At 45.6% G+C, this 72,089-nt stretch overlaps 1 protein-coding gene across 2 annotated transcripts; it reads left to right on the top strand.

Annotated features, from left to right (window-relative positions):
• The first annotated feature begins 5,882 nt into the window (after window positions 1-5,882).
• OTOS (otospiralin) lies at window positions 5,883-41,797 on the top strand. Of its 2 annotated transcripts, none has more exons than XM_086944833.1 (4): window positions 5,883-5,984; window positions 6,991-7,053; window positions 7,709-7,735; window positions 41,366-41,797. In XM_086944833.1, exons 2-4 carry the CDS (start codon window positions 6,996-6,998, stop codon window positions 41,548-41,550), a joined length of 270 nt encoding a protein of 89 aa, XP_086800959.1. In that variant the 5' UTR covers window positions 5,883-5,984; window positions 6,991-6,995; the 3' UTR covers window positions 41,551-41,797. The 2 variants fall into 2 exon arrangements, with proteins under 2 accessions (XP_086800959.1, XP_086800960.1); XM_086944834.1 differs by having other exon boundaries at window positions 5,905-5,993.
• The last annotated feature ends 30,292 nt before the right edge of the window (window positions 41,798-72,089 follow it).

The raw sequence follows: 72,089 nt of genomic DNA on the forward strand, positions 1-72,089 counted from the left end.
CGGTACCAATTGAGATTGTAGACATGGCTCCTACCTTCTGCTTTGTACAATTCTTTCGACCACAGGACCACTGCCCCTCCTTTGTCCGCTGGCCTGATAACTGCCTCCTGCTGGTTTTTTAGTGCACCGATGGCTTGTCTTTGATCTTTTGAGAGATTTGCTGGTATAAATCGTCTCTTCTTCTCCAACACATTGAGTGAGGACAGCACTTTCTGTTCGAAGGTGATGATGTTCTTCGCCATGTTATTACTCGGTGGACAAAAGGAAGATTTGTTTCTTAGACCTGAGACCTCTATTTGTGGCTGGTTCTCAGCGTCTTTGAAGAACCATCTGAGTCGGATTTTTCTAAAGAATTCGATCACTTCCAATTTCACTTTGGTGAAGTCTATGCTTGTGTCAGGTACGAAAGAGAGACCCAATTGCAGCAGTTTTTCCTCTGCTTTGGTCAAGATCTTGTTAGAAATGTTGATGATAGAGGAATTTTTTACGACTTGTAATTCCGCTTGCGCGTGCTCATTTCCCATTGTGGGGGTTTGAATTTGCTCCTCTGTTGTTGTTGGCCTTGTCCTAAAAAAGGCCTCTTCTGTTGATTCCTGTTAGATGACCCTTCCCCTGGATCTGATTCAGCTGATGATTCTGAAGAGGACGTTTCCGAAAATGTGACGAATCTTTTCTTGGATCTACCTTGGTAGGTGTTAAGATATCTGGTAGATTCGGACCGAGTATAAAAGTCTTCTTTTAGATAAGGATACACCGTCTCCAAATTGAACGATTTTTTGTCTTTTTCAAATTTCGTTGTTTTGAAATTTATGGTCTTGTCCTTAAATGTTGTTAATTCCTTCTCAATTTTTTCCAAGAGAATTTTCGCTTCCGATTCCGTATGATTGTCCTTGATATTTTGTAGTTGTTCCTCAATTTCTTCAATTTCTTTTTGGCAGATTCTGTGGGCTGTTTCTACTGTGTGCACCATAAGATCTCTGCTGCACTTTGTACTGATGCAGCTGAACCCTTTCTTGTAGACCGGGTCGTCTGTGAAGATTACGGGTACGTTCTTTATTTGTAGACTTCAAGGGATCGTTCCGGCTCTTAAGTTGGCAAGTAAAAATTGGCCGTGTAATTCTGTTCTGATGTGCTTCTTTTGCAACCTTAGAAGTTTGTCTGCTACGTTTTGCTGCTTAGCTGTGCCGCTCAATGTGACCGTTGAAAAGAGTGTTGAGTCTGCGAGGAGTTTCTCAATGTGCTCCTCACTGAATGACAGTGTGTCTTTTTCTGCCATTCTTTTGCTCCAGACACCTGGATCCACTTAATGCAAAGTGTATTATGATTTGGTTTGACTTGAAGCCGTACGGGTACAGACCCGTTCTGTAACAAGGGAAAAACTGGGAAAGGCTTGGATCCTGTCACTGACCGGCCTGGACCACTATTATGCAATAAACAAAACAATAGCCGGGCAGTTTGAGTATACGTAGTAGTGCGCAGCCTAGTATAATAAATTGCTAGGTTGGACAACCATTTGTATTGAATAATTTTTTTTGTTTTATAAAATATTTTTAAGAGTTTTTTTGCATCAAAAAATACAACACAACATTTATAAAGATACACAAATACACATTCAGTGAACTGAAAAGAACATATCAAACACAGTACTTAAACAAGGAAATTGTCACAAATAATTATTATGGACAACTGTGGTAGGCCTCAGGTCAATCAATCGTTGAGGCTCCAGTCCTGGATATAGACTAAACAAGTGCTCTGACAGGTTGCAATAAGCCTACTTGTTATCACCCACACAAGATACACAATAGATTTGACATCAAGTGCTATGGCTAGGAATGACAAGGGAACTGATCAAAAATGTGTAAGTGTATTGAGTTGATTCCTAGCGAGCCCTAATTATTTGGTATCTTAGAGGTAAGAACGTCGACGTCTTGGAAAAAATCGAGAAGGAATTAACAACATTTAAGGACAACACCATAAATTTCAAAACAACGAAATTTGAAAAAGACAAAAAATCGTTCAATTTGCAGACGGTGTATCCTTATCTAAAAGAAGACTTTTATACTCGGTCCGAATCTACCAGATATCTTAACACCTACCAAGGTAGATCCAAGAAAAGATTCGTCACATTTTCGGAAACGTCCTCTTCAGAATCATCAGCTGAATCAGATCCAGGGTAAGGGTCATCTAACAGGAATCAACAGAAGGGGCCTTTTTAGGACAAGGACAACAACAACAGAGGAGCAAATTAAAACCCCCACAATGGGAAATGAGCACGCGCAAGCGGAATTACAAGTCGTAAAAAATTCCTCTATCATCAACATTTCTAACAAGATCTTGACCAAAGCAGAGGAAGAACTGCTGCAATTGGGTCTCTCTTTCGTACCTGACACACGCATAGACTTCACCAAAGTGAAATTGGAAGTGATCGAATTCTTTAGAAAAATCCGACTCAGATGGTTCTTCAAAGACGCTGTGAACCAGCCACAAATAGAGGTCTCAGGTCTAAGAAACAAATCTTCCTTTTGTCCACGAGTAATAACATGGCGAAGAACATCATCACCTTCAAACAGGAAGTGCTGTCCTCACTTAATGTGTTGGAGAAGAAGAGACGATTTATACCAGCAAATCTCTCAAAAGATCAAAGACAAGCCATCGGTGCACTAAAAACCAGCAGGAGGCAGTTATCAGGCCAGCGGACAAAGGAGGGGCAGTGGTCCTGTGGTCGAAAGAATTGTACAAAGCAGAAGGTAGGAGCCATGTCTACAATCTCAATTGGTACCGCCGCATCACACAAGATCCCACGGCGGAGATCACCCATGAAATATCTCGGATGGTGAAGGAAGCGAGAGAGAATGGAATCCTTGGTCCAAAGGAAGCGGAATTCCTAGTGAAACGATACCCACGAACTCCACACCTGTACTTTCTTCCAAAAGTACACAAAGACCCCAACACACCACCAGGTCGACCGATAGTATCGGGATGTGATTCGGTGCTGGAGCCAATTTCCAAATTTGTTGATGTTTTTCTGAAGGAATTTGTCACAAAAGTATCATTGTATCTCCGTGACACGATGGATTTCATAAACAAGGTGGAAGGACTGGAATTCGACCCAAGTACCCAACTTCTGGTCACAATGGACATTTCGTCCTTATATACTCAAATTCCACAGCAAGATGGAGTGGATGTCATCGAAATGTATTTGGACACCAGACCATGTCCTCACAGGGTACCCACCGAGTTGATTGTTAACTTTGCGGCCTTGGCTCTTAAAAAGAACTTCTTTGTGTTTGAAGAAGAAATGTTCCTACAAATTAAGGGATCAGCGATGGGCTGTCCCTTCGCACCAGAGATGGCAATACTATACATGGCCCAGTATGAGGAGAAGTTCGTGTACAATAACAACCCGTACAGAGCCCACATTGGGCAGTGGTTGAGGTATATAGATGATGTCTGGTGTATCTGGAATGGTACACCACAATCTCTGGAAGAATTCCATGACTGGCTGAATAACAGAAGTCCGGACATTAAATTCAGTTTGGCTTATGATTGCAGAACCATGCCCTTCTTGGATGTAGAGATCAAATCAACACCTGAAGGTCTCAAGTCGACTCTGTACCAGAAAAAAACTGATAAGAACAATTCCTTGCACTACAAAAGTTATCACCCGAAGAGTCTTAAGAACAATCTCCCCTACGGACAATTCCTTAGGGTGAGAAGGAATTGCTCAAGAACAAAAGACTTTGTCACTCATGGTGAAGCACTCACTAACAAATTGAAAGAGAGAGGGTATCCAGCCAAGCTCTTGAAACATTCCATGAAGAGGGCAAGATGGACACCTCGGGAACATCTTCTACAGAAGAGAGTGAAACCACAAATGGAACAGATGGTATGTGTATCCACATTTGGACCCCACACGACCCCGGTACAAAAAATCATCCGGAACAACTGGCATTTGGTTGAGGAAATCATTCCCGAGATCGGCAAACCATTGCTTGCGCTGAAGAAAAATCGCAGCATAGGACAGCAGATTTCCTCTACCCGGGCAGCAACCAAAAGAGAAACACAGAGCACCCTCTTCAACATGGGCCCAGTCAAGGGACACCACAAGTGCGGCACATGTTCGGTGTGCAGCTTGACGATGAAAGGAACTCACTTTACTGATGGCACAAAACACTGGCGTCACGAGGACTTCACAAACTGCAAAACAAAATACGAGGGTAACGCCATAACCTGCCCCTGCGGGAAAGTATACATAGGCAAAACAACACAAGAAGTATGCCAACGCATAATCCAACATAGATCTCGGATAAATAACAAAGTACTGACAGCACCTCTTGTGTCCCACTTTTTGAAAAAAGAACATTCGGTCAATGATCTCAAGTGGACTATTTTTGCAAGCATCAAAAACATTGCGGGTGCCGGTGGGGACCCAGATGTACGACTGGCACAAAAAGAGGCAACCTCATTTTAAAATTCAACACTGCTATGTCGGGATTGAATGATCTGAATGAATTCAGCAATCTATAATGATCTGTAAGTCTGCAACGCTAGTCTGCTTTTGCTTGCTGCAGCTCATGTGATCGTAGTGTACCAACTTTGAGATAATCATAGCGAAAAGATTAACTATCAGCCCTTGCTTTATCAACTCTACAGATGCCTCCACACTCGTGTCTCATGCTGCACATCACATCTGCACCTTAATTTTCAAAGATGTGGTAGTTAAAAAACTACGTTTCCCATAATACACCAGGACCGCAGTCTGTTCAAATACAGGGAGACACGCCCCCCGGGGCCAACAAGCTGTCTTCCAGAACTCGTCGGGTGCCGGACCGCAGCGTCTCTTAAACTCTGTAGAGAAGTAAGTCACCCCACAGGGACATATTCTATATCGGATGAGTTTAAAATCACGTCTCCCTAAACGCTCGCTCTTTATACCAACAGCTCTCAAGCCCGTGCGGCGGCTGCCGCCTCCACACGCGTGCAGTTAGGGCAAATCTGCCTCAAAACGAAGGTAGGACATTTACAAGTTTCCCGACCGTCCTAGCATTTCAGTTGCATCACGAGCCATACTAAGAGGTCCCTTTGCTTTCTCCAGATTAAATAGATCTGCACAGTGAACAACTGACACGGGCCGGCACCTCTCCTTTTTAGCGGCAATCTTTGTACACTGTTAAGGTATGTTTCGGTCTTACAAAATGTTCCAGTGCAGCACAATAGAGACAGTGGAGTACCGCTTCTAACCGAGATCTTTTACGCTATTTGTCCACAGGGAGTGATCCGAACCTCTCACCATTAAGGTACTTTTATTTTTAGAGTGGTTGAGTCCATGCGATGAGTTTATATAAGTTAGCCCCTTCACTGACAACGTTTTTTAATTATTTCACAGTGACAACGACCCCCCAGTCCATGTCCTGAGGAGAACCCGTCTAATGTTGTTGGGTTCGAAACGCGTCGACGTTCTTACCTCCAAGATACCAAATAATTAGGGCTCGCTAGGAATCAACTCAATACACTTGCAAATTTTTGATCTGTTCCCAAGGATGGTTGTTTTATCTTTTCTTCTGCTAATTATTTATGTACACGAGAGCGGGCCATCGAGAATCAATTAAAAAAGAAAAAAGTGCCAAGTACTAATTAGTTAACAAAATTACAAATATAAATCTCCCAAAGGTTTACTTATTTATGTTTGTTTATATTTATTGGTGTGCTCTTGTTTGTTATCTATTTTTTTGTACTGCACTCAGTAATAAGTATCTACATTTATTTATAATTTGTTTGCTAGGGAAGGGACAGAAAGAAAAAAACTGTGTCTGTATCGGAATTACGTCTGATTGGTTAGTTGCCCAAGATGTGCCCTCTGCCTGAGCCCACACCCCTTTTAAACATTCCAGATGTCAAAAGTGAACAGAAGCCCATTGAATCCCAGCTGCTGGAAGAGAGCTAGACACTGAACCTTGCTGCTGCGGGCGCTCACCGAAGAAAAGGTAAACCACGTATGTACTGTGTACTTAAAACTCGGTATTTTGAATTTACAGACTGTAACGGATGTTTGATACTGCAATGTGAATGAATAAAAATAATTCTGACTAAAAAAAACTGTTGTAAAGTATTTCAGGCCAGGGTGTTCACACCAGTGCTTCCCATTTTAGAGGAACGTTCTGGGACTGCCGGGCACTATAGCCCTGATAAAAACGTATATTAGAACTGTCTATCACTATAGTTAGACCATAGGGGACACCTAAGTTTAGAAACCACCGTTTTGGCAGTTAACGGAATTAGGCGGTGCTCCGAGAGTTGAAATGTTTTGCCGAGGATCACACAACTCGTTCGTGACAAAAAAGCCAAGATAGCAAGTCACGTTTTTTCTAGGTCTAAGGGACAGACCCAACAATTAGCGACACATCACACATTTTATTTTCAGCAAGAGTCAATCGATATGAATGTCTGAATTGCATATTTCGGGTCATGGCTCATTTATTTTCACTTTTGTGGATTGAAACTAATAAAGATGCAACGTGTTTTTCTCTATAACCAAAAATTAATTGCTCAGGCCATCTGTGTACCTTATCATGAAAGCCGAGTTTGAGAACTGCATGGTTCTTTCGGATATTTGTCTAAATAGCTTCCTTGTACGAGTTTATGAAATGGTTTATTTCATACTGTTGCTTCGTTCTTGTACAGGTAGCGTTTGAAAGTTCAGATACCTCGTAATATTGATATTTCCGTTACTCTGTGGTAGGCATTCATCAAACATGACGAGGCGTATTTACAAGCCGCTTGCGCCGCCGGTACGTCCCTATTTCCCTATATTAAAAGTGACAATTAAAAGTCACTATTTTCCCATATTAAAAGGGTGTGTAGAGAGATTCCTTGCCCTTCTGATACCGCAGAGTTGTGTTGCTTTCACGTGTTGGAAACAACACAAGCTGCTTTCTTGTTTCTGCAAGCCGCATCACAGCTGACCCGACTTCTTTCTGTCCCCCTCCGCAGGAAGTATGAAGTTCATCTTTGCTGGCCTGTTTTGCTGCTGCGTGCTACTGAATGCTTTAATTGGTAAGTGTGTTTCAATGTGGCCTTCTGGTATTTTTTCCACATAGCGCTAACCAGCCCTAGGCACGGACCCATTTTGGGCAGATAAAGGAACTGAATTTCACGGAGGGATGGAGGGCGGGGGAGGGGGGGGGGGGTGATTTGGTGATTTCACTCAAACACCGACCTCTTCAGGAGGTGCTGGGTTTTTTTGGGTTTGTTTTTTGGGGAGTTTTATAAAGCGCCATGTCGCTTTACAGGAGCACCAGTTGCTTTACAGACTTACACATTGATTTTCTTTCCACCGAACAACCAATTAAGGCATCTTGCCCAGGATCACACAGCTTGGTCTAGTAGGCCTTCAGATTCAACTAAATCATTAGCCCACAACTCCAATTAGGCTTCCGATATTATTCTAAGGTGTCAGGTTTCTGTGCGCACATTGCCTGCTGCCTGTGCAGTCAGCAGCACAGCGCCTATCAGTCATCGTGGCAGCAGGGCACAGAAGCGTGCTGTGGGCCTGCACAGAGCTTCCTTTATGCTGCTCTGCCGCATAATCCCTTCTCTCATCCGTAGAGCGGACCTGCTGTCCTCTGGCACCTTGAGAAAACAACATTTCCACCACGCAGCGTTTTGGCTCCAAGACAGACTTTCACAGTGACTTTTCTTCTCTTTGCAGAGTCCAGGCCTGTCCACGAAGATGACGGTAAGGAGTTCGTTTACAAATATTTGTAGATGTGAAATCCACCCCTTTCCATCAAATGCTGGCGCTCTACCCTAAATTCATCATATTTAGATGTTCAAAATATCATAATTCAAAATAAATTATCGTACTAAATTTATTGGGCTGCGCTTCACATTGGAGCTGTGGCCCAAAGATTCCTCACCCTCCTCCATGTTACTTTGATGAGCAAAATGGGGTCTGAGCAAAAATTACCTATGAAGCCATGTCGCCAGTGCAATATGGCGGAACCTTTGCACTATGGCAGCTGCTAAGTGACACCAGTAGTAGGTTGGCCCAGACGCCACTGTAAACATGCACTGCTATAAATGCAATCTGTGTATTTCTGAAATGTCAGTGCAAAGTGTATTGGCACCAGAGAAATCTTTATAATCCTGTAATGTCAGTACAAAAATCTCCAAGACTATTGCAATCCATGAAATATTAAAATGTCATGGCAGTACAGCATAACCATGTATGAAATGTAGATTTTTTGCTAAATTTACTGGCACTGTGCAATCTATGTACTCTCAATCTACAGACCCTACAATATGCAAGCATTGGCAAAGCCAATAGGTCTCGCCTATTCAAGAGCTATTGACTATGACAATGTGTTTTAGCCTGTGCTGCATGGCTAAAAGTTATTGGCATAGAGTGGGTGGGGTGGAGTGGAGTGGAGTACCTTGCGCTTGAGGTAAGTAGTTTTATTTATTTTTTATTTAATTTTACTTATCCCGTCATCTGTCAACTCAGCACCCGCACCTCCCCACCGCCCCACTGCTTTTACCTGTGCCGGCCACACCTTCATAATGGTAGGGTAGATTGGAGTGAATTGGGGTAGATTGGGGAAGAGTAGAGTGCAATGGCGTTGGGTAGATTAGAGTGAAATAGATAGGAATGGGGTAGATTGAAGTTGAGTGGGGTAGATTGGAGTGGAGTAGGTTGGAGTGGAGTAGGTTGGAGTGGAGTAGGTTGGAGTGGAGTTGGATAGAGTGGCGTGGGGTAGGTTAGGATGGGATGGCATTGGCTAGAGTGGAGTGGTGTAGATTGGGTTAGGGTGGGACAGATTGGAGTGGAGTACATTGGAATAGAGTAGATTGGGGCAGAGTAGGGTAGGGTAGATTGAAGTGGATTAGGGTAGAGTGGGTAGACTGTCCTGGAGTGGGGTAGATTTGAGTGGCATGTGGTAGCATGGATTGAAGTGGAGTGAGGCAGATTGGGTAGAATGGAGAGTGTGGTAGGCTGGGGTAGAGCGGATAGAGAGGGTAGATTGGGTGGATTGGGGTGGGTGGGGTGGAGTGGGGGAGAGTGGAGTGGGATCGATTGGAGTTGGGTCAAGTGAGGTTAGATAGATTGGAGTAGAGTCAAGACTGGAGTTTAGGGAGGTAGATTGGAGTGGGGTGGGGTTGATTGCTGTGGGGTGGGGAGGAGTGGGTAGACTGGGGTAGAGTAGGGTAGATTGGAGTGGAGTAGATTGGATTAGAGCATATGGTGGTAGATTGGACTTGGGTAGATTGGGTTGGGATAGATTGGGGAGGGGTAGATTATTGTTGGGTAGATTGGAGTGGGTGGAGTGGGTTCGATTAGAGTAGAGTGGGATAGGTTAGAATGGTGATGAGGTAGGTAGATTGCACTGGAGTTTGGAGAGAAGTGGGGTAAATTGGAATGGAGTGAGGTCAATTGGACTTGGGTAGATTGGAGTGGAGCCGGTTAGAGTGGAGTGGGTTGGATTGGGGTACATTGGTGTGGGTGGATTGGGGTAGAGTGGAGTGGATTGGTGTGGGATAGACTGGGGTACATTGGGGCAGAGTGGGGTAGATTTGAATGGAGTGCAGTAGATTGGGTTGGAGTGAGGTAGATGGAGTGGGGTGGGGTTGATTGGGTTAGAGTGGAGTTAGGTAGATTGGAGGGGATTGGAGTGGATTGAAGTAGGGTAGATTGGGTTAGAGTGGGGTAGATTGGGTTAGAGTGGTGTAGATTAAAGTGGGATAGATTGGAAAGGGGTAGATTGGAATGGTGTGGAGTGGGTGAATTGGGGTGAGGTAGATTGGAGTAGAGTGGGATAGATTGGGTTAGAATGGGGTAGATTGAAGTAGGGTGGGGTAGATTGGGATGGGGTGCCGTGGGGTGGGTAAATTGGGGTGTGGTAGTTTGGAGTGGGGTAGATTGGAGTGGAGTGGGGTAGACTGGAGTGGGGTAGAGTGGAGTGGAGGGGCGTAAAGTGGAGTGGCGTGTTGTATCGAGGAGTGAGTGTCATAGATTGGAATGGCACGGAGTAGAGTGGCATGTTGAAGAGGGTCTTAGAGTGGATGCGTGGATATTGGAGTGGCATGTTGTAGAATGGAGTGGTATGGCATAGAGTGGAAGGGCATAGAGTGGAGTGGAGTGCTATAGTGTGCAGTATACATGGTGTGGTAGTGCACTGCCCTTACAGACAACACATTCGCAATTGAAATGATCATTGCATTTGCACCAAAATACGGTTTTACTGCACCCAAATGATAATGTGTGCAAATGTCATCACCTAGTGTATTGATGTGCTTTGATCGTATTCAAATTGGTTTTCACCACACATGAGAATTGCAAAAAAAAGTGCTTCATTAGTACTAAACCTGAAATATTCTGAAACATCACCACAGGTAATCATTTTTGTTGTGTGCTAGAAAAACAAAAACATACTACACATTCTCCTCTTACATTGGTACTCAGCATGAATGTCACATTAATTCTCTCATTTTGATGTCAGAAAAAGAAAGCTCACTGGAAGAGAGAGCCTGGCATTTGACCTCTGCCTTTAATGCACAGAAAATGTGACAAGGAGGAACAAGATTTAAAGGCCTGTTTATAGAAAGCGAGTTTGTGAAAGAATACAGTGAACTAGGCTTGGACAACAAGAGAGGCGAACAGAAGCTATACAGCCTAAAGCAAATAAAGCCAGCAAATAGAAAGCCAGCAAATCTGAGTTACAAAGCCAATGGTAAGCAACAAGGAGAGTGCATTCCTAGATCAACTTTCTGAAAGTCCCCAAGATATCTTTAGCAAACCAGACAGATGCAATGTCTGATAGGCTTCGACCTAATAATGGCTCACTACTGTGCCAAATTACATAAAAATGTGCTTTCCTCAGTGTAGGTGCAACATTGTATCTGCAATATAGGGGCAGTGCAGCACTAAAAAGTGAACCAGCAATTTGAAATGACCGGCCAATCTTTCAATGCAGAGGAACCAGCAACATTTTGAGAAGGGGGTAGAGAAACCCCCACAAGCGGGTGCAACATGTGACTGCACTTCCCTATGGGGGAATGTTGCGGGAATTCCTAGCACCCCTTTAATTTACATTTTTAAGGGCAACACACTGATTGTGCACCACCCCATTTGTGGACTCAGCCAGTGCACCTCCTAATGGCCTGTTTGCTCCTCCACACACATCTGTAATACAGCAACAGCATTCCCTCCATGCAAGTGAAGGAACGCTTTCTTGGCATCACATGGGCACATAATGTAATCCATATTACAGAAGGGGGACATACAAGTGTCTGCGTCTTCTTCTAAAACATCAGAGTGCACCAGGGGTACAGAAAATAGAGGGCAAACACCAGTTGCACCACAGAGGCACATTCTATAATGTGGCATCTGATTCCCAAGTTAAAAGTACAGCATGGGAACCCCCTACCTGAAGGTGAAACAGTGTATAGTGCCTCAACCATGCCTATTAATTACATAACAGGATACCAGTGTAAGCGTCCCTAAGTAGCACACAAACACAGCCTACTATAAGCATGTGAATAAACCAGCAATTTTTTAAAAATAGGATCAGATTAAATAACAGACACTCGCCTACTGGACTACACCCTACAAGTTTCCAGTATGGCAGGCTGTCTAAACAAGTAATTCCCTGGATACGCCAATTGGCGTGTAGACACGTGTAACAATACATCCTTTAAACAAGCATTAGCAAAGCCACTCTGGTTTGGGCAAGTTGCAGTGAAGTTTAAATGTGTTTTCATTTTTATTGCAAGTGTATGCTACAAAAAGTAAACAGGAGAAAAAAGAACGCATGCCTCGCCTAAACATAGCAGCCACAAGCTTGCTACAATAATGCTACATTTGCCAACAAAATAGCCATCACATAAAATTTAATTGGAACAGTGCAAGTGTATAATAGGTGGCACTTATATTAGACATTTTAATTTTACTGTACATCACAGGAAAATCTGATTTATATTATTATTATTGTGTCTTGTAAAGCGCTCCGCAACCCCATAGGGTTTCCCGGTGCTAAAACACGTAGGATAAGTCAGCCCCCATGTTAAAACAGCCAGGTCTTCAGGAGTTTGCAGAACACAGTGAGGGAGGGACAACTTTGTACAGCTACTGGGAGGTTATTCCATAGCTTCGGGCATAGGTACACAAAGGAACGGCCTTCCATGCACACCCAATGGATTCTAGACATGAGCAAAGTGCATGCCCAGGCTGATAGGGAACCACCAGATCTTGAAAATATTGAGGGCCTGTCCCGGATCTGGCCTCGTGCATATAGCGCGAGGCTTTGAACCATATTTGCTTTTCCACGGTCAACCAATGAAGCTCGTGGAGGGGGTTTGACACCGAAACATTCTTCTGTAGGTAATAGAGTAGGCTTGCCACAGCATTCTGGACTGTCTGTAGGCACAAAATGGCTGGCTTGTCTGGGCCCAGATATAAGATGTTCCCATAGGCAATTCTTGAGAGAATCAAGGATTGAACCACTGTTTTCTGGTCTGTTGATGGTATTGCATTAATGATCTTTTTGACTCACCTCATCATCACAAAACTCGTGAAAACCACCTTGGCTACTTGAGGTTTCATTGATAGCCTCTCATCCAGCCAGAAGTCTAGGTTCTTTATCTTAGATCATCAAAAAAATTGGAGCAACAGAGGGAATATAGCCAGGTCACCCTCCATTCACAAAGTCCATACACAAATGACCTGGTTGCATAGAACACTGCACCTTTTTAGTATTACATCAAAAACTGGGTATTTGTATACTCCTAGATAAGGCCGCGCTCATTAATTAGTCATGCCCACCTTCAAGTGTTATTTTCTATAAAGATTTAAGTTTGTCAACCAACGACACATAATCTCACATTTATCAAAGAAAAAAAGGTGATAGGAGTCAGAAAGTACCTCATATAAGCACCATTCGAAGAGCTACTGGTTGGTACTCACCGGTTTGCTTGCGTTGTTATCATCGGTAACTTTCATGACAAGAAAAGAAAGGAGAAAGTAAAAGTTTTGCCCAAGTCTTAAATTTGTGTGAGAAAAGTTGAAGAAAAGTAATGTGTAGATGATCATATCATCCATCAACCATCTGGACCCCGTAAAATGCAAAAGAAGAAAAAAGAATTTCTAAGCTAAAATGAGTTGTGGCCCACTTATTTAATAAATTCTTTATTTTCAACAGTGTCCACACTCAGATTAAAAAGAATGGCATGTTTAGACCATTTTAATTGGAATGGCCGACATGTTTCATTGCCTCGCACATTTTATGGCAATTTCATCAGGGTACGGGGACGCATTTCCACCTCACTGATGCTTCTAAAAAGATCAAGTGGTTGCCAGGTGGACTCCTACTAACAACTCACTGGGGGAGTTAACAACTTTTCCCCATATTGCAAAAAGCAGCCACCAGCAGTGTACCGCTATACCGGAGGTCTAAGCTCGAAAACTCCAATCAGTTTGTGTGTCCATGGTCCGTCATTAGCCTAGCTAGGAGGATGCACTGGGAATACAGTGTCGAAAGCCGCACTGAGATCTTAGAGAATCAGCACAGCTGTATTTCTCTCCGTCATCCAGGAGCTGTCTCAGATGTTCAGTGACTCCTATGAGGGCAGATTTGGTACTGTGTCCTGCCCTAAAACCCAACTGTGAAGGACAGAGGAAGATTGATCTTCAAGGTGGCAAGCTGCAAGTTCACGCTTTCTCCAATATTTTGGAGAAAATGGGCAGAATTGACATTGGCCTAAAATTAAATAGTTGGTGCGGTCAAAGGTGGGCTTTTTTAAAAGTGATAAGACCATGGTATGCTTCCAAGCCGGCGGGATGAGTCCCTCACATAGGGAGGAGTTGAGCAGTTTGAATACTATGTGAAGAAAGTATAAGCCCACAAGATTGAGTTTGGATGGAGGAAGCAGATTGAGCGGTGAGCCCAATTTGATAGACTGCAGTAGAGTCAGAAACTGAGAGATACCAAAGCTTAGATAGTGATGCCATTTTAGGGGCAGCAGAAAGAGTCAGTGATGAATTACCTTACCCTCTTGGGATGTAATGTCAGGTGCTACTTATAGAGAGGGTATTGTCACCCTGCTCATCCTCAGTATGCACCATAGCGAGGTAGGGCTGAATATCAGCCACCTTTTTGATGAGGAAGTGTGCCAATTCTTTGTATTGGTTTAGACACAGCAAAGGTGCCAGAGAGCTTTTGCTAGGGTCCAAGAGATCCTTGACCGCATTGAAAAGTGTCTTAGGACAGTTTTGAAATAAACAAAGTAATAATGGTTCTGTCGGACAGAAATACACACTGTTTTAGTATTTCAATGTTTCCTTCCTTTAAGTCTCGTACCTAACCAGGATATCAAGACAAGTGTGCCAATACATTCACAAACAAAACACACTGACCATAAGGAAAAAATGAAAGCAAATTTTACTCAAATACTTTCACATGTGAAAACAGAATACTTCAATCACTGTCCCTAACAAACATGTTACCGGTCCGTCTTAACCCCTTCGATGCTCATGACGAGCTCAGCTCGTCATGAGGCACAGTTGAGCTGTGCTGATGACGAGCTGAGCTCGTCATGAAACCATAGTATTCAAGCAGGTTCAGCACAGGAGGGGAAAACACCTAGCAGCCAAGGTGTTAATCAGGCCGGCTAGATGTTCACCTAAAATTAAGGGGTTTTTAGGTGAACATCTAGCCGGCCTGATTAAGACGGACCGACAATACGATTCAGGAAGAGACCAGGACTCCATGCGGAGCTAGGTCTGCAAGAGGTGAGCAATGTTTTCATGCTCATAATTGCGGAAATGAAACCACTGACCAATATCTAAAACATGTCCTATTATAATTAACAGGCTGTCCCATATATATATACAGTCCTGATGAAGACCTGCACCTGATGCGTGAAAACACCGCATCGCCCCCCCCAGGGTCGAAACGTCGACGCAATCCTCTCTTTTGGCGTGAACAAACTATTCAAAATCCTGTAGGATCCAAGATTTAATTGATGTGTCTACAGGATGATTGTACATGTATAGTTGTTTAACCCAAATGTATATGAAGTAACACATTTTACTTGCTGTTTTTAGTATTATTTTAGCACAAAGTTTTCGTGCCTTATATATTTTAAAATGTTTGTTAGGGACAGTGATTGAAGTATTCTGTTTTCACATGTGAAAGTATTTGAGTAAAATTTGCTTTCATTTTTTCCTTATGGTCAGTGTGTTTTGTTTGTGAATGTATTGGCACACTTGTCTTGATATCCTGGTTAGGTACGAGACTTAAAGGAAGGAAACATTGAAATACTAAAACTGTGTGTATTTCTGTCCGACTGAACCATTATTACTTTGTTTATTACCCACCCAGGTTCTGAGGGTTACAGGGTCACCCCATTATATGTATTGATTAGGACAGTTTTGGGCAGTCAATTTTATCCGAATAAAATTCCACCCTGGCTGCCTTGCAACCTACATGATCATATTTCAGTGCTGATTCGCACTCCACTTTATGGTCTTCATCATTGGGTTTTCTAAGCACTCTTTCTAAGCCCTTAAATCATTTTGTCTCTTCACTGAACCATGTGGCAGGGGATGGATTCAATATGAAGACCTCAATGTCATTGGCAAAATTGCCTCCAGAGTTTCAATGTTCAACTTGGGGTTGATCTTCTTCCACTGTCTGTGTCAAGTCTGGTACAGTACAACGCAATTGTGTGTTCAGCACAGGGGTGTCTAGCCTCGACCAATTTCTGGATTTTCCCAAAATGGGAGTTGGTCTTGTAGAGGGGTTAGCCTGGTTCATGAAACAAAATGGCCCTGCCAAATGATCCGACCAGGATAGGCGCAAAGGTGGGTCTGACGTGAAGTTCCTAACATTGGAGAAATGGGAACAAGGAGATGGTCTACCTCATGTGGGTGCTGAGTTGATAGGCCCGAAATGAAACACACTCAAATCCTCAATGAGCGTTGTTACCAAGTTACATGTGGGAGCTTCAAGATGGATATTGAAATCCCCTAAGAGTGAAATTAGCACGCTACAACATATAAGGGGCAAGGAGGTCGGGAACTGCTGAGCACCAATCTGCCGCATATCCCAGGGGGTGGTAAATCAAGGACCCAGATACTGTGAGTTGGTGTGTGAGATTTAATTTAAAAAAAGCTTCACAGTCAGGGATGAATAGTTCTTGGACTTTGCATTGGTATTTCTCCTTTAAGATAATTGCAATCCCGCCTCCTGTCCTCCCCTGCCGATCCTTTCTAATGAGGGCATAGCTGGAAGGTGATGTGGCGATCACGTCTGCTGAAGATGCTTCATGCAGCCAAGCTTCAGTTAGAAACAGGGCGCCTGGATCATTATCCCACAGAAAGCTGTGTGCTGTTGGTGCTTAGGGAGGGATCGGAGTTAATGTTAATTAAAGAGAACCCCCCCACTGACAGCCTGTGAGAGGGTCTTGTTTTATTACTGAGGAAGTTGGAAATGCCAATGCTAGTGAAAAGCACATGTAATATTGCATTTGAATTACTGTAGCCTGAAGGCATAGTTAAGTACACAGGGATGATTAGAAGAGGTTAAAGAATGGAGTTAAAAAAAACACTTGCCAACCTATCTTGATACTGAAGAATACTTCTTTTTAGGTCAATGCACACATATAATCGGGCGAAATGCAATCATTCACAGTGCAAGGGAGCCAATGGCTGAAGTGGGCTGGCCTTTTGCCCCATGCTGTATGCCATAGTGAGCTGAAACAAAATGTGAATAACCGTTGAACAAACTTATGGATGAAAAGTGGTACCAAAGACCTTCATGTATGTATATCTACATATATTTTATTTATGATTTTCTGTATTGCGTGAGGCTGGTGACACAACTGAAGCTGTCTCTAAACAGACCTAAAATGTGTTGCCTAGTAAATCTGTCTAAACACTTATAGAAATACCACAAACATCAGTCAACATTTCCTGCACTACTTCCTACACTATCTGCTGTCTGATACCAAAGTCAAACACAACAAAATGCTTTACTACAGCCATCCAATCTCTACATATCCAGGAGAAACCAACAATAGCCACTAAGGAGACAGCTGTATCACAAACAAAAATAATACATTACACAAAAGTCCACACATGATTCCAGCGCAGACCAGAGGAACCACACAGCCAAAAACATAACACTAACTATGAGGTAATAGACATGTTACTGATCTAAGGGATGTATAAGTAATCACTAAAACACACTGGCAAGACCTCTCCAACACCAAAGCTTATACCCACAGCTCTTTGATTATGACATTGTCACCTAACCATTTAACATGATCACCAATGGTCATTCTTTTATGTGAATCAAGTTCCCATACTCTCAGCACACAAGTTACGCTAAACAGTTTTGGAGGCATATAACAACACAACATCCAAAACGTATCAGCAACTCAGACATGAGTCTGTGATGTAAACCCCTGAACCCACGTCATCTGGAAAGGCACTCATACACAACTTACAAAGATACATACCATACTAATGGCAGACTTGCTTTCAAGGAAATTACAGAATGTTCAACATCACACACTTCACACCATTCACCACCACGCAACATGATGCCACAAGTCACTGCACAGTTGGCAAATGCAATAGCACAGACCTTTAGAACTGAGGCATATTGGCTTTGCCTATGTTACATTCTTTTGTGGATGTTGTGGTAGTCAATACATCAGGTAGTGAGGTACCCTGCATCATCAAGGTAAGCAATTTTTCTAATAGCCCTCACACACCAACCCCCTCACCACGTGCAATTGCCTATTAATGGATATCAAACATCACAACGCAGGGCTTTACCCTGCATGCCTTTACCTCGTGGGCATTACAACATGTTGACCTTACAATGCGTTGAAATTCCACGGAGGGCTTTACACTCCTTTCCATGTATTGCCGTTCTATATATTACCCAGTAGCAGTTGACACTAGGCAGCTATAGTTAGGTCAGCGTTTCCATAGGAGATGCCTTTTTTGTTTTGCTAATAACTCTGACGCCGTTTGACGAATCTCCATGATACTGTCCAAAAAGTTTCCTTTTTTTTGTCTAGTTTGAACATGGAAAGTTTGGGGATGATCCCTCAAGTGGGGACCAAGAAATCAGGGGGTTCCCAAAACACAAAATTCCAATGCATTTTCTATAGGGTTCTTTGAGAAGCACTACTGCAAAAACTGATGAACGGAATCACACCATGTTTGCAGGAAGCTAGATCTTGGTCCACAGATTGCCTTTTTTGTGACATGGTGTGAATCCGTTCGATAGTTATTGAGAAATTAAGGTTACAAATATTGGTATATTTGGACAGTTGGGTCCAATGGACTCCCGCAAGAGTCTTGCAGGAGCGCCAATCATTTTGATTGGCCCAGGGAGCTTTTTTTCCCTTGGGCCTTCTCACTCCCGCAGGAGTCAGGCTCCCGCAGGAGCGAGCCCTCCGATTGCCTGCCAGCAACATGAAAAATATGTTGCTGGCAACCATTATAGGACTCCCAGACTACGTCCCCTATTCTTAAGCAAAAAAATTAAATAATATAAGGGGGTCAGGGAGGTATACCCTGCCCCAAGGCCCTTTTGGGAAAACCCAGAAATAAAGAGGCCAAATAAAAAAAAGAAGCTTTTTTTCCAATTGCCAGCAGGTGGTGTGAGTAGAATCCCCCTCCCCCAGCCCATTTAGCACCCTGGGAACCCCATTCCAAAACTGTATAAATAGATGAATGAAGGAGGGCACATGGCTGGCCTCCCCAAGTTAATTGTGGCCCCAGGGACCCAATCCCCCAAGGCCAAATTTGTAAAAAAGGGGTAGAGGCCTTGCCACCCGCCTCCCTCAGCCGTTAAATGCCCTGGGAACCCCTATCTATCAGAGCTGAGTGATAAAATAAAGGTGAGGGGGCACACAGGCACCCTCCTGGAGAATACGTAGGCCCTATAGACCTCATCCCTCAAGGTTGAAATGTAAAGAAAAGGGAAGGGGTCCTTTCTTTTAGCTTTTCAAATCTTGGATTCACTTGCATTTGGACATTTGTCCGGAACCTGATTATACTTCTGTTTCATTTTCACCTCAATCAACTTTATTCGGTCAATATGTTCTTCCCTTTGTCATGTACACTTTCTTAGTAACAGCCTTGAAAAAGCCTGATGCCTGCGAGCCACTGCGAGCAAAGCACATGTCGGCTATTCTTTGTGCAAGTTCTCCGCTTACAAAAAGCACAAAGTTAAATAGAACCTTCAAAAATCGAATTAATAACCAATTGTTCTTTTTCCTTTGGGAAATTCAGAATAAAACTATAAGTTTCCTTGCAGCTCCATCCGCCTCTCAGGAAAAAAGTCTCTTTGACTCAACAGGTTAGGGGTCTTCCCATGTAGGACATCTGGAACCTCAAAATTATTCTGATTAACCAGGAAGGAGCCTCCCGGGGAAAGCAAGATCAGAGGTATTTTTTTAGTTTGTTAGCTCCTCGTATCCTTGCCAAATTTTCTCCCCCGTGCCTTACTATCTCTAATACACAATATGCCTTTCACTGACTATCAGATCAAGTGAACTCACCTGAAAAAGAAAAAACACTGCAGCACAAGCAAAACTTTCTTGTTGAAGGTTAAACATTGAAGACCAAGGGCCTGATTTAGATCTTGGCGGACGGGTTACTCTGTCACAGCGGTGGACGAGCCCAGCTCGTCATCAGCGTGGAAGGGGTTAAGGTCCTTGGTTAAGTTAATTTAATAAAACAGTCAAGATACACAGTAAATACATGACTGTATATGTATGCAACTACAATTAAGCAATTAATGCAACATTCATACATGAATACATGAGTACATGAAATGAAATTTCAGTTTAAGCAGTATAACTCGAAATGCACAAGGGTAAATGTGAACGGTTGTCGGTGCATGCAGGACGACTTCATACATATGGTCGGGCAATGTCCTTAAATACCAATATATTGGACTGAAATACTAGTTCAACTTAATAGGGTGGCGGAATGGAAGATAGCCCTTGAAATATGGACCTGTCTCCTTGGAATGTTACCTAGAAATCCAAAACGAAAGACTAGCAGATGGTTTCTGATACCTGGACTTACAATAGCCAAGAGATGAATAGCTATACACTGGCTAACCCCGCATGGCCTAACTACAGATAAGTGGTGATCAGACCTGAAGGAATGGGCAATGGTAGAGGAGACCCATATGAGAAAAACCAGAAGGGACGATAAACTGCCAGAGGTGCTCCAGGCATGGGGGTTGATGATTCAGACCAAACCTCACCCACACAACAAGACCCACCTGAAGGGGAACAACGAGAATTGGATGAGATACACAGTCAGGAAATGCGAGTCAGTGACAGTCAAGGGTACACCTAAAATATATGACAAAAACAGGAAGCCGGTATGGGAGGGAGGGGGGAGTTGGGTTCTTAAAAAACAATGTTCTTTATACATTCATGAAGGTAATGGGAAATGTGTTTTTTAAATCTTACAACAAAAGTTAATTGAATTGTAACAACTGTGATAGTGCATTGCATTTGCAGTACATGTCTATAAGTAAATGATGCTTTTTTATTAATTTCTAATGGGAAAAAAAGAAACGGTTTTTAAAAAGTGATGAATATATTTTATTTAATTCACAAACAAACAAATATCAAAATTGGAATTTTAATGGCAAGGTTGAAGCTTTTAGAAATTCAATTGAGGCCACTCATCATCCATTCTACATCCGGTTTGGTGCACTTGCACTGTTCCCACAATCAATCTGGGGATACCAAGGTAATTTGAAACCTCCAATTTCAAATTGCCTCACATTTACAGAACTTCTTACAAGTTTCCATTTTTCAATTTGCTTCTTTATTAGTATACACTTTTCAATCTATTCATATTATTTGATTTTCTAAGCAGTCGCAACTCCCCGAGTAGATGCCTCGCACCACCAGGGGCCCCTAGACCACAGATTAGGAACTGTTTGCCTAAGAAAATACACAATATGGAGTTCTCCCAAAAAGATGTAAAAGACATGCTCCTTCTCTCCATCCTCACTGCTATCAGCCAACTCCCATGGCTTGTGGCCCTGCCATCAGGTCCGGACTGGCCAAAGCTCTTCATTGGGCATTTCCCGGGGACACTGGAAGGGTGGGGGTGATTTTGCAGCGGTCGGTGCGGTTTTTGTACTGGGGGCTGGTTTTGCACTGGTGCTGACATATCGGCTCCCAGTAACAAAAGTAGCAGGGGGGCGGGTCTGTCAACATTGCCAGGGCTGCTTTGGGTTCCCAGTGCGGCCCTGCGTGCCAACCTCTCAACTCTCTGATGTCAGACAACTCTTTCTGCTTACGATAGTAGAGATTTGGTCCAAGGATCTGTCCTGTGGTCAGGATCTGTGCCCTACCCTTGTCATCAGTCACTACCTCCTCAAGCAAAGCCTTTCCAGTGTGCTGTTGTTGTTGGGTGCAGGGTCTTGCCTGCAGCCATACCCAGTCCCCACCCTGTGCCCTCTCTCTAGCCTACTTCCACAGTGCACAACCCTCAGGCATTGAAGGATTGGGCGTGGGGGCTTGCATCCTAAGGGCCGATTTAAGGCCCCGGTCGACTCACGCTGTCCTCCCGGGCGCAAGCTTTTCAGGCGCCATCTTGGGGGTAGTTGGAGGCTCAGCGCTCTAGTGCTCGGGCGATTCTCGGATCCGGCACTTCACTTATGGCAGCCAATTCCCGTCCGCGCAGCGGGCGGGCGCAGCGGGCGCGCCGATGGCGCGCCGGAGGCGCGCCAGAGGCAAGCCAGTCTGGGCCCGTCCGGGCCAGTACGGACCTAGGGCCAAAACCTCTGCCCGATTGTACCCTACTGGCCACAGGTAAACTGAGTCCCTCATCCTATTCCAGGGACGAGTTGTTGACATTCCGTCCAGTTACCACTCAACATTGCAGGTACCCAGTTAAACCGGACGCACCATATAGACGGTGTGCTTACTGCCCTAAGCTTGGTAATGGCGCCAAAAAGGGAGAGCCAACGCCCTCTTCCCTGGCTTTTGCCCTATTAAATTGCCGATCTTTGGTTAAGCATTCGGATGAAGTTAATCTAATGATCCAGGATCATAAAACTGACATTCTGTTTCTTACAGAGACATGGCTCTCTGACAGCTCTGAGTTCGACATAGTTAATTCCCTGCCCAAGGGCTACGTGATACAGTGCCTTCACAGGCCTCATGGCATAGGTGGAGGGCTAGCTATAATTTATAAGGAGACTCTAGCCTGCAGGATAGAAAATGGCAAGATCTCTGACGCAGAGAGCATAAGGTTTTCCATCCAACTCTCCCCTAATTACTCGCTGTCAGGGCTGTTGATTTATCGACCTCCGGGTGGTGTCAAGCAGTTCATTAGTTCCCTGCTGGAGACAGCACTGACACTGGCAGCCTCAGCCCCCAACTTCCTTCTTCTAGGAGATCTGAATCTCCACTTGGAGGACCTGGGAGACAAGGTGGCTGCTGATCTGTTGGCTGACCTTGAAGCATGTAATCTGATCCTGCACAATAATGAACCCACGCATTTGAAGGGTCATTTATTGGACCCTTTATTTTCCAACGTTCCACTCCTGAAGGCTTCACCGCCATGCCCCCTCCCCTGGTCAGACCACTTTCTTATTCCCTTTAATTTGACAATCATGACGGATTCTAGATCTGACTGTAAAGGCTCTATTCGATCTTTACATAGACCTTAGTCTAAACTGTCCTTTGATGATCTAACCACTGCCCTTGAGCAATCTATTCCTGCCCCTCTTTTGAACCCCCTTGAAGCAGATCGTAGCTTCCACAACTGGTTACTAGGAGCACTGGATTTGGTGCTTCCTAAGAAGTGTAGTACCAAGAAAAGTAATGGGTTTAAAAACCCCTGGTACACAGCTGAACTGCGCGACCTTAGAAAAGTCTGCAAACGTCTGGAACGCGTCTGGCGGAAAGACTGGTCTACCAATAGTAAAGTCCCCTATCAGGAAGCCATGAGGGCATACAAGCTAGCCTGTAACCTCACGAAAGCGGCCTTTTATGAAGAGAGAATCAGGACTGCTTCCAACTCCTCAAGAGAAACATTTACTATAGTTAAGGAACTCCTGAATACCCCCTCTCCTTCATTGCCGCAAGCTACGAGCAGAGCTCGGTGCAATGAGCTTGCACATTTTTTTGACAACAAGGTCAGAAAAATCCTACAAAGTATTCCTCTTAGTACTCCTCCCTCTGAGTCCTCTACGCAGGTTGTGAGTGGTGTGAGCCCTTTGTGGGAAGTTATCACTCCCATAACTGAGGAAGACTTCCGCAAAGAACTAGGTAATCTCAAAAGTGGTTCCCCCTCTGACCCTATGCCCATCCATATCCTTAAGCGGATTGCACAGACCATCTCCTCGCGGGCCACAGATCTCTTGAACGCCTCCTTCGGCGATGGGGAAGTTCCCCCTAGCTGGAAGAAGGCGATGGTTAAGGCTCTTCCTAAAAAATCGGGACTTGACCCTGACGATCTGGCGAACTTCCGCCCAATTTCTTTGTTGCCTGGCCTGGGCAAAATTGCAGAAAAGGTTGTCAACCGCCAGCTGTCCACATTCCTAGAAGGTCATAACCTGCTCAAGAACTCGCAAACAGGCTTTCGCCCTGGGCAGGGTACTGACTCTGCCCTGATTGCAGTAGTGGAGGACGCCAGACGCATTCTTGACGCAGGAGGCTCCGCAGCTGTGGTCCTCCTTGACCTCAGCGCGGCTTTTGATACCGTCAATCACGGTATCCTTATTCAGCGCCTTACTAGGGTGGGAATATCTGGCCAGGCTTTAAGCTGGATGACTTCCTTTCTGAATGGTCGGTCCTACCAGGTCTGTGATGGCACCAACCTTTCTGAGTCGATCCCCCTCCAGTGTGGAGTCCCGCAGGGCTCCTCGTTGAGCCCGACGCTTTTTAATATCTATATGGCCCCACTGGAGGATGTGGTTTCACCTTTCGGGGTGAAAATAGTGACCTATGCGGACAACACCCAGCTTGTCGTCTCGCTATCCCACCATGAAAATGCAGCAGAAAGATTTGGGTGCTGTTTGACAGGTATCATGGCTTGGATGACAGAATCACGGCTGAAACTCAATGGGTCCAAAACGGAACTTATGATGTTGGGTAACCTTTCCACCTCCCTTCCCAAAACCATGTGGCCCCCCTGTCTGGGTGAGGCGCCCCAACCCAAGAATGAGATTAAGAGCTTGGGAGTATGGCTGGAGCCCGACCTGACGTTCAGAGTACAAACTAAGAAAGTGGCAGGGATCTGCTATGGTTTGTTACGCTCTGTCCGGAAGGTGTTGCCTCTTCTTCCCTTCAGTTCAAGGAAACTCCTGATCCAGGGGCTAATACTGTCAAGGTTGGACTACAGCAACGCCTTGCTGCTCGGTGCCCCTGAATCAGCCATTAACACCCTCCAGCGAGTACAAAATGCGGCGGCCAGGGTACTGACCGGCACGGCGAAAAGAACTTCGGCCAAGCCCGCTCTCAGAGCACTCCATTGGCTCCCCATCCGGGAGAGAGTTAAATTTAAGGCCCTTTCCATCGCCTTTAAGTCTCTCCAGGGAATGGGCCCCCCTATCCTCAGGGACCTTATATACCCCTACAAGTCCTCGCGTTCCCTCCGCTCTGACGGGAGCAATTTACTAACCATCCCCAGAGTAAAGAGAGCTCGCTCAGGAGGCAGGAGGTTCTCTGTGAATGTAGCCAAGACCTGGAATGATCTTCCTGCCGCTCTCCGTCTGGAACCTTGTCTCCAGAAGTTTCGGAAATCTTTAAAGACATTCCTTTTCCCACGAGGAGTATGAGCCCGTTGTCTGAGGATCTTGGAAGCTAGCTGTGTGTATCAGCGCTGGGACGCTCTTGGGCAGCCATGCGCTTAAGAAATCTAATTTCATTTCATTCTTTCATTTCATTGGTCGTAGCTTGTGGTCAGACACTTGATGAAGGGTTTGCCTTTGGTTCTTTTGTGATAAGCATGAAATGCTTCAGTCAGAAGTGATTCCACAGTCATGAACTCGGAAGTCAGATTTGATGTATTGTATTGTAATTGTATTGTTATTGCATTTATATAGCGCTTACGACCCCTGCCGAGGTGTCGAAACGCTTTTTCAGCGAGTAGCACGCTACTCCTGGACCCATAAAGGATTATTGTAGAATTAGTATAGGGAAATATGAAAGTAATTAAAGTGGGATAGGTTAGTCAGTTATTTGAATTCGGAATGATAGCGGAAGGATCGAAGAGGAAAAAAGGATTGTATTTGTATAGCACTTGTTACCCCTGATGGGGTGTTGAAGCACCTTTTTTTGGGTGGGGGGGGGCAGTAACACGCTACTCCGAAAACCCATAAAGTAATTTGAGTGGTGGATATTAATCAGTTATTTGGAGTGAGACGGATAGCGGTGGGATAGAAGGGGGAGAAAGGTTTGCATTCATATAGCGCCTGTTACCGAAGGGGAGTTGAGGCGCTTTTCTGGCGAGTAGCACGCTACTCCGGAACCCATAAAAGGATTAGTGTTGAAAATTAGTATAGTGAAATATGAAGTCATTTGAGTGGTGGATATGTTATTCAGTTATTTGTATAGAGAAGGGTTGCAGCAGGATAGAAGAGGGAAAGAGGTTTGTATTCATAAAGCGCTTGCTACCAGTGATGGGGTTTGAAGTGTTATTTTTGGTGGGTAGCACGCTACTCTGGAACCCATAAGGATTAGTGTTGAATTAGGATAGCGAAATATGAAAGTAATTTGAGTGGTGGATATGCTAGTTAGTTATTTGGAATCAGAAGGGTTGGCGAGGGGTAGAAAAGGGAAAAGGTTTGCATTTATATAGCGTTTGTAACCCTGATGGGGTGTTGAAGCGCTTTATTGGCGAGTAGCACGCTACTCCGGAACCCATAAAGGATTAGAGTTGAAAATTATTACAGTGAAATATGAAAGTAGTTTGAGTGGTGGATGTGTTATTCAGTTGGAAAGAGAAAGGTAGCGGAGGGATCAAAGAGGGTAAAAGCTTTGCATTTATATATTGCTTGCTTACCTCTGATGAGGTGTTAAAGCGCTTTTTTGGCGAGTAGCACGCTACTCTGGGACCCATAAAGGATTAGTGGTGAATTGGTATAGTGGAATACGAAATTTGAGAAGGGAACATGTTAGTCTGTTATTTTGATTGAAAAGGATAGTGGAGGGATAGGAGAGTGAAGGATTTTGATTTTTTTTGCAGGTCATAGCAGTAGAAGGAGGCTTTTGGATGAGTAAAAGGGGTTTGTGTAGGGGAAGAGTCAGAGTGAAGAGTTTAGAAAGGTTTGTTTTGGGGATCGGTATAGTAAAAGAGGTGTCAGATGATGCAAGGAGAGGTAGAGTAAGGGAGAGTCTAGAAAGAGTTATTTTGGGGATCCTAGTAGTGGTGTGGGGTTTGGGATAAATGATAAAGTGGGTATAGAGGATATATTGATAGATGTATTGGGTGAGAAATAGGCTAGTGCATTGGAAAGAGAAGTAGAAAGAAGTTTGAGATGAGTCAGAAGTTGGGTTAGAAGATATATTGAGAGAAGTATAGGGTGAGAAATAGGGTAGTGCATTGGATATGCTGAATTAGAAGAAAGTGATAAATATATAGATCCATAAGTACATTGAAAGTATATAGATGCATAAAGGAGGTAGGTATATGTAGATTAAAGATATTGATAGAGGTGCAGGATGAGAAATAGGGTAGTGCATTGGATATGCTTTTCAGGAGGAAAGTAACAAACACACAGATCCAAGTACATGAAAGGTACATAGATGCGCAAAGGAAGAGACATGACCCTCCTGGTAGGTCGCTCCCCCTCCGCACAGCTCTGCCTGTGTGCCCCTGCTGCTGCTGAGGTCTCACTCGTAAGTGTGCTTCTTCTGTCTTGGTGCCCCGTTTTTTTTGTCTTCTGTGCCACTGTTTTTCCCCTCCTTGTGCACCATGTTCTGCCTTCTGTGCCACTGTTTCCCCCCTCTTTGTGCCCCGTTTTTTGCGTTCTGTGCCACTGTTTTCCCACTCTTTGTGCCCAGTGTTTTGCCTTCTATGCCACTGTTTTCCCCCTCCTTGTGCCCTGTTTTTTTGCCTTCTGTGCCAGTGTTTTCCCCCTCCTGTGCCCCATTTTTGTCAGCTGTGCCACTCGTCTCCCCCGCCCCCCTGACTGACCACTGCCCATTCACTACTCCTGCCTCCTGCCTACCAGCTGCTCCTCCCTCCCACCTCCCCATATATGCCGGAGTCCGCGCGGCCACGCCGCAGGCACGCCTAAGGCCAGCCCGTCTGCGCCAGTCTGCGCCTGGACTGCGCTCAGCACCAGGAACGCTGGACCCTGCACACACCATGACACCCACCTCCGCTACGACTCCAGCACTCTCCACGCGCTCAACGCTGGACAATCTCGCACCTGCTGCCTGGCCGCCCCGAAACGCACACAAGGACACTTCCCCTGCCGGAACTGCAGCTTTACCAGCATCCGCCTGCCAACCCACCCAACATGGAAACCAACTTCCTCAGATGTATCCTGCCAGAGTCGTAGCTAGAGCTTGTGGCGCCCGGGGCTATCCCTCAGATTGCCGCCCCTGGGGGGGTGGGAGGGGTGGCTGAGAAAAAGGACGGAGAGCACTTGAAAGAGGTCCGAGAGACACGTAGTATCGCCGCTAATAGCTACCTCGATCTTGTAAGTTACCTGCACATACATGACACGGTCCAAGGCTACACTGTTGAATACACTGGTGACCGGCAGTACAAAGGAGAAAACACAGACTGCATAATCTATCTGGGGACTCAGAAAAACCGCATGTGACATCCATCAGAGAGCTGCGTGAACAAATACCTGGTAATCCCCTCAGCACAATGCAAAATGCACATACATGACACTGTTCGGGGATCCATCATCTACAGCTGACATTAAATGACCAAATATCATGATCCCGCCCAATTAACTGGCTTAATTTTTGGATGTTCAAACCTTGCCTCATGCTCAACCCCCCCAAGACTGAATTCATTGTATTTGCCAAAAAGGCGGAATGACCGAAATGTGTTTGCCATTAAAATTCATTGCAGTATATGAACTGTGAGTGTTGCATTATGGAAATTTGGTAGTAACCAAATTTCCATACACTTTGTGTAGTGACGACCTTGTGTCGATGAGCGCTGTAATCTTGAGGTCAGCGGCTGTTCTGGCAGTTATATATTAATTTTCCACCAATCGCTACTGCAACTGCCTTATAACTTCATGAGCGGGTGCATCCTTCATGACTGTGGCCGTCACGTACACATTTTCACAACAGCCCCACCAGGGTGATAATGCAACACTCACAGTTCATATACTGCAATGAATTTTAATGGCAAACACATTTCGGTTATTCCGCCTTTTTCAATGCTCCACATTTAAAAACATTCCTGTCCTATTCCCATTGGACAGTCAAAATGTCGTGACAGAAAGCGGACAACGAGCTGATTACTTCACTGTTCCCGAAATTCAGAGTGCCTCTGAGGTCGGTCACGGCGCGTGCGCGACCACACGCTCGGTGGTGGTGGGTGCGTGCGTGCACTGCAGCCAGGAGTTGTGCCGTGCACTTAAAAAAAATGGAGCGGCGGCCGCGCGGCACTGGCGGCCCGTTGCTGTGGCGGCCTTTGTACTTATTTGGGGACACTGACACTACTGTACTGACTGACAGTAGTGTCAGTGAGTGTCCCCAAATAAAGTATAAAGGCCGCCGCAGCAACGGGCCGCCAGTGCTGCGCGGCCGCCGCCCACTAAATAGTGCCACCTGGGGCGGTCCGCCCCCCACCCCCCCCTAGCTACGCCGGTGTATCCTGCTTAACACCCGCTCCACCCGCAAACACAGCATCGAACTCTGGGACCTACTCGACACCAACGCCCCAGAGGTCGTCATCCTGACTGAGACCTGGCTGATCCCCTCCTCGGCACCTGACATCGCCATAGCCATCCCGGAAGGCTACAAGATCACCCACAAGGACCGCACCAACAGAACAGGAGAAGGAATTGCCATCGTCCACAGAAACACTCTAAAAATCTTGACACATGCCAACGACACACTCAGCACTGCCGAACACCTGCACTTCAAAATCAACGCCGACCCCAACACCACCCTCAGAGGCACCCTCATCTACAGACCCCCCGGATCCCAACTGTAGTTCTCCGACTCCATCACCGACCTCGTCAGCACACATGGCCTCACCTCCACGGACTATATCTCCCTCGGGGACCTGAACTTCTACCTTGAGGAAACAACAACAACGCCAACTCGTCCACCCTGATCGACAACCTCGGCAACCTTGGACTCAGACAACTCGTCACAGCACCCACACACTCTGCAGGCCACACGCTTGACCCCTTCTTCTCACCAAGCACCCATATCTTCTTCGGCTGCTCCACGGAACTACACTGGACCAACAACCGCTGCATCAACTTCACCTTCCGGAAACCCACCACACACCACCGCACCCAGCAGATGCCTCGCCGCAGCTGTGGCAAGATCACCGAGGACCAGCTAACCGCCGACCTCGCCCAGAACCCATCCGCAGACCCAACTGACCCAGACCCCGCAGCCTTAGGCAGTGGATCAAGGACTGCGCCAACACGCTCACCCTGTTCAAGAAACCCCGAAAACCCACACCAGAAAGAGAGCCAGCTGGTTCTCAGAAGACCTCCAGGCCTCCAAGCGAACCTGCCGAAAACAGGAAAAAAAGCTGGACCCGCGAAAGAACACCAGAAAGCTACACAGCCCAGAGGAACGCCACCCGCCGACACCACCAACTCATCAGATCTGCCAAAAAAAACACCTTAAAAGACCGCCTAGACAAAAACGCACAAAACCGCAAAGAGCTCTTCAGCATCGTGAAGGAACTCTCCAACCCCAGCTCCAACACCAATGACATCCCACCGTCACAAGACCTGTGCGACTCACTGGCCACCTTCTTCCATCGCAAGATCACAGACATCCACGACACCCGCACCAACCGCCTGCGCGCCTGGACCAACATCAACGACAACGACATCATCAAGATCATGAACGCCGTCCACTCCGGATCCCCGGAAGACCCCTGCTCACACCACATCTACAACAAAGCCTGCAACACCATCGCACCCCACCTCCGGAAAACCATCAACATCTCCTTCGAGACAGTGACCTTTCCGGAGAGCTGGAAGCACACAGAGATCAACGCCTTACTAAAGAAACCCAAGGTGGACTCCAAGGACCTCAAGAACTTCCGACCCATCTCCCTGCTCCCGTTCCTGGTGAAGGTCATCGAAAAGGCTGTCAACAAACAACTGACCAGTTTCCTCGAACAGACAACATCCTGGACCCATCCCAGTCAGGGTTCCGCAGCAACCACAGCACCAAAACTGCATTCATCTCCGCCACCGACGACATCAGGAACATGCTTGACAACAGAGAAACCGCGGCCCTCATCCTCCTGGACCTGTCAGCGCTTTCGACACAGTCTGACACCGCACACTAAGAGCATGCCTCCACGACGCCGGAATCCAAGAGAAGACCCTGGACTGGACCACCTCCTTCCTCTCCGGGAGAACCCAGAGTGTCCGCCTCCCCCCTTTCCGCTCTGAAGCCACTGAGGCTCATCATTCAGCCCAACGTTATTCAACGTCTACATGGCACCACTCGCCCACGTCGCACGAAAGAATGACCTAAAGATCATCTCCTATGCTGACGACACCCAGCTGATCCTCTCGCTCACTAAGTACCCCCACACCACCAAAACCAACCTCCACGAAGGAATGAAGGCCATCGCGGACTGGATGAGGAACAGCCAACTGAAGCTGAACTCGGACAAGACAGAGGTCCTCATCCTCGGCTCCACCACCTCGGCCTGGGACGACTCTTGGTGGCCGACGGCACTAGGAGCACCCCCTACACCCACAAACCACGCACGAAACCTATGGGTCACCCTCGACTCCACACTTTCCATGACAAAGCAGCTCAACTCCGTCTCCTCCTCCTGCTTCAACACCCTCTGCATGCTTCGCAGGATCTTCAAGTGGAGCCCCACCGAAACTAGAAGGACGGTCACCCAGGCCCTCGTCAGCAGCAGACTAGACTATGGCAACGCACTCTACGCAGGAGCCCCGGCCAAACTCCTGAAACGACTCCAATGCATCCACAACGCCTCCCCACGCCTGATCCTCGGCATCCCCCGCCGCAGCCACATCACACCCCACCTGGAAGACCTGCACTGGCTCCCCATCAGCAAGAGGATAATCTTCAAGCTCCTCATCCACGCACACAAGGCACTCCACGACACCGAATCAGCGCCCTCGCCACCGTCCCCCGCATCTGAAGAGTGACCGCCGGTGGTAGATCATTCTCCCACCTCACCGCCAAGACGTGGAACACCCTCCCCATCCGCTTACGGCAGACCGAAGACCTTCTAACCTTCAGGAGATTCCTCAAGACCTGGCCCCCCCCTAGCGCCTTGAGACCCTCACGGGTTGTAGTGCGCTTTACAAATGCTATGATTGATGGAGACCAAAGATGCACCAGATAAAGTCTGGTTTTCAAGTGTTATTGTACTTTAATAAAAAAAAATGTTTTTTACATTATTATTCTACTGCTTATACAAAGCAATACACAAAGATAGGTACATATCTAAAGTAAAAATAGATGATTATATTCTCGAGTCAAAAGTATTTAGAGAGTAAACTTAAAATAGCTGTGAAATCTGGGACCTTAAATGCCCGTTCACAATTTTTTTTATGGCTCGAGAGTCATGCACCAGAATAGTTTTTTTCTGGTGTGGGACTTGAGTTTTCCTTGTCTCAATACTCCTTACTTCTCCCATTGAATCAGGGATATATGTGAGTGCCCCCCATAGCTATGAACTTTTCTCCACAGTGCAAAACTCTTGAGATTAAGCGGACTCTGGATTTTCAAGTTGGCTGGAAAACATTCCAGAGCCCTCAACCATCCAGTGACATTTCTTCAAAATTCAAAATGTGATTGAGAAGAAGGACTCTCAGGTTAAAACGGCAGAGATATACAACCCACTCAGCTACTTTTTAAAAGCGAATATCTCAAAAACTACTAAACAGAGTTTAAGCAAACCAACAAAAGTAAGCTTTTTGAGTAAATATCTACTTTTAAGTAAAGGGCAGTAGGTGTGAGAAAAATGTCACCTGACAGCTAAAATGGGAAATCTGTCAGGGACTGTCCGGGACTATGTCAGGAACACAGTCAGGGAATAGGGCAAGGCCTGGGAATGGGGTAGAAAATGTACACAGAGAGGAGTACAGCACTGCCCAGGATCACACAGGAAGTCAGAAGAGGAAAAGGGATCCAAAGGGGAAGCCTGTACAAGTGAACAAGATGGCTAAGACTCAGAAAGGAAGGGCACTCACAAGGCACTTAGCATTCAGACTAACTACACCCAGGACGGACGTGCAAGACATATATATAATACATATATAATACAACATTAACAATAAAGGGGAGTGTGAGGTAAAGCACTCAGGAGCTCCACACGGTAAGACTGAAGCTCAGTACAGGTACTGACTGCAAATACCCACATGTAGGATATGCATGCAAAGGCAGGGTCTGTGGAGCTTTTACCTATAGTGATGTCATGAATGTAACTCTAAGACAATACTCACAGTGAACAAGAAACACCACCTAGGTAGTCAGCTGTGCCCACGGATCCTGGCGATCAAACAATAACACGCAAGGCAGTAACAGCAAGAGAGTAGAGCTCAACACAAGCACAATAGACAAGGAGCTAGCAAGAAGGAGTGCTTAACAGGAAAGGAAGGAAATCACAGGGCACACTTGGCAGAAAGCAGGTAACAAACATACAAGGCAACAGAAGCAAGACAGCAGAATAGAAAGACAGCAAACTAGGAACTGGAACCAATGAATTGGGAAGAAAGGCAGAGACTGGAAAGGGATATACAGAAGGGCAGGCTACAAGGGTATACTAGAATAGTGCAGGTAATCAAGAAAACAAAGTAGCATAGAAGGCAGTACTGGGGCAGGAACAAGAATTGAACTAAAGCTCAGACGTCTAGGTAGCACTGCAAGCAGTGCTGGTTCAGGAACATGGAATTACTATAGCTAAGGAGTCAAGGTAGCACTGCAGGCAGTGCTAGTACAGGAATAGGGAATTACTAAATCTTTAGGAGTCAACGTAGCACTGCAGGCAGTGCTAGTTCAGGAACAGGGAATTAGCTACAGCTCAGAAAACAAGGAGTCAAGAGAGCACTGTAAGCAATGCAAATCAGGAACAAGAAGTAGCTGAAACCCAGGAACGGGAATAAAGAATAACTATAGCTCAGGAACTCAGGAAACCAGAGCACTGCAAGCAGTGCTAATTCAGGTACAAGGAATAGCTATACCTCAGGAACTCAGGGAACTAATTGAGAAGAAGGGAAACTGCTGCAGTTCAGGAACAAGGAATACTAAGGCTCAAGGGTCAAGATAGCACTGCAGACAGTGCTAATTCAGGAACAAGGAAAACAGCAGCAGGTCAGGAACAAGGCATAACAAAAGCTCAGGAAACACTAGAAACAAGAATAGCAAAAGCTCAGGGAGCACTGGAAACAAGGATCGGTCTCACTGGTAAACAGCTACAATGACCACCCTTGGCCTGAAGGGAGCTGGGGCTTAAAAGAGCTCACAGTAATCATATATATCAGGTGTGAGCAGGATAGCAGTAGCCAGCCACAGGTGAGCTGAATTACTCCACGCATCCTTGGCTGCAATGGTGGAGACAAAGCAGTGAGAAGGGAATTCTGGGTAATGGAGTTTCAGGCATGAGTAGGCTGGCTTTAAGTATAAGCAGGCTGGCTTTCACAAAACCCCGGCATGGATTGGGAATGGATGTCAGTTCCCAATAAGTGTCCAGATGGCTGGAAGTCAGGATATGCATGCAAGGGAGGGTCTGGAAGCTTATTAGAAGACTGGAAAGTCCCACTATATGGCCCCCTGGTGGTGGATACGAGAGCACAGGGAGCGAATTGTGACAAAATCCCTCTTTTTTGACCCAGACACCCTAACCTTTTTCCGGTGGTGGTATATGCACAAAAATTAGCATGTTGAACCATACCTGATTAAGCTAGTGATCTGTGCAATTTTGTGTATGTCCGTCCTGAAGGCCATATGTTATAAACAAATAAACAATGACTATTTAGCGGAAAGCGCGGCTGAACTGTAATGCACCGAAAAAACCACAGCTAAAAGTTAATTATGGTTCAATGAACACCAATCCAAAAAATCCAGAAATTCAGCAGTTATTGCATGGTACGCATAATGCACATCATAACTCTGGCTATCCAACATCATTTGCTCTAGAAAGGCTTATTTTTCACATGCCATTAGCAAAGTGGTATACCGAGCACAGTGGCAATATGTGTTATGGTGTGCGCTAAGCATTGCAGATCATAACTGGCGAATGGGAGGCAGTTTGGATTTGTGTTCACTCAATAATAATTATACTTCTCATCAGTGAATTTTGGGGGTTTTCAGACTCAGTATCCAACTTGGCAGTGGGGACCAAGCCCTCACGCTGTAATGGTGGCCACGAGAGAAAATGTCCGATTGCAGCCAGCCAGTTGAACACTTTGGTTCATGGACCCAGATTTAGGCATGCAGACCGAAAGTGAATGACAGGAGGAAAATCTCCTTCGTCCAATCATTTGTTCAAGGACAATTGGAGGACTCCAAGTTTCCAAACACTATGATAAAAACTATTTTTACATTCCAGGGAATCCACTTTGTACCTTCAACAAGCCTGTGGTCAGATGATGCACGCCCTACCCCTTATGGCTTTTTAATATTTTTTTCTGGACACTGGGACATTTGATAAAATAATACTTAAGCCTTAGGTCAGGTCTGTGACCAACCCACTATAGGCAGCCAACCCCTGCTGCACATGGTCTTTAGGAATCTGCTGTGGGGGTTGGCAACAGGGCCAGACCAGCGGCAACCCCACAGAGAACAGCCAACCCCCTCTAAGGAGCAAGAATTGGCCATAGGCCTTGTGGTGCACAAGCTTGCATGGGTGGCTAAAGAGGGTCTGGAGTGAGGCCGCCAAGTTTATAGTTACTTTAGGGCACAAGTTATAATTAGTTGAGACAACTATAACTGGTGAACTTCAGTGTTTTTGGGAGTTTAAAGCATTAATTTGTCATTGAAATTTTCACCTAACTATAACTTCACTTTAAACTTTTATTCAGTGGATTTCAAACTAAGGCTTTTTTAATGTAAAGTTAGATATAAGTGCAGTTCCTAACTATAACATCACTTTAACCTTTGTATTTTTTTCAGTGAATTTCATTTTTTTTTTACATAAAGCAATATTTTATTACCATATGTAACGCCAACCCCACAACTCTGGTGACCTTTGGCTGTGATAGCGTGGGTTAGACCGCAGGGCTTGGCCTACGACTAGGCCCTGTGTCCAACCCCTACAAGAGCCCTCTCCTGCAGCACAACATTCTGCCAGACTCCCAGGTCCTGGCCACACTCAGGCAGACTTACTGACATTGTTGAAGACTCACAACACCAATATATAAAAAGTGGGCTGATTGGCTTTATCAAGGGGTTAATTAAGCAGATATATCATCTTTGTTAAAAAATCACCAATATTTTTAAACAAATGTATATGTCAGTAATACACGTAATGCATGTTTGATAACAGTGATTACTGTAAAAATGTTTAATACAGTTTTAATTAAAAAATAGAATCCACACGTCTGTGATTCTTTTAACACAATTTGTATGATCATATTTTGTGGGCTGAAAAATGTTAGTGAAAGACTCAGAGGTTTTTTTTCAAAAAATTAAACCAACATGTTTCTGAGTCTTTCTTTTAGCATTTTTAATCGCACAAAACACAATCAGAAAAACAACTACAAGAGGGCCTGCACTCCATCTGAAGGGCACAGCGCTCCAGCTAGGAGGATTTATGAAAAATATGGTAAATTAACCTTGGGTCATGGATTTAATGACACAGGACGCTTACTGTTTTTTTATGTTGTTGGGGGACTGCTGCACTCCCTGTTACCCTGACAACATTAAACAAATGTTTGGTGGTACCCCTGCCCTTGAGCGGGACACCACCAAGCTGAAAATAAAGTGTAAAAAGCCCTCAAAGGGCATTATGGGGCTCTCCTTCAAGGAACAGTGAATAATGACCATCTCCTGCTGCTCATTTATTAATCATTTTTTTGTACTATTTTTGGGTGTCCAGGTCCCCACAAAGGAAACTCACATGTTTAATTTTAGTTGGAGGCCACGGGGGAACCCCAGGGCCCCCGCGGTCTGAGTCAGCTCCCTACCTGTCTCAGACTGCAAGCTGGTATGTTTTTTCTTTAGTGGGTGCCCATCTGGAACCCCGCAGCCCAAGCTAGCACAATATAGGGTGCTGGAGGGAGACAGATCTGTATCTGTGCTCACAACCTGGTGGGAGAGACATATTTTTTACTGAACCTGCCGGGCAGGATTAAAGCTGAGTTCCCTGAAAGGGAGACTGCTGGCAGAGTATGCCTGCACTCTCCCAGACAGGAAACCGTGATGGACTCCCCAGGACAATGCACAGTATTAGGCCCTGAGGGAGAGAGTCTCTGTGGCCAATACTGGCACAGGGAGGGGAGCTTTCAAGCCCCAATTCCATTTTCAAACAAATTTGGCCCCCGGGGTCTAAAAGCAACTTGGGGAGGCGGGCCACACACCCCTCCACTTTTATAAAAATCCGCCCTGGAGATGGGTTCCCCGAAGGCCAAAGAGTGGCTCAGAGTGGGGTTCCGTGCACCACTTCCTCTTTTTTTTTAGATCGGACCGAGTCCCCGGGGATAAAGAGTGCATAGGGGAGGGGGACCGCATTACCGCCTCCTCTTTATTTGCTACTCAGCCCCGCGTGATGGGAATGTCCCCGGTTGGCACAGGGACATCCAAAATTGTAAAATAAAAGAATTGGAGAATAATAAATGAGTGTCAGGAACCTCTCATGTATTATTCGCATGCAAGAACCTGGGGGATGATGTCACCTGTAAGGGCATTTTTTTGTTTTGAGTCTGGTGGTGCCTCAGAAGGGGCAGGAGAATCACCAAGCATTTTTTTAATCTTGTGAGGGGCGGCAGGGAGTACAGCAGTCCCTCAGTCAAAAAAAAAAAATTCTCTTTGGTCCTTAAATCTAAGAGAGCTTACCGTGTTTTTTAAAAGCACTCCCAGCTTGATCTCTATGCTTTTTCGCTGGATGCAGGGCCCTCTGGTGGTCATTTTATGTCTGCATTTTGAGGGCTGAAAGAAAGACTCAAATATTTTTTTAAAAAATAAACCTTATTAATATTGTTATGATAATCACTTGTATTAAACATTGCACTGTTTGAGTTATTGACATATACTGTTGATTATAATTAAGGCTCCAAGTTTTCCAGTTTTCCATTTCTACAGATTTTTACAGAAAAATACAAACAAAAAAATCATCTACTTCCCTGCCTGATTTTAATTTTAAATATGTACAAATATGGAAAATATGTTTTATTTTGGACGATTCTCACTACTATCCATCATGAGTGCTAGGCCAATAGCTGTGCAGGTTGGCAGGCATGGGAGTTTAAAAAATGTAAAAGATTCCTTAATAAAGCTTAAATAACTACCAGTACAGTGGTTTAAGCTGTTGTTGTTGTACAATGCAAATAGTTTCACCTGACTGTATTACACTGTAACTGGTTAAAACCCATTGAACATTCAAACGAAATAGAGCTCCATTTTTTACACTAATAGCAAAATAAATAGGGATAAATACAGATAAAATGAGCAAAAAATAAATATGATTAAATACAGAAGGAAATGTGAAAAAATAAATACCATAAAACCGGTAACCCTAATCATAATTATTGGTGATGTTTTGACAAAGACAATTGGTCTGCTTTTTAAATGGTGATATGTTGGCCCCTTCATAAAGCCAATTGGCCTAATGTTTATATTTTGGTGTTCTGACACTAACTTAAATGACACTCTTTATATTGTAATATCACATAGTCTTTATATTGTAATATCACATAGTCAGCAATGTGCACCCGCAGGGGTTTGTGTGCCAAACCATGTGCCCAACACCCCTTCTGCGGATGGCCCAAGGCTGTGTTGAGTGTGGGGTTGGGCACCAGTGGGTGACTGCGCAGGGCCGAGCCTGTCTTGGGCTTGACATTACGCATGGTAATAAAATATTACTTTACGTTAAAAAAAAACTAGAAATTTACTGGAAAAAAACAAAAGTTAAAGTGACTGAATAATTAGGATTGTAATAATATCTTAGCTTACATTAAAAACACCTTAGAAATTCACTCAAAAAGACAAATATTAAAGGGATGATATAGTTAGGTGAAAAGGGAATTTAAAACACACAATTTTAAAGGCACAAAAATTCACCAGTTATAGTTATCTCAAGTAACTATAACTTGCCTGTAAACTAACCCAAACTAACGCCTTCACCATGCACTGCTTATGACCTCACATATTTCAACACTCATGACATGTTCTATGACATCACTGATAACATGGCTGCAACATCTGAAATTACATCAAACGTGTTACTGTTACTTAGGGCATGAGTTACAGTTACTTGAGATAACTGTTGAATTTCAGATGTTTTCGTTTAAAATTGTATTTTAACTGACATTTTCACCTAACTATAATAATACTTTAACCTTTGTTTTTTTCAGTGAATGTGTTTGTGTGTGTGCGAGTGTGTACGTGTATATATTTACATATATATTTTACATTATTGAGTGCTTTTAATATTGTACAATATACAGTAGAATATTTCACAGATCCCTGCGGATATGAGTTTCTCATCATAATGACAGCTCAAAGCACTCTGTAGAGCTTAACAATTGTCCATTGTTCAAGCCACATCCAATTATGCATTGAAGTTAAATTAAATCTGAAAACTGTCATTTTGAAGCATGTCTATTTATTAAATGCACCTTGCAAAGAATATCTTCAACAGTCTTTCCCATCTACAGACTAAGAGGCTGATTATGAGTACGGAGGGCCCATGACCACTGTACTGCCTGTGGCGGTCCGACCGCCGCCTCCTCTGCAGTCCAACCACCCGATGATGAGCATGGTTGTCGGACCGCTGCATGACCACCACCACCAGGATCTTGGATCCCACTGCAGTGGGAAAAGCAGTGGGCCACGGAGGTGGTGCCGATGCCATCACTGCTGTGCTGATCACGACCTGCTTTGCTGCCATTCTTGTCATGGCGCGGTCCCCACCATGAAAAGTTCACTGATAAGGCGGGGAAGGGGCCCCAAACAAGGACCAGGGTGATTGTACCCATTGGGGACTATGCACAGGGTCACATAATATACCCCTGCCTGTTTACACTGTTGTGTGTGCACTGTGTGCCATGCACGATATGTCCCACCGCCTGCCCGTCTGTCATTTCGTAATGCGGCAGTCGAGATGCCGCAGGCTTGTCGGCATTCTCCTGACTGCCGCTGCTGCAAGCTGGCAGTGGGACCGATAAGATCATAATCAGGCCCAGAATGTGTTTTAACAAAGCAAAACTTTTTTTTTAATATTCCTCATTTCTTAACTACATAAACATCTCTCGTCATTTTCATACAAACAACCAAATAGTATTGTCCAGTATTTCGCTTCCTGTTTTCAACTGCCATTTCCCTGTGTGAAAACAACCACTGTTTTTTAGCTAACTGCCCAAAAATAAACAGGTAAAGTAAAGATCTTAACAGGTACGGTGGTTTTATATTGTCATCTAGAGATTCTGTTGATGGTATTTAACAAACCACACAGCCATTGGCCTTAGGGTTTTAGATGTCACCAGAATCCCTTGAAAGCATTGCTGGGCAATATGTGTATAAAAAATCTCCTTATAGAATATTTTCCAGGGGCACTGTCACTATCAGCCACCACTAGGGACTGTGAAGACAAAGCCTCTGTACTCTTTGACAGCATGACTGCTACCATCTTAACTCTGGGCAGATGAAAGTTGTACGCACTATGATTCTAAAGCAGTGATGTGTCCATTATGGCTTGACAATACTCTATTAAATAGACAAAAATATAAATTGAGGGCCGGATTTATCAAGCATTTGTGTCACCCTTGCGCCACACAATGGGGGGAAAGAGCGACGCAACTACTAAGTAAGATTTATCAAGCCAGGTGAGGTCACCTTGTGTGGCCCTGCGTGGCTTGATTAATCTAGAATAACGCAACGCAGTGCAAATATCTGGGTTGTGTTACACTGCCCCAGGGAGGCAATCCATGGGTGGAGTGTGACAGTCCCCATGCAATCACCCATGGATTTTGACGCATTCCCAGATTTACGATTACTGGTAGACCTGGGAATGCCAGAAACCGGTCCTCGGTAGCTTGTTTCCGGTCCAGGGAAGGCATGGCTTGGCAGTTCGGGCTGGACTGTTCCCATGAGGCATAGGGTCAGACTGATTTGCAAATGGCCATGTCTGAACTGGGGTGGCAGAGTGGGCTAAAGAACGGTGATGGATTAAACCCAGATGAGTTGACTGGGGGTGAGTGCTTGTATTGTCAACGCTCCGTCCATCATTTTCTTTGGTTTTTCTTAGACCTGGGAATGTGTCACAAAGCTACGGCTCCCCAGGTGAGGCATAACAAGGAGAAATATCTTTATTTCTCCTTGTTTCTTCCTCTTTATTTGTGTCCTGCTTTCTACTGCACACGTAGAAAGAGAAACATGCCTCATAGGATTGTTTTTATGCTCCTTCCTGCATAAAAACAATCCTGATTAAAACACAGGCACCCTTGAACCATGGTGCAAAGGTGCCTCCGTTGGCGCTAGGCAGCATATTGTGTGCCAGTGCGGGGAAAAGACAGGAATGCACTGTATAATGTTAAATACGGGGTATTGCAGCCCTTTCCCTATCTCGCAGTGCAGCAAGGTGCACTCAGTGATTTTTTGATAAATGTGCCCCTGAGTTTAAATCAACAGCGTAGATGGTGTACCCATACAAAACAGCATCGCTTTGACAAACACCATGGACATTTCAAAGTATGCATTCATCTGTTCAATTTCAGTCACCGATGACTGGCATGAGTTAAAGTTCCAAATAGTCCTGCTTTGTTCAATGTTTGATTAGACCTCTGATTACCTGTATTCATTCATAACTAAATGTGCACGTTTCTATGCAAGGTTGACATTAATGTGCCTTTAGACATTCTGCTATGTTTTCTGCATCTGTATACAGCTAGTTGAAAACACAGCTGATCTGGTGACATACAATTAAGGTAAATCTGCTGTTGTTCTTTCAGACCCCAAAATTCATGTTGGTCTGCTTTTGTTCTTTCAGACCCCTTTGCGGAGCCACCAGCCAGACCCTACTGGTCATATTCGACCAACGATTTCTGGAATTATATTGAGCATTTCCGCAGCCTGGGAGCCTATCACAGAATTGATGACATGGCCAGAACCTTCTTTGCTCACTACCCAATTGGTGATACACTGGGGTATGACGTCTCAGAACACGAGCACTGAACACGTTTCTCTTTCAATGCTTAAGCCACAGCTGGCATCTTAGAAGCAACTGGTGCAAGCTAGAGAGCTTTTAACTGCCCCTAAATTTAGGTACACTTTGCCTGTGTTTAATATATGTCTGTTATTCAAATGTATGCATTCTTGTATTGTATTTACCTGTTCTGTAAGTAATGCACATGATGCAATTTCTCTTCTCCCCCTTTCTAATAAAATACCTGCATTTTGTGCAATAAAGAATTAAGTTAAATTTAGTGTGCATTGGTGCAATTGTGTAAGTGTGCACATTTATTTCAGTCCTATATAAAGATTATTGAATACTAAAGCTTTACATTTATATTTCACTAAACACATTTTTTAAGGCATGATATTACATCATGCTGGTGTTATATAGCACATTGGTAAATCCCATTCCAGTTTTGGGGTGGGATATTTCCATGGTCGGAATATCTTGGACACTTTGATACTGTCAGAGAACATCTGTGCACAGGCCAATTGAAGTATTAAAAGGTTTATTATAGAAAAATAAAAAAAACAATAAATCATCAGTGAATTCCCAGAGTTGGTCTACCTAAGGCCAATGCGCACCCTACAGCAAGTCGATCTAACGACTTGCAATGCAAAGGCATCAGGTTCTAACAACACGGTCGTTGTAACAACTGTGTTGTAATAGGAATGTGTAGTGAAGGAGGTCCACTCAGGAAGGTTGTAATTCAGGATGCTTTATTTGTAAAGACAACAGGTTGTAAGGTACATGACTTCATGTGCATCCCATCCTCGTCGCCAAAATATGTAGTGAAGGAGGTCCACTCAGGAAGGTTGTAATTCAGGATGCTTTATTTGTAAAGACAACAGGTTGTAAGGTACATGACTTCATGTTGATAAGTGGTAGATCAGAGCCCCACCAGGAGCTGCCTGTCAGCTGCTCAGCCCATGACCAACTGTCACTGCCTCACTCAGTCCCAACATTCTGAGGCATCATCAGACTCCAACATTCTAATGAGTCAGAGCACAGGCACTGGCAGAGCAGGGCTGGTAAAACACCTTGCAGTATAATATGCAGGATACTACAGAATGCAATGTAACAGTGGTATTGTAAACGCTGTTTCCCGTCTGAGGTATTTCACAGAGGTGATTGTGGGCAGTAGGATCTGGTAGAAACCCTATCAGCAGGGCTGAATCACTGATTTTTATTGATGAATCTTTATGCATACCCAATCGCCAGGCTGTAGATTGTGACAGGACATAGTTGGACAGGGGCAAGGTGGCGTGGACCTGAGTTTAGGAGCTGTTAAGATAGCACTTCAGCTATTTGTAGTTTTGGAGCATCACATCATCATTCAGGTGTAAATCAAGTAAAGCCTGAGACATTAGAGGAAACGGAGGAAGGAAAATTGGATGTTCCATCCTAGGGGCTCAATTTAGTCTTTTGCTTGAGAATGCATCAAATGGGCAAGAATACCAAAGGCAAAGCATTGGAAAACGTTGCCCTTTCTCACTAAAAATCTTTCTTATCTTACTTTTCATAGTCCACTTGAACATTTCTACTTTCCCTCAAGACTCAGGGAAGTTGCATAGTTCTGGCATAAAGTGAGTACATCTCAGTATTCCAAGGTGAATTCCAAATATATTAAAAGATCTCTAAGTGGTTTTTGGGCAACAGTGATTGCATCAGCTTGGGCACAAGGGTTTTCTACCCACTCATAAAACAAGCATTACTATAATCAGTATGTAAACAATAAGAACAATATTGAGGCATTTGAATACAATATTTGAAACCATGGAGGTAGGTAGACTGTGGAAGAGGTTTTGACAACCCTTCCAGTACTGTGGGCTTGTCTAGTGTTGCAGGGATGGTAGTATTTTTTGAGCAATAGAAGGAAAGAAGGGAGAAAACCAGTGAGTAACTGCAGCATGACTCATGCAGTCTCGAGAAGAGGCGTGGATTGGCAGGCGAAGATGGCGGACACGTGATGCTGTCACTCCGACCTTTTTTTATTATCTGTTTATGCGATCCTGTTGGGCCACCTGTGGCGGGATCCTGGCCCTGTGGGGGCTGTGAGAGCTCCTGAGCTCACAGCGCGGTGCAGCAAAGACTGCTGACGGCACACTGGGAGACCTGTGCTCAACCAGGCCTAAACTCGGAGGTGCAGAGTATGGACCTCAAAGCACTGTGCAGTGTGGTAGTCCAGAGTTACACAGATGGCCCCTAGGGTGAGCTCTGAACACCTGGGCCCCAGCCCTGGGACTTGGGCAGTAGCAGAAGCCCCTGTGCCTGTGCATGCATGGAGCGGGGCGATCTGGCAGTCAGGACCGGGAGGTTCCTCATAGCATCGCGTTCACACTATCCACAGATCACACATGCCGGGCATATCCTTGGGTACACCTCGATTTGGCCCAGACGTATCTCCCCTCCTTCATTCCCCTCCAGATACGATACTGGAACGTATCCTACTCACTCTGCCTTGCCACATACCCCCCCAGTACTCCTCTTATCGAGATCCATAATCCATCCCTGGTTCCTTCCCCCAGTTCTGTTTGGCAGATACTTAGCTTTGTACTCCCGCACGTGGCAGTTATTAGGATTGAATGCTTCTCCCCCACGAGAATAGTCTAACCTTGAATATGTACTTTACCTATACGATGTATATATGTCATGCTTTTCAAAAAGGCCAATAAAAAGATGTTAAAAAAAAAAAGAACGGAGAGGGGCGATCTAACTCAGCAAGTGAGGATATTGGAGCACAGAACCGAGGATGCAGAGGGGTACAATTGGCGTAATAATTACAGGATTGTGTGGTTGCAGGAAGGGGCGAAGGGGAGCCACATGGTCGCATACGTGGATCACTGGAAGAAAATGAAAGAGACGCCCACTGAATGTTCTACTTTCTCTGATCCAGAACGGGAGCACAGGGTCTCCACCAAGCTCCATGGCTAGTGGTGGCCAAGCCACATTACAGTGGCTGTGATACTATGCTCCAGAAAGCATGCTTGAATGGCCCTTTCCATATTGACAATGTGGCAGTGACCATGTTTCCAGACTTTACTGCAGCTGTGCAGGCTAAAGAGCATCTTTTATGGAAGTGAAACGAGGACTGCGGGAAGCAGGGATGCAATATTCCCTTCTTTTCCCTGTGGAACTGAGAGTGATGCTTGATGGTACCATGCACATCTTCCTGACCCCTTCGGATGCCTGGGAGAGGTTTGAGAGGTACCAGGCTGCAGGTCCAGGTGAGGGGGCAGTGAGGGGCAGGCCCAAGCGGCGACGTCAAGTGCCAAGGGGACGCTACGAGCCCACATGTCTTGAACATGTAAGAAAGCTGATGAGAGCACAGGCGGATGAGGCCAAGGCACTACTGGGTCACTGAAGGGGGGTCCTACAGACTCCAAGGATGGCACACAGGCTCACTGCGGAGGCTGCGTTGGGACTGAGAGGCCCTGTTATACCACAAGAGATAACATGCGGCACACAAGATATGGCAAGGGGGAAGGTGCCGGGCTGGATGGCTTGCCAGCAGAGTTCTACTCTACCTTTGTTGTGATGTTGGTGCAGAAATTGGCTGCTATATACGAGGAATGGCGAAGAGTGGGGGATCGGGACAACCCAGACCAGCAAGAGCAGCAACAAGGGAATACCCAAAGGCGTCAGGAACCAAATCAGGAGGAGGGGAACCTTGCCAATGGAAAAAGCAGCAAATTACACAGATGGAACCGCGGCTGAGGGCTTGAGCACCTGGGTGCCCAGGGAATACTGAGATACCTCCTATAGACAAGGTTGCACGGTCTCTGAAAATTCCGGAGCTGCCTGATTGGCAGTAATGGAACTAGGTTGGTGGCCGGTGGTATGGTGCGGCAACAGGGGCTGGGACGGCACCCGAGACAATGCTGAAGAAGTGACGGTAAGTATACCACCAACTACATATATGTATCCATGGTAGCAAACTGTCCAGTTAGAGCGAAGGGGTGGGCAGGAGTGGGTGGCACATGACTCCTCCAAATCAGGGATGGGTGGGTGACAGGCACTCTGCTAAGTTGGGGAGGCGGGTACTATTGATACCATCATCAGGGAGGCAATGAGGGGGGCACTGCTCTTAGGGGGATATTGTAAAGTTTGTTACATTACTGTATTTTTGCTACAACACTATAATTCACTCATGACATGTCAGAGACCTCTTTGTGTACCAAAGCCTAAAGAATCACATATGCAGCACAAGACACAAATCAGCCGACCCCACACGCCGGGAAGGGCTGCCTCAAGTATCTCACGCAATGACTACACAGGTGACCTCTAACGAAACACAGGGAACTTGCATGCCTGCGGCGAAGGGGGGGTCTGAAACATCATTCCGAATACTCTCCTGGAACGTCACGGGTCCTGGGGACAAACTGAAGAGAGTGATAGTGCTTCAATATATTAGAAGACAGGCCTGGATGTGATACCGCTCCAGGAGACCCATCTGGTTGAAAATACCTGTGCGGCGTTCAATAGATGCGGATACAAACCTCCAGCCAGTCCCAGGCCTTTCCTGGCTCAGTGAAGAATCAGCTTTTGCCTCTGCCTCTACTCTGAGCTTTGCTGAAAAGATCATTGCATATTTTAGCTCCTTTTCTCTAAGAGCTTTTTTGACTTTCCAGTAGTCAGTTTCTGTACCTTCACCGTGAAGTCAGGGAAGAAAGTTATGGTACTGTTCTCATATTTGAGAGGCAGTGCATTGCGGACAGTTTGAAGAATAGTTTCCAAGTCTCTGAAATGAAACACTCGAAGTAGGATCGGTTGTGGGGGCGCTCCCAGCCTAGGTCTGCGGAAGGGTAAAAATTACTATTCCCACTTCAAAGATTGCAACAGTAGAGCAAGTGCTGGATAGCGGAAGGGTAAAATTACTATTCCCACTCCAGTAAGTACAGCAGTAGGGAAAGTATTGGATAGCGGAAAAACAAAAATTCCTTATAACTTTTAAACAATTAAAAAAAAATCTTAAAAATAAATAAACACAATTTAAAAATATACTATTCAATATATTAAACATAGAAAAAGAACACATATTATAACGTTAATTGCATATAACAAAACCTACAAATATGATATAAAAACATTAATAAATACATTTATAAACTATATTTATTTAAAAGGAACAAATATTCACATACAAACAAATTATTCAAAACATAAATGTATTTATTTTATTTCCTACCCTATAACACCACACCAATAAAAAAAGACATCCACATTTTTATTTAAATTTATTTCCATAATTGACATAATTAATAATGAATTGAAAGTATATTAATAATAAAAAAGATAATAAACATTAATTGAGTACACATACTTTAACACTATAATATCCACAACACACACCTCGAATTAATTACACATGTACGATTATTAATTATTATTTTAATTAAATTAGTTAAATAATGAATAATTCATCAATAAAAAGAAATTACTTCCCACCCTTTACACCATTTATACCTATAAACACCACAACACACCCCTAAAATTAATTACACAATTACCATAATTAATACTAATTAACTAATCTAAATTAACAAATAATTAATAATTCATCAATAAAAAATAAATTACTTCCCACCCTTCCCACCTATAAACACAACACACATCTAAAATTAATTACACAATTACCATAATTAATTACTAATTAACTCATTTTATTAATTAACAACTAATTAAATTCATCAATAAAAAAACTTACGTCCCACCCTTCCCATCATTTAAACCTATAAACACCACAAAACACACCTAAAATTAAGTACACAATTACCATAATTAATTACTAATGAACTAATTTAAATTAATTAACAACTAAGATTAATTCATCAATAAAAAATTGACTTCCCACCATTTACACCTATAAACACAACAAAACACACCTACAATTAATTACAATTGCAAGTGCTGAGGGATCATGGGCTAGTGGACACATGGCGGACTATAAATGAGTCAGATCCTGAATATATGTTTTTTTCAGACCCGCACCAAATATTGGTACGGTTGGATTATATATTCATGTCCAGGGCATTTATAGTTGGAGCAAAAATGCAGGTCTGGCCCCGGATCACGGCTGATCATGGTCCCTTGCTGCTAGACGTGACTGTGATAAGACAGAGGAAGGTTGGAAGGTCATTTATTTTTAATAGAAAATTACTGAAAGACCAGGTATTTAGAGATCATATGCTTGGGTTGGTCGGGAACTTTCTAGAGTTAAATAGCGGATCAGCCTCTAGTACTATCATATGGGATACTTTTAAAGCTGGAATACGAGGAGAGGTGTTAAGTTTCGGGTTAGTCAAGCAAAAACAGAGTCAAATAATAATGCAGCAATTACTGAACGAGCTTCGCGGTGCAGAAATGGAATTGTTAAATACTCTTAGACAAGGATCAGACTGCAACGTTGTATATGGCAAGATAGCACGTGCCAAAGCTAAAATAAATTCGATTTGGTGCAAGGAAATTGCCATCCAATATAATACATATAAACAAAATAGATCTGAATATGGAGAGTCGACAGGGCGATGTCTTGCACAAAGACTTAGAGTTAGACAAGCCTCTCAGATAATCTCGGCTATGACTGATGTTGGGGGCAAAACGGTTGAAACAGAAGAAGGCATTTTGGAGGGTTTCTATGAGTTTTATCAAGAGCTACATAAGCAACATGATCTGGATGAATTAGGCATAAAGAATTTCTGTCAAAAAATTGACTTGAATAAATTCAGTGTGGAGGACCAAAATCATTAGATGAATCAATAACAATGGAAGAAGTCAAGGAAGCATTAGGTCAGCTAGCACGCGGGAAAGTTTTTGGACCAGATAAATTACCTTTAGAGATTTATCAGCTGCTTATCCTGGTGTTGAAAACTGATATGCTGGGTGTTTTCCGGAAAGCTCCTTTGGGGAATGTACCTCCATCTTGGGATGAGGCAAACATAGTTGTGTTTAAAAAATATATATATAGCTCCTAATATACCAGGGTCATGTAGACCAATATCTTTGTTGAATGCTGATGGAAAAATATATTCTAAGATTTTAGCTAATAGGCTAGTGCGAGTTATTACGCCCTTAGTTTCCAGGTCTCAACATGGATTTATTCCAGGTAGAAGTACCATTAACCATATTCATAGAGTTATCACTCTTATAGATGACTCTAATGTGCACCATAAAAAGCTTGGTTTAATATTTTTAGATGCCGTGAAGGCGTTCAATTGTGTATCCTGGGTTTTTATGTGGATGGTAATGCGGGGGATGGGGTTTTGGGACGGGATTTATTAAAGCGATTTTGAGTATGTATCAATTGCCACGAGCCAGAATTTGTGTTATGGGCAGGGAATCTCAGCAAGTATCTATTAATAGGGGAACTAGACAGGGACGTCCCTGCTCTCCATTATTGTTCGCGTTATATATTGTCCCATTTGTGCATATGCTAGAGCAAAGTGTTAGTATAGGATCAATGGAATGTGGAGGTCATTTGGTATGTGTTTTAGCATATGCGGACGATATTGTCGTAGCTTCTGCAGATCCATACGTGAGATAGAAAAGCTAGCTGAAGAATTTGGGCTGGTGTCTGGATACAAACTTAATGCGGCCAAAACCCAGATATTATGTACTGATCAGGCTTATCCTGGGGAGAGACGCGTAATGGATGAAGCCCGATATCTTGGCATAAACAAGAAGTAGTTGAGGTTAATTGAAGTTATATAGTTTCAGGATCTAAGCAGCAGCTGGATCGGCTCGAGTGTCTGCATCTGACTCTAGTGGGGAGACGAAATGTCATAAAAATGAGATTGTCCTTCCTAAAGTACTCTATTATTTTAGGGCAGTACCGTTGGAGCTAACAAAAAAACAGCTCCAAGGGATTCAATCTATCTGTGATAGATTTATGCGGGGACAATGAAAAACAAGAAGAGCTTTTAGATTTATTATGTTACCGCTGGGTAGGGGAGGATGGTCTGTTCCAAATATTTCTTTTTACTACTATGTTTGTTTACTGCAAAACATGTGCACTCTGTTGACAGGTGAAGATGTGATAGACGCAGAAGCTTCTTCGATATATCAACTATTGTTAGGCGAGGAAGCGAGAAATGTGTTAGTGAAATTCTCCGAGCCAAGTTACTACAAAAAAACAAGGTTTAAGGTTATGATAACGACTGGTAAGGTTTTGGAGAAGTATATGTAAATATCTTACTATTCCACAGTTTAATTATTATACTCCGCTTAATACAGCTGTTAGGTTCCAAGAAATATTCTGGGATTATTAGATGCTGTGTTGAAAGATGAAGGGGATTAGATATCTGGGGGACTTGTTTCAGGAAGGGGTTCTATGTTCATTTTCAGAACTTGTTGAAAGCTATGAACTCCAACATCAGGATTTCTTCAAGTATCTGCAATTACGAGATTACCTGGGCAGACAACAGCTACATTAGGGTAGTATTATGGTATTACCAATAGTGGAGGCAATCAGGAAGAGGGTTAAGATAGGGGTTTTATACTCCATGTTAATTGAGTCTCAAAATGATGATTTGGCTGTTCAAGATTGTAAATGGTCTGCACGGTTAGGGTATGATGGAGCGCTGATGCAGACTTTCATTGATACAGCAGGGAAAATATTGCTCTCATCCAATCTGCAAACACAATACTATAAAACCATCTTCGATTTATATCATACACCAGAGCGTAAGATGATGTGGGGTGGGGATCATGATGGTAAATGCTTTAGGTGCAGTACCGACAGAGCCGATATTCTACATATCTTTTTTTACTGTACGGCATTGATACAATTAGAACAAGACAACAGAGTTGTTTTTGCAAGAGGTTACAGGTATCTCAATACCAATAAAGAAGGAAATGATTATATTAGGGGTATGGTTTAATGTCTCAAGCGAACAGCCAGTATATAAAATCAGGTATATAACATCTATTGCCGCAGCAGTGGTGCAGTTATGTATTGCCTCATGTTGGCTTTAAAGCGAGGCACCCACATACGAGATGTGGAGGGCTAAATTTTATAATGTATTTAATATGTAATATAGTCTATATTCTCTACAGTCACCCAGACGACAAAAACTGAGGTTGCAGATATGGGACGCTATGATTCAATATATGAAATAATTATCTGCTTTGGGTCCATAACGATATTATGATTGAAATACTTTTTGTTACTGTTTTTTGTCTGCTTTTTTTTCTCTTAACTGCATTAATGGTAATCTTATTGAAATTATTTGTATGTATTGACCACACATGTTATGATTTGTATCTGTGACATGGATTGAGATAATAAAAAAATAACAATAATAATTACTAATTAACTAATTTACATTAATTAACAACTAATTAATAATTAATCAATAAAAATTGACTTCCCACCCTTCACACCATTTACACCTATAAACACCACAAAACACACCTACAATTAATTACACAATTACCATAATTAATTACTAATTAATTTAAAATAACAATGAATTATTAAACAATTATTAATAAATAAATTTACACATTTAACACTATAACATCACGTTTAAAGAAATATTAGTACATACAAATTATTCAATACATTTTATATACTTAAATTACTTCCCACCCTATTCCCCCTATAACCCCACAACCCGCTACAGAACTAAAAACGCAAAATTCGGTTTATAAAATATATACTGAAATACATAACATTAATAAAAAGTCGATATTTTTAACAACAACATTTTTACAAACGATATTAAACACTTCAATATTTTTTACATCGATATTACTTACCTAAAATCGATATTCTTGGGGGCGCTAGAGAGCGCGCTGTGAGATGGCTCCGCAATAGTGCAGCTCCGCTGGCTGGAATCACTATCCGAATGAAAAGAGCGCAGACGGCACCAAAAAATATGCCAAACGCATGAAATTGATTATCGGAACATCAGCGCCATAAGTATATGTAAGCGGAGGACGCTTTAAACGTGCACATAGGCAGGAAAACTAACTTGCATCCAGCGCGCTCCAGGACCAGAGCTCAACTCAGTATGGTGGCTCCAAATGCGTACTGAACCAGCGAGGAGATCATGAAGCTCTTACCGCCCTCCCAGTGCATCTATCCACAGTGTGTGTTAAAAAGGGTAAAGTACTGAGCAGCTTGATGAAAGTCTGCTGTTGCAGAACGCCCGTTACACACACCAGTATCGTCAAACCGATCACTATGCAAAGCGAGAGGATGCGTTGACGGAGAAATGGAGGCATCGAGCGGCAGAAATTTTAATTAGATGGAGCAGCACGTCCAACAACGACAAGTTTGAATGGTGCGTGGTCGGCAACTGCAGAAACTACAAGAGCGAGTGTATGAACACGGCACTTAGCGCTCGTAGAGATCACAGCCTTTGAAAAGGCAAGTGCTGCAGTCTGGGCGCGGACAGGGATATAACACTGTAGAACGTGCTGTGCTCCTGTCATACCAGTGTGGAGGACTCCCACCTCATTGCCACCTGCAGAGGCAAGCATCAACCACTACATTGGTTTCCTACCCCCGCTGCCAATGCTGAGCATATATGCCCCCACATGGCTAGATAGCTGGAAACAAAACGAGGACGGTGGGACGAGGCCTGGGTAGCTTCTTGGCGTACGTGTAATGACAGAGGCCACGCCACAGTAACTCAGAAAGATCAAGAGGCAACTATTTCAGAAGCACACAGTACCACCGCACTGCAGTGACTCCAGCTACCAATAAGTAGGAATACTGTGGGGCGTACTTGCCCTGGATATAGCGCTGCGCATTGCATGAAGTTTGCCCACCATATTACATTAAGACAGACACTGCTGAACTCGGCAACAAAATGCAACACAGACTGTGGTTCAACAACAAAGTGGCAGCCCACCATATACATACTGCGGCACGCCTTCATCAAAATTGGCAAAACAGACAAACACCAAACTAAAATATCATTTGACGCGAGCCGCACGCCCAGGACAGCTTCAGCACATTCTGAAACCAAATAGGACACGGAGCACACCAAAGACTCAAACATGGAAGCAGCATTGCGCACCATCCAACTAAGTTTACAAGCCATTAATGGCAAAATTGACACTCTTATGCTGTGAGTGGACAACATGGCTGCAAAGCTCGATAAACAAGGTGAGCGCTTAAACGCAGCGGAACAGCACATATAAGTGGTCAAAGACGAATCTGGCGTCACAGCCAAAAAATGCACCACAATGGAAAAACTACTGGAAGTCATTTAAAACAAAAATGAAGACTTAGAGGCGATATTTCGCCCGAATAACAAACAAATAATGGGAATACCAGAAAGTGCTAATACTGGGTGCTTAGAAACCTTAGTCGAAGACATGTTATGCAACATTTTCGGAGTGGACAGTTTTTCCCCACTACTTATCATTGTACGTGCACATCGATCTTTGGTGCAAAAACCACCACCAGGAGCTCCGCCACGGCCAATTATATCCATAATATTGAATTATAGGGATAGAGAAACGATTTTACGCCTTGCGTGAGACAAACAGCAGATTACATATCAAAACTACAGTGTCTCTCTTTACCCTCACTTTACGTTAGCAGTACTATTAGCGCGAGACAAACAGCAGATTACATATCAAAACTACAGTGTCTCTCTTTACCCTCACTTTACGTTAGCAGTACTAACTATGGAAATACTTTGGGGTGGAGATCTTAACATTTCCCTTTACGATACACAGGATAGATCAGGCATAACAAAAGAACCCCACAAACAGGCAGTTAGAGTAGTACAGGACGGCATGTCCGAATTTGGAAAGGTGGATGTATGGTGATTGCACAATCCACACAAACAGGAGGGCACACATACATCAATGTTCCATAATAGCTAGCCGCGAATAGATTATTGGTTGGCAACGGCTGGCACGTGGACACGTGAAGTACAGCACCTCCCGAAAACATTATCTGATCATAACCTTGTATTAATTCCTCTAGACCTACCCAACTACACACCCCCACCCTTTTAAATGGTGCTTTAATGCCAAGGCATTATTAGACCCACTCTACAACACCACAATACGAGCCGCAATAGAAGAATATTTTCAATTGAAAAAAGACTCTGTAGAGGATGCCAGCGTGTTGTGGGAGGCTTTTAAAGCCCCCATACGTGGCCTCTGTATAAGTAGGAATGCTGGAATTCTGATAGATATACGTACTCAACTGAACAAATGTGAAAACAAACCCAGGCAATTAGAAACGGAGTTTGAGCGTACAAGTGACGCAGCCACACTAGGTGACATAAAAGAAGTGCTATCTGAATATCAGGAACTCGACGAAAGCGAGAACACATATCTATCACAGCGTCCGATAGCTCGAGCATATGGGGAGGGAGGCAGATCAGGATGAGTATTGGCGCAAAAAATAAGCAAAGCGCAAAGCACACATTGTAACTCACATTCGGGATGCGCACGGAGTCCATCATTATGCTACAGCGAATTTCCTAATGGTCTTCATGTCAACATATGCGGACCTGTACGCTACACGTGAGACGGCCACAACCCACGAAATTCTCGAATACTTAGAAGATATAGCCATAGCCTGGTTATCTGATAACCAACGTGAATATATAGCGCAACTGATCACAGTCGAAGAGGTGACAGAAGCTATCAAAACGCTCCCCAATGGAAAAGCCCCAGGTCCTGACGGGTTCACAGGCGAATTTTATAAAGAGTATGTGCAAATACTGTGCCCATACTTGGCGGAAATGTGTAGAGATGCACATGATAAACAAATTCTCCCACCTACACTACGGGAAGCATTAATAATATCCCTATTAAAATCGGATAAAGACCCTCTCAACTGTGAATCCTACCATCCTCTATCTTTAACCGCTTACTCGCGGCAGGAATTCCGCCGCGGTGCTGCGGTTTGATTAAGTGGGCGTGGCCGCGTCGGGCAACGAACGTGCGCAGCACTACTGAGGTAGTGCTTGCGATGGCCGTTGGCCGACGGACGCAAAGAAAGGGTTAATAAATTAAATAATTAGTTAATAAATACAGACGCTAAAATCGTAGCACAAATTATAGCCATGAGACTTCAACCACTGATGCACAATAAAATATTGCCTGATCAAGCAGGCTTCATACCCAATAGATCAACTGCGCACAATATTCGTACCCTGTTTGCTCTCTCCCATCAACTTAATCCAGAGCTGTAGGCGGCGGAAGTGGTAATGGACGCTGCTAAAGCGTTTGACTCTATGGAATGGAAATATGTCTTCACAGTGATGCAAAAAAAAGGGGCTCCCTCCTAGTTTAATGACATGGATCAAGATCTTTTATACAAAACAGGTGGTGCGCATAAAAGTAAATCAACATGAATCAGGCACAATACAAATACAGCGCAGAATGCGACAAGGGTGCCGACTATCACCCTTGCCATTCACCATAGCGCTGAAGCCAATGGGGTGCAAAATACGACAAAGACATGCAAATACAGTACTATACTTTTCTCAGCATCAAATAAGTATATCAATGTATGCGGTCAATATGGTCCTGTATGTATGTGAACCCTGCGCTAACTTATCCCCACTATTACGAGAATATATCAAATTTGGCAGACAGTCTAGTGCAACAATTACATTCTGTAAATCGTAAACTATGTGCCATACCGTTACAACTGACAAAAAGAAGGATCTCCATACACTGGGACAGCAAACGTTCTCCTAGCAGAAAACAATGGCTAATAGATATGGTATAATGTAGAGGCACTCTGCAAGCTGCCTACGAGGAAGAACTTCCAGCAATGTCCAGGCCTAAAGAATATTGGACACCCCTAACAGACTATTTAAGATCTAATCCAAATTTGTTATCTACCACCGCTGTGTAACTCAATTTACTCCACCTATATGACAAAGAGAAATGTATTGTATTGTACTTTGTATTATAAATATGTATATCATGCACTGGCAAGTAGTGCATTACAGTAACCTGGGAAGTTTGTATTATGTGTTTTTTTTTGTTTTTTTTTAAACGCATTAAAAACCTAATTTTAAAAAAACTTTTTAAAATGATATTCTTGACCACGAGGATTTTACTGTCGATATTCCTAGACCCACAATATTTTCACCACAATATTTGTGCAATTCGATATTTTTACCTCGATATTCTTTCTCTGCACCACATGATCCCTTACATAAAGAACTTCTACAGAGGTTCCAATGCTGACAACTTTCTTGCTTCCTGATTCAATAGTTTCCCCTATCTTTGGCTTAGTGTAATGTTTAGTGGATGTTGCGAATCCTATCAATGTATGAGGAGAAGGATCTAAACCATTTGTCTAGTCATCAAACTCTTATCCTTATTCTGTGCATTGCTGCACCAGAAATCCTTATATGTTCTTTGCTGTCGAGAACAAATATTATACGGGGCTTTGATCTTTATTTTGTACTTCTACAGAATGTTCTTGAGAATGATATATTTCAGCCTGGTTTTTGAGTCCGTAATAAACCTTTTTAACTGTAAGTGATTGACTCAGACTTTTATTGTGTGGTCTTAATGATCACACTGTACCTAGATATTTAAATTGCTGTTAAGCCTTTTACCTCTCAGGTTACTGTCAAAGTCTACTGACCAGAGTTAAATTGGAAGAAACAGCCCAGAGCGTTCTCAATATGAATCTGTGGAACAATTTATTCTAACATGATTTGATTTGATTTATGAATTTATAGAGCGTGCAACTGACCATGGGCGTCTTGGCGCTGGGTAGATTCAGAGAGACCCGGGATCTGTCAAGACTAAGATCTATCGGGAAGTAAATAGCCATGGAGGAGGTTCCAGGCCTTAGCTGCATGCAGCATAAAGCTTCTCCCCATCCTACCTGATATGTTTGTGTTTTGGGACCTGAATTAGTTTAGCTTGACTAGATCGTAGATTCTTGGAAGGCTCATACAGTTTTAGATGAGTTTTTAGAAACTGGGAGCCAGACCCATGCAGGGCTTTATACACCATACACATAGACTTAAACTGTATTCTTTTTCCGCATCCTCTGGGCTGGCGGAAGCCACCGCCGGCCCGGAGGATGCGGAAAATCCGCTGCGGACCCACCAAAGACCCACCGCCACATTAGGATGGCTGGTGGGTCCTGGTTTCAGTCCGCTGCTTTTCCGCCGCGGTTGGCTTACAACCACGGCGGAAAAGCTCTAATATGGTGGCGGTATCTCTCAGACACCGCCAGCCATATTAGGATGTGTTTAAAAAAATGCTTTTCCGCTGCAGGTTTTCCGCCGTGGAAAAGCATGTGGAACTTCACTGCGGGGGCCTGTTGCGGGCCCCCTGGGTGAAAGGCGGGGTGCACATGGGGGGTACCTATGGTACCCCCCTGTATTTGTATGCAGAAATCGGCAGGTACCGCTGCATACAAATGCAATGTATGCATTTTTACCATTGCGGCGGGTGCAGCTTGAAGCCGCACCCGCCGCATTGGTAAAAATAGAGGATGTGACCGCCAGGGTGGCAGTCACATCCTAATTGCACAGGAGGGAACTCCGCAGGCCATGCGTAGGTTCCCTCCTACTAAGGGGTCCGCGATCCTAATGGGCCTCTTAGTCTGTGTGCAATCGGCTCAGACTTGGGAATGTCCAGCACCAGTCTCGCTGCTGCGTTTTGCAGGCGCTGCAGTTTTGCTACATGCTGGGCCTGTACTCCAGCATACAGGGCATTCCCATAATCTAGCCTTGATAAGGCCAGAGCTGTTACCACCATTTTACAGGAATCAAGGGAGATAAATGGCCGGTGCTTCCTTATCATTTTCAGGATGTACCACACTGTGGATGCCATTTTGTTTGACTGGGCCTCAAATGATAGTTTGCTGTCCAGTATCATACCCAGATTTCTCACTTTGTTGACTGGGGATGGGCAGTTGCCTAGACTATCTGGCCACCACTGCGGGGACAAGATTTCCGGATCTGTCCCTAGCAACATGATTTCGCTTTTTTCTCCATTTAACTGTAGGCAGTTACTCTGCATCCATTGACTGACTTGCGTCATACAGTTTTTAAATTTATCTGCCGTCTCTTTAGCATTCTTTGCGATAGATACCACTATTTGGGTGTCATCAGCATAAGAAACCAGAAGGAAACCACAGTTCCTTATGATTGCTGCTAAAGGTGCTACATACAAGTTGAAAAGGGTAGCACTTAGAGATGAACCCTGGGTACACAACACAGGGAGTTGAATGGTTTGGATTTTGCCTCCCCCAGATCAACTGTGAACGTTTTATTAGACAGATAGGCTGCTAGCAGTGCTCGTGCCGAAGTATGGACTCCGGCTTCAGCCAGTCGAATCAGAAGTGTCCCATGGTTTACCCTATCGAAGGCCGCTGAAAGGTCCAGAAGAACCAAGGCGGCCTTTCCTCCGGCATACAGTACACTCCTGAGTTCTTCTACTGCCATGAGCAGAGCTGTTTCCGTTCCATGTCCCTCTCAGAAGCCAAACTACGAGTGGTCTAAGGCATTTCCATCCGAGAGGAATTGAGCAAACTGCTCATTCAAAATTTTCTCCAGAACTTTTGCGGCGAAAGGAATTCTCATAATCTGTCTCTAGTTTCCCGGATCTGGTGGGTCTAGATTTGTTTTTTTTAGTAGTGGCAGCACTGAGGTAGTTTTCCATGCATCTGGGAAGTGGCCTGATTTCACTATTTGAAGAAATAGTTTTTCTAGTTGCTCACTCAGCAGTTCGGGAAATAACTGCATCACCTTCGGTAGACAAGGGTCCATTAGACCACCGGACTTGGTGGTCCTAACCTCCTGCAGAATCTGTTCCACTGAAGGTGGCGAGAAGTTAAACCATGGATTCTGCTTTAGTGGGAGTGGTCCCTTTTAAGTTCTATGTTTGACTGTGCGGGAGGCTGCTTGTCAGTCCTTTTAAATGACTCGTAGATTGAGGTCACTTTATTGACGAAGAATTGGCCCAGATTATTGCAAAATTCAGAGCTAATTACTGCTAGAATATTACTGTCAATTTTTGTTTGTCTTTTTTACGGTGGTGAAGAGTTCTTTACTAGAATTTTTTGCTTCTTCAATTTTTTGCTTCCTCGATTTTTCGAATGAAATACTTACTTTTTTCTGCTAAAATCAATTTTTTGTGATTGGCCAGGGAGGTTTTATATTCGTCTTTCAGCCCTTGGTCATAGTTGGTCCTCCATCTCTTCTCAGCTTTTCTACAGTTTTGCTTTTGCGCCTTAAACGAGTCAGTGAACCACGGTTGAGAGGGGGTTTTCCTCCTAAACGTGACTGTTTTTAGAGGGACTGCAACTTTAACCTCCTGAATTTATCCAGCTCGTAATTTGATTTGAGGCAGTGTTACTGTCTGGTTCCAGCTCAGGAATTGATAGTAACAGTTGTTCCTTTAATTTCGGGGAGTTTGTCCTAGCCCAATCAAGGTATGTGGCGCGCCTGGGTTGGGGGGCGGGTGTAATCGCCTCCTTTTTCACATTTATGGAGAATATTATTACATTATGGTCTGACCAGGGAACCTGCAGGGTTTCTAATATCTCAATGTCACTATTGGAGGTAAAAATCCCATCAAGAGTGTGCCCTGCTTTGTGGGTATCCTGCTTGACAATCTGTTCCAAGGCTAGGTTGGCCAGTGCATCCTTCAATGTAGTCGAGCCTGTATCTGAACTTTTCTCTAGATGCAAGTTGAAGTCACCCAGATGCAAGGTTGAAGTCACCCAGAACGGTAAAATCTGAGCCCTACACACTGAATTCTAGAAAAGGGATAAGTAGTTGTGTGAGAGGTGTTTTAGCCATAAGTGATCTATATATCAAAATGCCTTTGAAAGTATAATTGCTTGTGATGTTAATCTAAAAGGCTAATGTCTCACAGTCTGAGTTCCTGCCCTGGTCTAAGCCCTTCACCCTCAGTTTGTTTCTGGAAATAATGGCCAGGCCTCCCCCCGTTTCCCATTTTTGTCCGTCCTGATGATAGAGAAACCCTCAGGAATAGCTAGTGCTAGCTCTATATCCGAGGCGTCATCTGCCCATGTCTCGGTAATGAAGATGTCAAGGTTTTGGGTTTCTATTCGTTCTGCCATTTCAGTATTGTGCTTGATTAATGACCGAGAGTTGATTAGCCTAGCTTTAGTGATATTTTTATTTAGCCTGATAAGGTGTGTCTGGGGTGTATTCAGCGTTCCAATAGGTGAAAATTCAAAAGAACGCTGGCAGATCGGACATTGTTTGGCTTCCATCAGCATCACCATTGTAGGACAACAGGGCCTGGCCTGAGTGAGAGCAGCTCAAGACTAGAGTAGCTAATCCTCTCTGGGCCAGTCTCCATTTGTGTAGGGGTTGTGGCCCTGGGCCCGGTCCAGGGGCAGATGGGCTTGCCAATGGCGTACCTTCGGCGCGCCTGCTGCGCGTCCGCCTTGGCATTGGGTTTAAGTAAGTAAGGGGCAGCGAGCGACTAGAGCGCTGAGCGGCGGAAATGCCACCAGCCCGGAAGTGTGTTCCACTCTAGCCCCCTCGGCACCCTCCGTTCAACCAGCACTTGCCGTGACGGACCGGGGTGCCTGGGGCAGAGCTTCTACCAGGAGCGTGAGCAATGTGCAAATGAGCAGTGATTAGAACAATACTTTCTTAAATTAAAATGGTTAAAAATCACCGTAGTTCAAATCAGCCTAGACCTGGCCGAGCCGCGTAGTCTCTTTCCTCTGATTCACGTCTGCTCTACACCAGGACCCTTATCAGTGAGGGGCGGCGAGCGACTAGAGTGCTGAGTGCCGGAAATGCCACCAGCCCAGAAGCGTGTTCTGCTCTAGCCCCCATGGCACCCTCCATTCAACCGGCACTTGCCGTGACGGACCGGGGTGCCTGGGGCAGAGCTTCCACCAGGAGCGTGAGCAATGTGCAAATGAGCAGTGAGTAGAACAATACTTTCTTAATTTAAAATGGTTAAAAATCACTGTAGTTAAAATTAGCCTAGACCTGGTCGAGCTGCGTAGTCTCTTTCCTCTATATATGGTGATGAAGATGACTACAACATAGGTCTCACACTTTTTCCATTGATCATTTCTCTTCCAACAAACGCCATTAGACCTCCAATCAATGATCTACAGGGAATTTAGTGCTCAGTAGTCTTATGTTCAAGACCACAAGTTGCAATTCAGAAAGTTCACTCTGGGGGAGGAGCCAAGCAAGCATTCGAAATGGCCGCATAGTCGCTCGGCTCCGCGAGCCCTTTCGCCCCACACGTCTATCCTGACGTCTATCCTGAGCCACAAAGGCATACTTTCATAGGAGAAAGAAAACGAGCACCTACCGTTTGCTCCCGAAGCTCCTGCGTGCAGCAGATCCTGAGAACCGTCCCTGACTGCTCCGCGGCCCACGCGGTGATGAGACCGGGGCGTTGACTCGGCAGGGCCTCCGGCCGCGGCTGCAGCACCAGCGGCCGTTGATGGCGGTGGGGGGCCTGTCGGTGGGTGCCGCTGACATGAAGGACCGCTGCTAGCGGTGAAGACCCGGTCCGCTGGGCGGTGACCCTTGAGGGGCAGTGTGGTGGCACAGGATCGGAGGGGGCGCATGCCTCCTGCCCCCTCCCCAAACTTTGTTGCCCGGGCATAGCCAAGGACTGCCCCCGACATAGGCGTGCGACTCCCGGGGCCCGGCAGGGATTTTAGCCTTTTGGTGGCTCTCCTTTCAGGAGTCTGCCTCACAGCTTTTTGCCCCGGGAACGCATCCCGAGGCGCCCTCGAGGTGAGGCCTGGTCCCGGACAGTGGTGAAGAGGGACGGGACCGACTGGATTAAGATGGCGGCTGGTGCCCTCCTCTACAGCCCGCGTCCATGTCAGGTGGCTGTTGCACGGATAGGGCCGGGATGCTCGCAACATACGCAGGAGTTTACATCCTGGGACGTGTTGGCTGCCCTAACAGTTGTGCACGAGACCATGATTTGCCATGCCTGGGACCTGGGTGAAAGAATGGACGCCATTGCTGTCTCGCCGTCTCTGGCGACCGCGGTCCGATTCCAGGGGGCTGCCGATGAACTTGCTGCTGAGTCCATGGACGAAGTTCCAGCTCCGCAGAGGCACCGGGAGCCGCTTGAGGTCCGGGCTCCCGTGCCCGCGCGGACCGACTTGATTGCTCATATGGATGTCTCCTTGGGACACATGTCCGGCTGGCGGCTGGGGATGGAGCGCTGTTTTCCCTCTTGGACTGGCCTGGTTATGTCGCGGCGGTGGCCAAACTGTGTGACTCTCCTCTCCTGGATGGTGTTATTATCTGTGAGCTTTGGGAAGTTCCCGAGACCGGCGTTGATATTGCCTGATCTTTGCTGTCGGTACTTAGATGGACTTGGATTGCTGTGCTCTTCTGGGGCTGCGCCCCAACCGGATCCACCCATATTGTTTGGACCCTCAGGACTGTGCTTTAAATTGATTAATGTGTGGACTTCTGGCGGTACCGTTGCCAGACAGGGTCAGGGATGAACGGGTTCATGGTCTATTGGCTTTATTGTTGGCAGACGGTGAAGTGGGTATGTTTGATCGATATTTCATCGCTATTGTGCTCAGGATTTGTTATTCTTCATTACAGTATTACTTCCTTTCTGGGATTTCCGAGGTGTAGGGGCGAAGGGCGGGGCCGGGCGGCACGATGAGGGCCCTCCTCCGCTTATTTTCTTTTCCTCTATCTTTCTATATTTCGGGTTTCTATTAGGGCGACAGGCACGCTGCTGGGGGGGGGGTAGGCCATGGCCTTCTGCGGGTGTGCAGGGTGGGGGGTTGCGGGATGGGTGGTTGATCGATATTTGTTTCTATGGCCCTTTAGTCTTTCTTCTCTTTTTAGTATCGTCGTCGCGCATGCTCTTTGCCGTAGGTTTGGTGTTAAGGGGCGGGGGTTAGACTGGCTACACGCTGGGGTTGCGCCTGCATTTCTTCTGTTTTGTATATCTTACCCCCGATATTTCCTCCGAATTAATACTGTTTGTAGATATCCTGATTCGCACACTATTGCGGGACTGTGTACGACTGTGCGACACCTCTTCCTTAGTTCCTTATTTGAAAATGAACCTCTTAAATCCTGATTTCAATCTGTTGTGTCTGATTACAAGCTATGTACTGTTATTTTATGACCCGGGTTTCGAACTGCTATAACTATACATATTGCTTGCAGTATTCTCACTCTGTTTAGCCGCTGGCCGGGATGGTTGTAGGTCCATACTTGTAATTGCGTGTACTACAAATAAAGGTTCAACAAAAAAAAAAAAAAAGGAAAGTTCACTCTGGTCCGACTTTGACATTACAATCTTGTTAAGTCAATTATGGTGAGGTTTACAGTTTTTATAGGCGTAACAGTGATCTTTTGTCTTGTGCTGCAACTGTTTTTTTCAGCTTATCCAAGAGATTTCCTGTACTCCAGATTAGTGAATCTGAGGCTGTAGATCTTGGTAAAAAGCAATTGTCTTTTAAATAAAGGTTGTTCTGTGAAGAATCAATCAAGGCAAGAAGGTATTGAAATAGTGGGTAGGTGATCAGTTCCAACTTAGAAGTATGTGGTCAACAGACACCCTTTTTAGGCGCTGTGTTTGCTTGTAGGGTCTAGAGATCTCCCAGTTAAGCTGACCACTTAATTCTGCTTATTACCGGACCACTACTCACCTACTTTGACTTGGGGATTGAGTAGTTCCTGACTAGGAAATAATAATTTAAACAGAAAAAAGTTAAACTTCAATCTCCAAAAGCTCATATGTGGGTGTAAGTCACAAATGTGTTGTTAGAAATGGGGGTCTCTAGTTGGCAATGGTTTGCACCTTTGTCCAAATAGGGACCCTTCCTTCTACTCAGGATAAGGGGGATATTTTCCTGAAATAACCCCTGCTCACCCCCTTGGTAGCTTGGCACAAGCAGTCAGGCTTATCTCAGAGGAAGTGTGTAAAGCATTTGCACATAACCAACAGGAATACAGTGAAAACACTTCAAAGGGGGCACCACACCAGTTTTAGAAAAATAACCCATATTTATCAAAGCAAACAAGACCAAAACGATAAAAGACCAACATACAGTAGTCACAAATAGGCACTTTGCAAGTATGACTCAAAAATGCAGTTCCTTGAAGTCTGTAGCTCAGTCTGAAGCTACCGGAGTGCTGAAAACAACAGAATCCAACAGTGCTGCCGACCGCGTCAGTGCAGACTGCAGTTAGTGTCAGCAGACTCCTAAACAGTACCTTTGGTTCCGGACAACCACGTGGGTGCGGGCCGGTCGTGGCAACCATTGCAGTTGCGATGTGAAGCGCAGCAGTGCGATGTGCAGTGCCCTCAAGTCGCGGTGCAGGCAGCAGCCCAGTGACGGTCGTCCAGCGGCATTGGTGAGACCAGGGCTGTGGTGCAGAGTGAGGCGGTGCTCTTGGCGGTGATGACAGGTCACGGTGCAAGCGACAGTGCTGGTTATTGGGAGCTGCTGACGGTCGGCTCAAACTGCGGTGTGGGGCGGTGCGGTGTGTGACTTACGAGCGGTGCCCCCAAACCATGGTGCAGCCACTGGTGTCCCGGTCAGCAGGCTGTGAGAACCAGACGGCAGAGTGAAGCGAGGCGGTGCAGAGAGCAGTGCCCACAGGTTACGGTGCAAGCAGCGGCTCGGAGGCGGTGGCAGTCGTCGTCGTTGGTGAGATCAGGGTTGTGGTACAAAGTGCGGCGGTTCCCTCTGCGGTACCTTCAGGACATGAAGTCCGCAGTGGTATTGGTGACAGTGTCTGCTGCCTTCCACCTCTGTGCAACTAAAACTGCGGTTCCAGAGGCGATACCCAGAGTTAAGTGAAGTCTTTGCTGTCCCTGAGACTTCGTGAACAGGAGGAAAGCTCTACTTCAAACCCTTGGTGATACTCAGCAACAAGTAAAGACAGTTCAGTCCAGTCCTGGAATGGCGACCAAAAAAACAATGGATTTAGGCCCAGATCTCTGTACTGGGGTGAATGTATGACATTGTTCTGCATTCTTTCCAACAACTGTTGTTTTTGCATTTGTCACAGGTATGCTCAGATGTGAGTCCTGTGCTCTCCTTGCCACTGGAATCAAGCTATCCTTGCTGAAAGCCGAAAACCGGTCCTAGGATGCTTGTTTCTAGTCCAGGGAGGACCTGGCTTGGCAGTTTGGGCTGGACTGTTCCCATGCGGCACAGGGTCAAGACTGATTTGCATATGGCTAGGTTCAAACTGGAGTGGCATGGTGAGCAACAAAACGATGGATTTAGGCCCAGATCTCTGTACTGGGGTGAATGTATGACATTGTTCTGCATTCTGTCCATCAACTGTTGTTTTTGCAACTTTCACTGCCCAAGGCAGAAACAAAAACAACTGCTGGCTAACCCAGCAAAGCAACAACACAGCAAAGGTGCAGTACTCCTCCTGGCAGTTCTTCCAGCTCTTCTTCTTGGCAGGTTCCTTGATCCAAGTGAGTTCTAAGGTTCTGAGGTCTGGGCCCCAATATTTATACTGCATTTCTCTTTGTTCACTTGGGCAGAGAGTGTCTGTGCTCAGTCCAAACAAGTTTGGTCCTCTCTGGCCCACGTTCCCGGAAGGAGGTGGAGACAGCATTGTCCAAGGCAGACTATGCCCATTCAGGTGCAAGGAAATCTCCTCTCACTACTCTAAATGCGGCCCAGGTCTATTCAGCCCAGTCCTGACTCATACATGAAATGCAGGACACACTTCGACTCACCCAGTGGCTGTCTGAAGAAAATGCACACCCCCAGCCCCTGTCACTCCAAAGCCAGACAGTCAATCAACAACCCAGCAGAGGCACACAGGATGGCTAAGCAAGAAAATACCTACTTACTAAAAGTGGTATTTTTAAACACAGTACATAAAAAACATCTTTACTGAAGATGCATTTCTACATTCTGAGTTCAGGCATACTAAACTCTATTTCTCTATATTTTCCCAATGGGAAGATATGCTTGTAAAATGTTACCAATATTCTCCATTCTATCCTATGGGACAGATAGCCTTTTAACAGTGAAAAAACAAAGTACACGTTAGTTCACTATCAGGACATGTCACACACACCAATACATGTCCTACCTTTCACACACACACTGCACCCTGCCCTCAGAGGTACCTTAGGCCTACCTCAGGGGTGATTCACATGTAATGAAAGGGAAGGTTTAGAGCTTGGCAAGTAGATGCACTTATTATTGTGTGACCAGGTTTTCATCACCTGGACTCAAGCATGCACTGCTATATTGATATACTTTATTTAACAACGATCAAATATGTGTGCGTGAGCTGTTCAGCAGTATTTATTTTCATACGCTTCATGTACATCGTAATCTTTTCATAATCATTTAATTTTTCGTTTAAATTAAAAAAACAGTTACAAAACAATCACGGTTTTTAACAATCATTGTATAAATGCGTATGAGTCTTCCCCCTTCACTCAATGCATTTCGTGACGGACTGTCTCTTCGTCAGGGGCAACACCTGTTAATAAAACATAATATCAGCGTTCCATGCTCATCTGGGGCATAATACACAGCAACTTGAAAAATGTGTTTATGTTGCACTACCACCAAATAAAATGAATGCATAAAGGTCAGTCCCTAGTGGACAAAACACCATTCAGCCTTTCGTAACCATAATGTATGCTTTCCCTCATTAACAGAGATGGAATAAACACCAAGAGAATAATCATATTACAGCCATAATGGATTGTCCCAGTCAAGTCAGTCATATAGTGCCAGTACCAGACTAAAAATCTGAAGAGCCTTCACCACACCAAATGTGTAGTGCATGCTTCATAAGGGGAACAAGTTCTAACTCATGATTCGCCACTGCTAAATCATGACGGTGCCGCCAAATTCGTTGTTACCTATGTGATTTGTAAAGTATGCACAAGATTGTTAAACCATGAGAAAGGTAAAAACCTATTGACCGACAGCGTCAACCAAGTTAGGACCATACCTGCTTCCCGGGTATTACGAGCCTAAATCTCCTTGATCGTGTGGTCTCGAAAGAATCTGTAACAATACAGGAGCCTTGGTTACTCAAATAGCCCTCGGCTGTTCTATACGAAATGTACTATCACTATAAAACACCATAGATTGTGGACGCTTTTCTTACTGCAGCACGATTCTGTGGCCTCAGCTGTAGTGTCGCTGACAGTGGGGTGTACCACTGCAGCACACGCCCCCTCCCACTGTTACTGTGTAGTTTACCCCTGGAGCGTAAGGGGTCTTTTGGTTTAGTCCAGGCGTAAGCGTGGACACGCAAGTTATGCAATAAAAAGCCCAGGGCTCTGGGCGTGGTCAGGTTAGTTGCCGCCACCAACTGCATTACACGTGTCCTGCGTCTTGTCTACATAGGCCCCGACTGGGACACTACACTGGCGATGAGGTGGTCCACGATCCACCCCTCCACGTGCCCTGCTGCACTTCGGAACCTCCGTGACCCAAGCGTGCTCTGCTGCCCAGTGCCGTACAGGCCTGTACGTGGCGCACTGCCCAGCACTCCCGAGCGCCGACGGCCCGCTGTAGCCCGCCTCGGTGTCACCGTCGACCTGCCTACGCACTGCTTCGACTCGCGCCACTCACCGGTGCCCCGAGGAGTCTCCGGCCCACCTCCTGTGCCGTCCTGCATCATCCGCAGCTCCACGGACCGGGTCGCGGTCCTCAGGTACCCCCCTGTGCTCCCGCTGCTCCCCGCTGCCTCCAGCCCCTGGCTGCACCGATCTGCTCGGCCCCCCCGGCCCCCGGTCGGCTCTTCGGCTCTCCCGCGCATGCGCAGTGCGTGCCCGCACTACGCTCCTGGCGCGCAACGCGACCGCCCGACCTTTTCTCACGCATCTCGCGTGAGTCCGGACCCTACCAAACCTCACGCATCTCGCGGAACGGGGCCTACGAGCCCTCCACGCTTCTGGAGCCCGTTTTCAGGTGTCTGCAGCTGCCCGCGGAGCCACCGGCAGCCCCTACCGTCACCCAATCTGCAGTAGTTCAACCATCATGGCCACCGTGCCGCATCTGGAGCCCTTTGCGGTCACAGGGACCCCCCCTCACAAGCTGCCCGATGTAAGAAGTGGGTTAAGCGGCTTGAAAACTACATCGCGGCAGATATTGCGGTGGAACGATGTCGCGCTATGATGTTGCACCTAGGGGGTGAAGCCATCCACGATATTTCCAAGGACATCACTGAGGGCGACCCGCCACACACATATGCCACCCTACGGGACGCCATCACGAGGTACTTTGAACCGTTTGCCAGCGCGGATTACGAACGCTTTCTACTACGCCAAGCACGCCAACTCCCAGAGGAGTCCATAGATGTATTCTACGCTCGACTCAAGAAACTAGCCAGCACGTGCACTCTCCCGGATGCGGAGGATGAAATTCGCGCCCAATTCATACAGGGATGCGCCTCCCTAAAACTGCGAGAGAGGGTGCTTGAAACCGACGCGATCTCCATGCGCGACATCCTAGCCCTGGGGCGGTCTAAAGAACTTTCCAAAGCCCGTGCTGCCCATATGGAACCGAAGCCAACGGTAACAATCAAGACAGAACCCGTATGTGCCATCAAGTCGCAGCCTACGGACAACCGGGCGAGAACTCCCAGGAAAGGGCGGCGGAAACAAGGACAGTCCACCTACGACCAAGCCTGCATGTGGTGTGGAGGTGCCACCCCCCACAAAGGCGCCTGCCCGGCCCAGGGCAAAATCTGCAGCGCGTGTGGAAAAGCAAATCATTTTGCAAGTGTCTGCTTATCGTCCCAAAGGAAGAAGCAGAGTGGCCCACCCAGGAGGGTACGACAGATGGCGCCACAACAGAATACGTCGAACAGCAGCGACATGGACGACGATGAAGAAGACGCCGCGTCCGTCCACGTGGTGCGCATGCTCAACACCCTAGCAGCCGCGTCTTCGACTGAACCAATGTGCACCGTCCAAGTGCATGGCCAAGCAGTCAGAGCCCTCATTGACACAGGCGCCACGATAAACCTCATGGCCGCCAGTGTATACCAATGCCTCGAAGACGCCCCCACGCTCCACCCCACTAGAGTGCAAGTGTTTGCCTACGGAACCCGGCGCCCGCTGCGCCTGTGCGGAGTATTCCGGACGGCTGTGTCCCACGACTCAACGCAGCTACAAACAAAGATCTACGTATCCCAGGAGGGATCAGGGTTCCTTCTTGGTTGCAAGACAGCATGGGAGCTCGGACTCATACACTTTGCCCTAACAGTGCAAGCCCAAGGATTGGACCATCTGGTTGCGGAGCATTCCTCGCTGTTCGAGGGCATCGGATGCCTACAAGGCCCCCCTGTCCGACTCCACATTGACCAGTCGGTAGCCCCAGTAGCCCTCCGGCACAGACGGATTGCTTTTCACCTCCGGCCCAAAGTCGAGGCTGAGCTAAGGATGCTTGAACAAGCCGGCATCATCGAGCGAGTGACTGGACCCACGCCGTGGGTATCTCCCATCGTTGTGGCCAAGAAGCCGAAGCAACCCGAAGCAGTAAGGATATGCGTGGACATGCGCCTCCCCAACCTAGCAATCAAGAGAGAGCGTCACCTGACGCCGACCATTGACAACATCATCGGGGAGCTCGCAGGGTCCAAATGGTTCTCCAAGATGGACCTGCGGTCAGGGTACCATCAGATCCCTCTTCACCCAGACTCACGCCCAATCACAACCTTCTCCACCCACGCAGGCCTGTGGAGATATACCAGGTTAAACTTCGGCATCTCAAGCGCAGCGGAGGTGTTTCAAAACATAATTCACAATGTCCTCCAAGGCCTCGACGGTGTGCTCAATGTGAGCAATGATATCCTGGTACATGCCCCAACCCTGGAAGAGCACATCAGACGCCTCCAAGCAGTGTTCAACCGGCTAAAGGAGAGAGGACTAACTCTCCACAAAGACAAATGCGAATTTCTACGCAAAGACATTAGTTTCTTTGGATACAAATTCTCCGACCAAGGAGTGGGCCCGACCCGGAAAAGGTCAAAGACATCCACAACGCGCCAGCCCCCACGTCTGTGACGGCCGTCCGCAGCTTCCTAGGTATGGTGACGTACTGCGGGCGCTTCATCAAGGACCTGTCGGATCTGACAGGGCCCCTCCGCGACCTCACCAAGTCAAATGCCACCTGGATGTGGGGCCCGGAGCAGCAGGAGTCGTTCACGAACACCAAAGCAGCCCTGTCGGCTGACACAACCTTGGCCTATTTCAATCCGCAACACGAATCACAACTGCTAGTTGATGCCAGCCCCACTGGCCTGGGAGCGGTCCTATCGCAGCGTCAGACATGTGGAGAGTGGGCCCCCATAGCATACGCCAGCCGCACGCTGACGCCTACCGAACAGCGTTACTCACAAATTGAACGGGAGGCGATCGCCATTCTATGGGGGTGCCGCCATTTCCATATCTACCTCTATGGACATCCCTTCTCAGTGGTCACTGATCATAAGCCCCTCATACCGCTTTTCCAAGGCTCGTCCTCTCGCCCACCACCGAGAATCGAAAAATGGGTGCTGCAATTGCAGGAGTTCCAATTCACTGTGGAATACCGGCCCGGCACGCGGAACCCCGCGGACTACCTGTCAAGACACGCCCGTCCAGTTACCGACGCGGAAGCAGCTGAAGCAGCAGCCACGGAAGAGTACGTCCGGCTAATCGTCGAACGGTCGAGGCCACGTCCAATGTCCCTGGAGGAAGTAGCGAGGACCACCAAAGACGATGACTGCCTCCAGATCGCGATCCATGCCATAGAATCCGGCGACTGGAAGGCGCTGCAAAGCCCGGCATCTTTCCGCACTCAAGACGCCCAAGCTGTCCTGAAGGCTCTGTACCAAGTCAAACACGAACTATCAGTCTCAGCCGAAGGATGTCTCCTGAGAGGCCCACGCCTCGTGCTGCCCAGCAGCCTCGCTCAGCAAGCTGCCTTGTTGGCACACGGATCGCACCAAGGGATCGTCAAGTCAAAAAACAGACTCCGAAGCAAGTTGTGGTTCCCTGGACTCGACAAAGCAGTCGAGGAAGTAGTTCATAGCTGTCCGGTGTGCCTAGCGACAAGCCTACCAAACCCTCCAGCACCGGTGATCACCGAAGAAGGGCCAACATCCCCGTGGGTACGAGTAAGTGCAGACTTCGGCAGCCTTCCCGGGGGCAAGTACATGCTTGTCGTGGTGGATGACTTTTCTCGCTACCCCGAAGTAGAAATCGTGACATCAACTGCGGCAGCTGAGGTGATCCCAAAGTTCGAAAAGATCATCGCCACCCACGGGATCATGAAAGAAGTCCGCACTGATAATGGACCCCCGTTCAATGGCAGCGAATTTACAGAATACCTGCAGAGCCACAGCGTCAAACACAAACGGATAACACCCAGATGGCCGCAGGCCAACGGAGAGGTCGAAAGGCTAATGAAAACTCTGAACAAAACAATCCAAATTGCAGTCGCCGATGATCACTGTCTGGAGCTAGCCATCTACCAATTCCTCCGAGAGTACCGACAGACCCCACACTGCACTACAGGAGTCGCCCCAAACCGACTATCCTTCAACCGGGCCTTTGCTGACACCATCCCACACCATCCCATGTGGGAGAGAGCCCCAAATCCCAGGAACCGGTCCATGGAACAGCGCACCAAGAACAACCAGGAAGCATCCCGGAGGCGGAGGGCCGCGGACAGCCCCATTCAAGTCGGGGACACGGTTCTGGTGAAAGACCGCCATCCCGGTGGGAAGTTCCGCCTGCCATTTGAGCTGGACCCCTGGAGAGTCACCGAGGTAAACGGAACAATGATCACGGCCGTCAGGAATGGAGAAGTAGTCACAAGAAACATTTCGTTTTTCAAACAAGTACCCGAGAGAGGAGAAGACCCGGAACCGGATGACTGGCACCTGAGTACACCGCTCAGACCATCAGAACCAACCGAGCCAAGCACCACGACACACCCAACAGGTGCCATCACCCCGAGCAACGAGGAGCCAGCGAGACCGGCTGAAGTCCCCAGCGCCGCCGAGACCAGAGAAGCAGAAGAACCACCCCCAGCCGCGGCGGAAGGTCGCAGCCAAGCGAGATACAGCCTACGTCCGTGCCCCAAGCCTTCCCAGAGGTACCGAGACTTTGTGGCCCAGTGCTGGTGGTGAAATGATCTAGATGGCAGACCCCGCCGAGAATAAAGTAAGACTGTTACATTTTATGCCTTATATGTTTTGGATTTGTCAGTAAATTCAGAGACTGCACCAGAGACTGTTTAGCGGACTTTGTCGAACATAGCAGCTCTATTGGCCACAGCCATTTCGCTGACCTGAGAGACTTTTGTGTGTTTTGCATTTTTCCAGTTTGTTTTATCCCCAGGTAAAGGAGGAATGTAGTGTCGCTGACAGTGGGGTGTACCACTGCAGCACACACCCCCTCCCACTGTTACTGTGTAGTTTACCCCTGGAGCGTAAGGGGTCTTTTGGTTTAGTCCAGGCGTAAGCGTGGACACGCAAGTTATGCAATAAAAGGCCCAGGGCTCTGGGCGTGGTCAGGTTAGTTGCCGCCACCAACTGTATTACACGTGTCCTGCGTCTTGTCTACATAGGCCCCGACTGGGACA

This window comes from Lissotriton vulgaris, chromosome 11 (assembly GCF_964263255.1).
Source record: "Lissotriton vulgaris chromosome 11, aLisVul1.2, whole genome shotgun sequence".
Classification (NCBI taxonomy): domain Eukaryota; kingdom Metazoa; phylum Chordata; class Amphibia; order Caudata; family Salamandridae; genus Lissotriton; species Lissotriton vulgaris.

Coding starts and splice junctions, on each gene's coding strand:
- OTOS (XM_086944833.1), top strand. CDS start 6,996: ATGAAGTTCATCTTTGCTGGCCTGTTTTGCTGCTGCGTGCTACTGAAT. Junction 7,054..7,708: donor GCTACTGAATGCTTTAATTG/GTAAGTGTGTTT, acceptor TTCTCTTTGCAG/AGTCCAGGCCTGTCCACGAA. Junction 7,736..41,365: donor GCCTGTCCACGAAGATGACG/GTAAGGAGTTCG, acceptor TTGTTCTTTCAG/ACCCCTTTGCGGAGCCACCA.